Here is a 72,089-nt window from a genome sequence, read left to right as displayed (position 1 = left end):
AAATAAAAAATACTCTGCGTAAGTTTAAGCCTCTATTGAAACATCAGAGAATCAGACCAATTAAGTTGCCCCTTGATCACTTTTATGCATGTATGTACTAGATGAGCAAATTGGCAAATGGTTTTACAACCAGTATTCACAATTCCAAACCGAATGTCGGAAAATGCAACATAGAGACGAAAATATTAATGATTCTAAAATTTAGTTGAAATCAAAATATAATATGGGTTGAAATATTGTAAATATTGTGAATTTCGGTGGTTTTCTAGATTTTTTAAATTCCAATAATTCCGAAATCCCAAACTATGATTACACCGCCCAACTCATATCAACTTGTTCAGTGTAAATTACTTCTTGTTGTTTGCCTTTTGTTTTTTTTGGGTAACGGCATTTCCTCCATTTATCTAACATTGCGGAAAGTACATACAACAGTCATATCATGGAAAACTAAACTAGGCGATGCTAGGGGTGGTCTATTTTGGAATTGCCAGAATTATGACAAATAAAAAGTTGGAATTCCGACTCTTATGATATTTCGACTTTGAAATATAATTTCGAATTTTTCAAAAACCGAAATGTAGATCAACTGAAGTCTCAACTCAATACTTGTAAAGTTACCTAAAAAATAAACTCAATACTTGTAAACTTCATATAACATACTAGGGGGTGCTTCTTGTTGTCTAGTTGTTTTAGCCTTTTTAGGCGAATGTAGATCACCTGTAGTCTCAACTCAATACTTGTAAACTTCATATGACATACTCACATACTAGAGGGTGCTTCTTGTTGTTTAGTTGTTTTAGCCTTTTTAGGCGAATGTAGATCACCTGGAGTCTAGTTACCGAAAAAAAAAAGATCACCTGGCGTCTCAACTCAATACTTGTAAACTTTATAAATATTGTCCCAACAATGAAGAGAGAAAACATGCGCTGAGGGGAAAGCACATATACAAACACAGAGGTGTGGCCATGAGGCCCTCTACCATGAGTGTTATCATTTTCAACCGTTCAAGCTGGCCTCACATGGTATTCAATATTTGAGAAAGTGGAACATGTAGGGTTTCATAAAGTTAGGTAAGAGGAAAGATGGGATTATAAATATGCGAAACAGAGAAGCCGGAGTTTATGGGTGGTAGGGCAGGCTTAATGATGCTTCGCGTACAAAGTGACTCCTCACTCATCACTAACCAACCAAGCAAATTTAGCAGAACCTGTTTGTGGATCTTGTACTTGTACAATAACAACTGTATTCAATAGGCAAATGTAACATACTAACATGTACACATGTACATTCTAGCAAGTTCCTAAATATAGAAGAAAAAAAATTAGACTCGGTATTCTGGAATTGGGTTGCGAAACAAGTCTCGAAGCATTGCACGCACGTGTCTTGCAGCTTATGATATAGATTCGAAAACCAGTTCCAGAGTTGCATATGAGTATATGACATGTATCTTCAACGTTCGATTGAGATACTAGCTACGTTAACTTACTACCCATATAATAAGTTGGTTAACCATTTTTTTTTTTATTACCAAAGCAATGGCTTTGTATAAGCTCCTTGATGTTTTAGAAGATAAATCTCAGCCGTATCTGACCGGGTTTTTTTAATGTGCCACGTTTAGGTTTTGGTACTATTAGAAATTCCAAACCGAGCCCATCTTTTTTGTCAGGATAAACTAAAACTCAGTCTTCAGCTGGAAACAGTCTTCATTGTGTGCTTTCTTCGCCTTAATAGATAGTAAATCAGTTGCACATGGAGGGGCTGGAAACGGTCCAGGAGACCAGGGATGAACTTCTGACCTGCTTCAGAATCAAAGGGCTTTAACGCTGGGGTGCTTCAGTTTAAAAAGGCGTATCAAAGGCTCTTAGCTGTCTTCTGCAATAGCCCAAATCAAGCAACAGATCCAGGGAGGTGTCCCATAATCCCATTATATTGGAAATAAGTCAAACATCATTGTTTGACTGAATCTCAAATTAGTCCTACTAATCACATATTTGATATTTCAATCGAGTATAGTGCGTTTGAATTTTGGCCGAAAAGTTAAGTGAAGTTTAAGAGCATCTTTAGGTGAGATACTATCTGTTTCGACCCCCACCTACGTGGCAAACGTCTATTAGTAGGGGTCTCCACTTTATTCATTTAATCGACAGGGCTAAAGCCCAATTTGCAATACCATAGATCGATGTACATGCCCATTAACTCATGTGTCTAAGGCTGAACCTTAGCTACATGGTTTGCCACTAATGTCTGATTGATTTATGTCCGGATTCATTTCTTATCAAAGAGATAATTATCGGTTGAGAGTTATATTCTATCCACAATTACTCAAGCAACAAGATTACTTGAGCTACAAGGATTCTCTACTCTACCTATATAAATACCACATTATTTTTCATAAGGAACTACGTGGAAACTTAATCCCTAGATAATAGATCTTGGAGTGCGTGGCGACCATTATCTTGGTTCGGTTTCATCTCCCCAACATCAAATTCCTCTGTTTCTTAGTCGTTATTTACCATTGCTCGCGTTGGTTGAACCGGTTTATTGCGAAACATAATTGGCCGTCGTAGGGAATTTAGAATTCATTATCACGTGAAACAATCAAGATGGTAAGCCACAAGAAGCATACCAAATAGTCAACATATTCCTCCTACTAATAGGAATTGCAACCCAAATCGCCAATGCAAGAACCGTTGAACAATCAAGTTGCTCCCTCTTGGTAAGATCAATTCTCAACATCCAACCGCAAAGACCACCGCCTCGCTACCGCCACTCTTAATACGGTTGGCGTGAGTTACGACGAGTCAAAAATTTAAAATAGGAACTTGAGAAGGAAGGCGGGCAAAGAGGCAATGCAAAGGCGGTGGGCCGTAGGCAAATTCAACAATATCGAGGCGACCACGAAGGGGACTTGAGCCATTCCAGATTGTATGGGACCGTCTTGAAGATCCACTTCATCGCCCTCAACAACGTGTTATTTCTCAAACACAATCAACCGGTGCACACTCTAAGAGTAATGACCCTATTACCCGTATTTATGGGGAGAATCGGTGGCGGGGATAACTACTACCCTAGACATGTCCGAGATCAAAAATGGAATATTTACCTCGAGAAGCAATTTCGGGGAAGACCGCCATCCGAGATATGTCCGACATGGTTGGGAGGCGGGCATCCCGCATACAAAAGCAACAAAATATGGAGAAGTGGTATAATTATACCAACCCCCTTGAAAGGGTGACTCACCGCCTAAACAGCCGGGTTCTGAGGATAGACAAAGACAATCATCGGTCGGAGTCGATCGTGTACCGCCAAAGATCTCTAACTCCAATAAGAGATAATGGAAGGTATCCTTCTCCACATGGGCACGACCGGGGCATCCGGTTGTTCGAGCCAATACTTTAACTTTAATGAGAACAACAATTAAAAGAGTTGATTGCAAAAAAGAACTTAACGATAGAAAGTCAAGGGATGTAAGAATGAAAAACTTGACCAATGATGGCGACTTGATAAGTTTTTTTCGACATTCGGGAAGCTTACCACCATCGACTTCAAACAACCCGATTTTGAACTTTATGATGAGTCGGAAGGAGATCCCGGCTTGCATGTTCTATCGTTAAAAATAAGTTGGTGTTATGGGGTGGAGATGATCATTTCATATGTAAGCTCTTTCCATCAACTCTAAAAGGGAGAAGCATTACGCTGGTTTAGTGAGTTGCCTTCAAGATCAATTCACCAATACAATGAACTAGAAAATCGGTTTGTTAATCGTTTCGCCACAATTGCAAGGCGCCAAAGGATGTCGACTCACTTTTGAACATCAAGCAACAACGCGTGACAAAAGTTACGTACTTTTGTTACTAGGTTCCCGAAGCAAAGAAGACCGCCACCGCCTACCGAAAGAAATCCGGCAAAGACAAACACCTCTGAAAAGAAGGCCGCGGAAGAAAGTATAAAGAAAAACTTCATCCCAGATTGGACCGACGGACGGGGAAGGCCAACCTCGCAGATTTGCGGAAAATCGCCATCCTAGACAGTCCGTCAGACAGGGAAAAAATGCGTCACGAAAGAAAGTATAAGGAAAAACTTCATCCCAGACTGGACCGACCTGACAGGGAAGGCCGACCTCGCAGATTTGCGGAAAATCGTCATCCTAGACAGGTCCGTCCAAATAGGGAAAAAAGGCGTCACGGAAGAAAGTATAATGAAAACCTTCATTCTAGACTGGACCGACCTGACAGGGAAGGCCAACCTCGCAGATTTGAGAAAAACTGCCATCCCAGACAGGTCCGACCAGGCAGGGATGAAGGTGTCACAAAAGCAACTAGAGGGAAGACCACAATCCCAGACAAACTACCGACCTAGATAGGTTGGTTACACACAAAGAAAAAGACAATCTCCAGTCGGACCCGAAAGTGTGTACCACCTAAAATCTCTAACTCTTGTAAGAGGTAATGGCAGGTGTCATCTTCCACATAGGCTCGAAGCGGGGGCCTCATTTCGCATTTTAAATCTTCTGGGTGAAATGGATTTCACTCTTCAATACAATTTTTTCCGATCTGTTGGGAAAAATAATGAAGGCTTATATCGATGATATAGTCGTTAAATCGAAGGATACTGGTGATCATCTTTCCGATCTTCAACTTGTTTTTTATAGGCTTAACAAGTATGACATGAGACTCAATCCCGCCAAATGTTCTTTTTGCCTCTCTTCTGGAAAATTTCTGGGATACCTCATGACTCGTAGAGACTTTAAAGAGGGCGGCAACTTGGAACATTGATTGTGAGATGGCACTGCAACAATTGAAGAAATACTTGGCCAGTCCTCCTATATTGACAAGTCCTTCAACGGGTCAATCTAGTGGCATATACCTGGCAGCTACAACTCAAGCTGTTAGTGCTGTTCTTTTCATTGATGATGGTAGACCCATTTTTTTTTATCGAGAATCAAGTAGATTAGCCCGAATGGAAAAGTTATCTTAATGCATATAGCATTGTCTTTGGAAGTCATTACTCTTGAAAAAGGACATGCTCGCTTCTTTTGGTAGCTGATTTTCCGATTGATGATTCTCCTATTGACGATTTTTTGCGCCAGGAAGAATCTATGGAAGACATTCTGCCGCCAATAACTGGGGGCGACAAAGACCAACTTGAAAACGCAATTCCTAAACCCATTGACCTATGTATTGTTTACTCGGATGGCTCCCATAGTAAATCTGGGTCGGAAATTGGATGTGTTTTTGTTAAACCCGACGGAGAAAATATTGGGAAATCTGTGCGACTTGGCTTCGCCGCTTCAAATAACGAAGCCGAGTATGAGGATGCCATTTGTGCCTTGAGAACAACTTTGACACTGGGGGCGCGAAAGCTCCAGTTATACACGGATTCTCGCCTTGTTGCCAATCAATTTGGTGGGTCTTTTGAAGCAAGAGATGTGCGTATGGCGGCTTATCTTAGTTTGATACATAGTCTTGCTCGACAATTTGATAGCATCTCTATCACTCAAAGACCCCGAAATGACTTACGTCATGCAGATTCATTAGCTTATCTCTCCACCGCCGTTAGAAGCGAAGGGTCAAGACACATCACTTTTGCAGTCATCTTTTCGTCAGTCTAAGTTTGAACGTTTTTACACTTGCTTAGTTTGTTACTATCATTAAAAAAAAAATCGTGAAGTTACCACGTTTAACCGTCGGTTTAAGTTTGAACATTTTTACTTTCGCTTAGTTCATTACTATCATTCACGAAAAATCGTGAAGTTACCACATTTAGTTTTGTCGGGCCTAAGTTTGAACGCTTTTTACGCTCGCTTAGCCATTACTATCGCTATGACAAAATCTGACGAAGTTACCACATTTAGCTTTGTCAGTCTAAGTTTGAACACTTTTTACGCTCGCTTACTCATTACTATCGCTACGACAAAATCTGACGAAGTTACTACGTTTAACTTCGCTAGTCTAAGTTTGAACGTTTTTACGCTCGCTTAGTTCGTTAATATCGCTACGACAAAATCTGACGAAGTTATCGCATTTAACTTTGTCACTCTAAGTTTGAACGCTTTTACGCTCACTTAGTTCATTACTATCGTTCCGACAAAATCTGACGAGGTTACTACGTTTAGCTTCGTCAACCTAAGTTTGAACGCTTTTATACTCGCTTAGCCTAATTTTGCAAAGTTAAGTACGCATTGGGGGCATTTTTCTCTACATGGAGGCGTCTCGTTCTATTTCATTTCAACTACATAAATCAACAACATTGTCAGTTTTCCACAGGTATGTTATCTATCACAACAACAACATTCAATAACAAACACATACTTTATTTTTATTTATTTTTCATCAAAAGAAGTTTTAGCTCTATGGCATTACATTCACACAATTACATAATCAATTGTCTCTGTCAATTATCTTACGGTCGCTCGAGTAAATCTCCGTTTTCTTCTTCGAAATCTGCATTCGCTTCGCTTAGCACTTTCGGTTAACTATATTCCGCATTCATTATTTTTTCTAAGGCATTGTGCCGATCTTTCTACGAAAAATTTTCCAAGCAAAAATTTTCACAAACTTCATTAATTTTTCTAAAGGCGCGTGCGATCTTTTTCTAATTAAAATTTTTCCCGAAAATTTTTTGGTGCGTGATCATTATTTTTTTCTATGGCATTGTGCCGATCTTTCTCCGAAAAAATTTCCGATTGAAAATTTTCGTCAATGTCATTATTTTTTTCTATGGCATTGTGCCGATCTTTCTCGGAAAAAATTTCCGAGCGAAAATTTTCGTCATTATCATTATTTTTTCTAAGGCATTCTGCCGATCTTTTTACGAGAAATTTACCAAGTGAAATTTTTTGACAGCTTCATTATTTTTTCTAAGGCATTAAGCCGAACTTTCTGAGCGCGAAACTTTCCGAGGCTCATACAACTGTTGTTTCTCCGTGCGGCAAAAATTCGCATTACGTTAACTTTCTAAGCGAAAACTTTATTCAGCTTCTTTATTATTATTTTTCTCACGGCATTGTGATCTTTCCGTTCAAACTTTTTGTCAATATCTTTTGCTCGTAATTCCGCCCGTTTCAACTGCTGACGACTTAAATACAAATTTTTTTTAGTTTTTCGGACTTAACCAAAATTTGAAGCTAACTGTAAAAAAATAAAATACTGACATACTTGTTTCATCTTTCGAAGTTTTTTTTTGCCACCGCTTTGTCATATTCTCGAACTTTTCTCCGTCTTCTTGGCTCAAAATAACTCAATAATTGCTCAATTTCTTTGCTTAAATTGCACTCCCGCAACTTAATTGTGCGTAAGCTATTACTACTTAATCTTCTTCGACTTTCGTTTCAAATTCGTACACTTCATCCATCTCAAATTTTTCGAGTCCTAGTATTTTCTGTATTTCCTTACGCGACCATCGATGCGGTTCCAGGTAGTCGCTATACCTGTCACCTTCTTTCCACCTCACCAAGTCTGCGATCGTTATCAAGTTTTCTTCTCGAGTGTTTTTTCGCCCGTATAGTACGGTCGTTTCTGCCTTAAAAAAAAAACAAAAAAAAAACAAAAAAACAAACGGGTCAGAAAGCACCAAAACCGGGTCTACTGGGCCATATTCAAGGAGCACAGGTATGGTGCCCCTCCTTTACTGGTAGGGCACGGTATCATGTTTTATTGAAACAAGTTTAATATAAGAGGACACAGATACGGTGCCCTTCATTAGATCGCGCTATACCTTATAATGTTTTTGTTAAAACAAGTTTTTGAATCTGGGCGCCATCTGGTCTCGCCATTACATCGTTTTTTCACTGTGTTTCGTTTACAAACCAACCACAATTTACTAACTTTATCCAAACCAACCAAAGTCTATATCTAAACAAAGGTTAATGGCAAGAGACGTACCTGTTAGTCGACACGAAGAAGGCTCACAGCACTATACAAAAGCAGTGTTGACGATACTGCAGCCTACGCTTCACTCGTTTTTTACACCCCGACTCCTTTCTCTATCTTACTTAAAGTTGGAGAGGAAGCTTTTGGATCGGTTTACAAGGCTGTTTAATGGGAAGCACGCTGTAGTGAGCGGCGAAAACAGAAGGACATGCGTAACACAGTTTGCGTTGAGGACGTGCTAAGCACAAAGTTGGAGTAGTGTTAGTTGCTGAGCTTCCACAAAGGAATCTATACGGTTAAAGGTTTTTGTTTTGACAACGAACTGACGATACTTGTTTACGAGTATTTGCCTATGGGAGCCTTGGTCAAGTTCTGTTTGGTGAGCGACAGTGTTTTTCATGGATTGGGAAAAGCGGCAGCATAGCCACTGTTTATATAGGGTTTTCGCGCTGGCTTTCCATTGCTAGTGGAATTCTTCTCCAACTCCAACTTCATCTCTACTCTCAATTCTTATCTCCTCTACATTCTTATCTAATCTGAAACCTTTGAATCCAATTCGTAGTTAAATTCCTTTTATTATTATTATTACTATATTGCCCCTATGTTTAATTTCAACGGTCATATCCTCGTATCGATATTCCGCTGGCACGCATCGTTGAATTCAAATTTCGTATTGTTACTTAATGCGTTCGGTACAGTTTTCGGCAATCAATTTTGTTCGAAAATTTTCACTGTGCATTTTTCAGCCATTTTTTTTAACTACAATACGTCCCGTATACGTTAGTTTGACGTTATTTCGTTTCCGATAATTCACAATTTTTTATTTTTTATTATTATTTTTTTTTCGACAGTCAATTTTTCAATTATTTCTTTTCGCACGACACTTCGTTATACATTTCGCTCATTTTTCTTTCTTCTTTGCCATATGCACTTTGTTCGCATGCCAAAGAGGGGGCGGTGTTTCGACCCCCACCTACGTGGCAAACGTCCATTAGTAGGGGTCTCCACTTTATTCATTTAATCGACAGGGCTAAAGCCCAATTTGCAATACCATAGATCGATGTACGAGTGCCCATTAACTCATGTGGTAATCAAAATTTGAACCTTAGCTACATGGTTTTGTCACTAATGTACGATGATTTATGTCCGTGATTCATTTATTATCAAAGAGATAATTATCGGTTGAGAGTTATATTCTATCACAATTACTTCTCAAGCAACAAGATTACTTGAGCTACAAGAGGATTCTCTACTTTACCTATATAAATACCACATTATTTTTCATAAGGAACTACGTGGAAACTTGATCCCTAGAGAATAGATCTTAGATTTGCGTGCGTGAACCATTATCTTGGTTCGGTTCATCTCCCCAACATCAAATTCCTCTCGTTTTTCTTAGTGCGTTATTTACCATCGCTCGTTGCCATTGTTGAACCAGGTTTATCAATAAACACTATCCTAACATCAAACACCAAATTTCTAATAAAATTTCTAATAATTTGGTGTTTTTTCATGAGAGACACATATTGATGAAAACACCAAACCAAACACCAAAACGGCCAAAATTTGATTCCAGCTTTGGTGGATTTGGGCTAAACAGTGGGCTTCAATCATACGGCACGAGAGATTGGGAAAGAAAATAAAAAAGAAAATTGATGTGTGACATTGTGCGGTTTCTAGAAAACTACGTGGGCTTGGGCTTTTAAGATGGGCTTCAGTAGCGCAGCTTTTTCTAGAGAGCCACATGGGCTTGGGCTTTTAAGATAGGCTTCAATAGTACGATTTTGAGAAAGCCACATAGGCAATATAGTGCGGTTTTCGCGTCATTTAATGTCGAATATTTGATGTTTCTCCTGAAATTAGTTAGTATATTTTTGGTTTGGTTAAAAAAATTTGTGTTTTCTTAGTTTCTATTCTAAAGATGCTCTAAGTTTAAGTTATGTAGATATTGGTTTAGTAAAAAGGCCCTACAAGATTTATAGCTTTTTGGCATCAATTTTCAAACATTTGCGTCCAGATACTTGGTGCCTTCCGCACCTCCACCTGCACCTGCACCTGCACCTGCACCTGCACCTGTAATATCATCAGTGTGTAGCTTGTTGGGCCTCAATTTGGGCCTTCAAACAGAAGCAAACTGTATGAACAACGGGAGGATTGCACTGTAGTACTGAACAGTACCACTAAATAATCTACTGCTAAGAGATCAGATGTGTCTACAACCTGGGTGTTGGTGTTGCATAAATAATTAAATATGCAATATTTTTCCTCAAAACACCTACTGCAAAATGACAAATTAATGTACTTTACACGTTTTACACCAAAAGGCCTATCAAACGAATCTCACTTCACTCAAAAATGGAAGGTGGAAACCCATACCTCAAAAATGTACCCAATCAGGGAACATGAATAGTGCTCAGGTAATGACAACATGGAGCATCACTCTGCTGGTAACACATCCTTTTTGCACTTCAGATATTTTGCTCCATTGATTACTTCCGACTTGAGTTTTACAACAGATCAGATATCAAAGCTTGGCACGACCGTCGAAATTCTTAACCCTGATTTCTGCAAATTTTATGCTGTCGGAGAGTGCAGAAGTCAACTTCTTTACATCATCCGTCGTATGGGCTGCACTAAGAGTTATCCGTAACCTGAAACATGTGAAGAAGAAATGATGTGGTTCAAAAGGGTAAGAGAATACACCAGCACAACACTAATAACGGCATTCCGGTCAGAAAGCCACGTCAACCAAGTGAAAGTTGCACAACAATAAAAGATGACAAGCTAAAATCTCTAATCGCAAAATCATCTTAGGACAAGATTGACAAATTCAGACTAAAAATTAATACCCGTCCATTCCTTTTGTAAAACATGTAAGATGAGATTGTTCTTATTTCTTAGGCTATATAAAGCATCTAAGATGAACTGTTGGACTGCAACACTGACAATAGAAATGAAGCCAAAAAAATCTATCCGGCTGACAAACCAAGGCTAAGCTAAGCAACATACTAACAAGTGTTCTTAGCATGCAGCAGAAGCTGTGAGCAGTTTCAATGTAGAAGGTTTGAATCTGAAGGATACTTATTACAGTTACAACATCATTTTTTCCTGACCCATAGTGTCTAAGTAGGTAGACATTAACCGTACAAGGAAAGAATAGGTCGATCATCCATTTGGTTTGGCATGAAACCTCAACATATTCTTAACTGTCCACGCATTATAATATATTTACTAATACTTTATTAAAACAAAAGTAACTGTGAAATTTATCTGAATTAGCCTAGGTTTTCAATACATAGTTCCTTCTCTAATTCATTATACGAATGAAATCTTCATGTAAATTATGAGTTTATGTCGATGGTACTCCACGACTTTAAAGTACCCAAATACATATGAAAGACAGTTCAACAAATACCTGCATGAATTGGAGGGAACTGTGGGTGGTCTGATCGCTGTCACATGGAAGCCTGACTCCAGTAAATGCCTGTACCATGAGGCAAAACACGTTAGCAGCAGCAGAGATGTTTGGAAAGGGGAAAGAGAGACAGAGAGTGAGAGAAAACCTGCTAGCCTGTAAAGCCTTCTCTTCGCTCCCAACGACCAGACTAATGATAGGACTTGCGATGGGGATTTGGGTCAGAACACGGAAGTCTTGCACTCGGCTCCAAATGGCCCTCCTACGCCATTTTTCCTTTTTAGCCACAATAACAGCAGCTGCTAAGTTATATGTACTTCATTAATAATCCATAACAAATCAGACCAAAACTAAAAGACACTCCTGAAAATTTAGATGGTTAGACAACAAACTAGATGGCTTGGAAAGATAAAACATACAAAGCCAGAAAGTTTTCAGGATTTATCTTCAATATTATTATGGGCATTAAAAACCCAATATAAAACCTTGCATCTCTGTGTTTATTAAAGGTGTCAATGGGTGCAGGAGATAAGTCTTGGACGGACAAGGCCAATATATTCTGATCCACTAACACTAGCTTGTAGAAAGTTAGACAGGAGAGATTGACTTTCGAAATAAATTTTTATGTTGCTTCTTGCAATATCCAAAACCACTTTACAATATATTAAAACCCCATAAAACATTCTCTAGCCAACACAACTAGAAAGCCTGCAGAAACCGCAAAGCATATTAAACTTTATCGATGTGTTGGCGTCTGAAGTATGTAGGTTATCAGCACACACCCTCTGCAATCGTGAAACATAGGTATACGTATAGACAAGCCCTTTAGTAAGACAGAAAAATTGCAGTCGATGGCATCCTGATGGAGTACAATGATACTATACTGGAGCAGCACATAAAACGTACCAAAAACAATCATAACACTTCAGAATAGAAAACCACCGGCTGTGAAAGAAACATAAATGAACACAAAAAGAACCAGAATATACCATATGCAGCAGCGGCAATGGGAAGTGGTATAGCAGTTGAAAATATGAAAGAGCGCCCCCTTGATTGTAAGAGCTGCTTCCACTTTTTGCTGTTTATGCAAATTATAAAACTAACAAGTGAGCAAGGGTCTTTCAGATCAGATGCCAATAACAGGTCAGCATTTCAAAGAGGTAAATACATGCTAAAGGACAAAGAGAGAGAGGAGAGTCATGCATTTCTCCCATATTTATTTTCTTCTACATGGTAATAGAATTTATGTATCTGATTACTCACAAATTTCTTGAATCACACGTTAAAGAGGAGGGCTCTATCACAAAGAAATCCACAATCTGATATAACTGATAGATCAATACTATTCTCATATATGTTAGCATGCATTACTGCTGTATGGGCGGCTCACAAGAAAATTGGTCTCTTTAGTTACATTTCTACTGTATTCATTATTTTCGTTTAGATAACAGGACTCAGAGATGACTTATGAAGGAATGAAGATTATCTACTCTGACCTGTACCACCTGTTTTTTTCATATGTTTTGGAGCTGGAAATTCTGAGCACAACTTAATATTGTAAGAGAAATGAATGGCTCCAAACATACTCCGAGCAAAAAGCCTTAGGGAACGCATGGAAGGCATCTCTCTCTCTCTCTCTCTCTCTCATTGAAGAAACCAGGGTTCCCATTGTTCTTTTCGATATCAATTCAAAAGTTTATATTTTCTCTCTATGGACATATAGCTTCTATACATAACAAGTAACATGAAACAGAATTACCTGCAGGTAATGAACCCTCCATGGCAACCTGCAGCCTTGCTCAACGTGCCTATGCATATGTCAATATCATTTTCACAATTGTACTCCTCCGCAACGCCACCACCATTCTCCCCACAAACAAGTGTTCCATGAGCCTGAAAGATTTATCAGTGGTTGCAGAAAAAGTAAATAAATTATATGAGGAATGCTATAATCACAAAACTATATCATGCCCTTTCCTTTTATTTTATTTTTCAATAAGGCACATGATGATGAATGAACTTAATCCATAGGACCGCCAATAGAATGGTCAATCATTATTTTCAAATATAACATGCATCTATTGAGAACCACTTCTCAGAGTCCTGCCTTTGTGTATATTTCTCAAATTTGTAAAATCCATCATGCATGATATATGGGAGTTTATGCAAAGCCAAACTCACATCGTCAATGACCAACAAAAAGCCATGCTTCTTGCGAAGCTCCACAAGTTCAAGTATTGGTGCAAAATCTCCATCCATGCTAAACAAGCTGTGGAAAATGAAAGACGACACTTATTTGTGCAACAAATATCCCATTTACTCAAGATGATCATTGATCACGCCCCAAAGATTTATTTGTTGTGAATCATGCACCTCAGAAGTCAAAATGTAAAAACTAACAATACATGAGTCTTCTGCAAAATGCAGATATCCAGATGTTAGATACCTCTGCACATATGAGGCGATATCAATGATTGGGTTGGATCGAGTGTTCATATAGATATCACCTAGTTGTAAACATAGAGTGGCTTGGAAAGGATGGATGCATCACTGGGCAGGAATGTGATCTTTTACTCAAAATATTATGACATGGATACAGGTCTTATACGGGTTTTAAAAGTAACTACAGTGACGGTGATTATTGCAATAATCATCCTCCATGTACAGACGTACCTATCACTTACAACAACCTTCTTGTCCATTCTGCAACTTGATCTGCAATTTTCTGTGGTATCAGAATATAGTATATCATAAAATAAAATTAGATACAAAAGAAGAAAAAAACCTACAACAGTGCACTCAGGTGAACCATGTCACAGTGTCTATACACAAAGATCTCTACTTCCCGCTGCCTCTCAGCAAGACGGATGCCATCAATTATCGATGCATGATTTAGAGCATCTGAAAATATTGCTACCTTCTCACCCTCCAAGGGTTTTTTGCCTACAGCTAAGAGGGAGCTTATACTTCCAAGGGTTACCATCAAGGCCATATTGGCTGCAAAGCCTGTCGGGCAAAGGAGGCAATCCTGGTTCACAAAATAAACAATAATGCACAAGTTTAGTACACAATACACAAAATGTCAACGGTAGTACATAAACAACGACAGATACTCGTTTCATCTAACATAAGCTATAAGCGTAAACAAACTCAATCCATAAATCATAAACCAAGACAAAGACATTTGATAGAGGAAAATTACATCAATATACTCCCCCAAAATAAGTTGGTTATTAATCAAAGGAGAAGGGAGCTGAAGAAAGTGAGTTGTATCAATATGTGGGCATACAATGCACATAACGAGAACTAAAGTCTCTGATCTAATCTATGTTTATCAATGACTGAACCACTGAAAAGGGACACTTCCCCAAAAGATAATGTAAATCAACTTATTAACAAAGAAGTACCTCCTTTTTCTTTAAATCAGCTAAGCAAGATTCTAGCAGTCTATGGTAGTCTGTATATCCACATATCAATGCAGAACCTCTTGGACCCATCCCATGCTGTAGTGCTGCCTGAATACGAATGTTAACAATGTCTAAACAAATGGCATAAAAATTATTTACAAAGAAAAGCATACCTCTGCAGCCGCCCTACGGACCGTTGGATGAGAACTCAAGCCTAGATAATCATTTCCTGAAAATAGAATAAGTTTTCGCAACGACTCGGGTTTCATATTTCCATTACCTCCTATAAAAATCACAAGAGCCACTGTCTTTCAATCCAAAATTTACTCCAACTATCTAAAAAGAATGAATGGTTACTTACCAGAGCTAGGAACATTATGAAGCCATTCCTGGAAAGTGGATTCTGAGAGTTGAATTTCAACTGAAGAACGGTCCCATGATTGTAACCCATCGAAAGTCTTGAAATCTTTTTCATGTGTAGTTGTTGTTGAGACTGAAATGGGTCGGAGTGAACGAAGTAGATTCAGTGTATCTAGTTTAGATACTGCTTTCTCTACCAACGTGTCCCAACAAGAAGAAGTCATTTTCTGAGTCTGCAATGTTTTTTTTTTCTCATGCTATGCGGAGAAACCAGCCTGGGTCGAAATCAGGCCCGCTGGTTATGTAACATTTATTTTTATATATATCGCAATTTTGACTTGTTATTTAGACTTTTACTAGATTTTGGACCTGGTACGCCCGGGATCTATTAAATATTTTGTGTGCTGAAAAGGCTTTACAAAATGTCTCACACAAATTTTCAAATCAAAATATATTTTTATTAAAAATAAACCAAAATACGTTAATGAGCAGCGATTATGGTGCATAAGTACTTGGAAACCAATGAATCAAATTGAGATAGCATCTTCACTTTGTGGTTTAGGATATTAATCCATAATTTTCAAATAAAATTATCTTAAACTCGATCTAACTTGTGTAATAATTTTCTTAGATTTATGGTGATTTAGTGGCAAATTTTCGAATCATAATATATTTTTATTGAAAATAAACCGAAATACGTTAATGAGCAACGATTATGGTGCATAAGTACTTGAAAACTAAGAGATCAAATTGAGATAGCCTATTCACTTTGTGGTTTAGAATATTAATCCTTAATTTTCAAATGAAATTATCTTAAACTCGATATAACTTGTATAATAGTTTTATTAGATTTATGATGATTTAGCGGTAAATCATCACCGCGCAGCTTACATACTAATGTGTACAAATCACTTAAACAGATTGATTTTTTCCATGTCTTCAAAGAATACACTACTCCCACTTGAAAAGATTTATCACATGAACGTGTCCTACGAACGGGTACTGTTATATTAAATTATTCTAAATATATTAACAACTATGCATAGCTATGAGATATGAAAATTATATTAATTACTTATTTAAACTTTTTGCACCACTCTCTATAAAAAGGAAGCATCAAACCTTGATAAAACTCATTGACTTCTTTTTATTGTTAGGTTTAACAATAAAAGTTTGATTGAAGTTTTGTGAGAGTGCCCAATGTGGCGAAGATAATATTGAAGTTACTTGAATAGCAAGGCATTCATAATCACAATAAAAGAATTATGATAAATACTATTTAAAATGCAAAACTATATTTGTCTAGACATTTATTCCCCCAACATATAATAAAAATATGTTTTAGGGCTATTAGTTCAATGCATTTGCATCAAGTTTATGATTTTCCATTAATTATTCTTTGAGGTTAGTTTAATGCAGTTGCATCAAGTTTTCGATTTCCCATTAATTATTATTTGAGGTTAGTTCAGTTCAATTGCATCCAATTTATGATTTCCCGTTAGTTATTCATTAAGGTTAATTCAGTACAGTTGCATCCAATTTTCAATGTTTAGTTAATTAGTATTTGAGATTAGTTCATTGCATTTGCATCCAGGTTCCAATCTCCCGTTAATTACTCTTTAAGGTTAATTCAATACATCTGCATCCAGTTTCTGATTTTCTATTAATTATAATTGTTTTTCTAGGTTAGTTCAATAGTTTACAATTTCTATACAGTTTGTATACATGTAAGAGTATGTTTTTTATAATCTCACTTTCGTTTTGGGTTCCTAATTACTCGTAATTATTCATGTGAGAAGGCTAAAAAAATAGACATTTATGCTTTGAGGTCAGTGCGATGCAGTTACATCCGACTTCCGATTTCCAGTTAACTATTTTTTGAGGTTATTTCAATGCATTTGCATCCAATTTCTGATTTACCTTTAATTAATCTCTGATTTTAGTTTAATGCAGTTGTATCTTGTTTTTGGTTTTCCATTAATTATTATTTAAGGTTACTTCAATGCAGTTGCATCCAATTTCCTATTTTATGTTAATTGTTCTTTGATGTTAGTTTAATGCATTTGCATCAAGTTTCCGATTTCCCGTTAATTATTTTTTAAGGTTAGTTCAATGTAGTTACATCAAATTTATAATTTCCCGTTAATTATTCATTTAGGCTAGTTTAGTGCAGCTTCATCCATTTTTCAATGTTTCGTTAATTAGTCTTTAAGATTAGTTCATTGCATTTGGATCCAGTTTTCGATTTCCCGTTAATAACTCTTTAAGGTTAGTTCAATACATATGCATCTAGTTTATGATTATTTATATTTTTCGATGCAATTATATCCGGTTTCTGATTTCCCGTTAATTATTCTTTGAGATTATTTCAATACATTTGCATTTAGTTTCCGATTTCCCACAAATTATTCTATGAGGTTAGTTCAATGCAGTTGCATTCGGTTTTTTATTTTTTGTTAATTATTTTTTGAGTTTAGTTCAATGCATTTGCATCCAGTTTCCGATTTCCCATTAATTATTATCTGAGGTTTGTTTGATGTATTTGCATACTATTTTTGATTTATCGTTAAATATTTTTCAAGGATTTGCATCCAATTTCTAATTTCCCATTAGTTATTATCTGACGTTAGTTTAATGCAATTGCACCCATTTTCCGATTGCTAGTTAATTACTCTTTGAGTTTAGTTTATTGCATTTGCATAAAGTTTCCGATTTCCCGTTAATTACTTTTTTAGCTCAGTTATGTATTTGAATCCAGTTTCCGATTTCTTTTTAATTATCCAATGTGGTGTGTAATACCAACTTCTACTGATCTATCTGTAGTGTCATTGCAAACATGACATAAAAAGTAAATTATGCTTGATTTACTATGTGGGATCATCGAAGATTATCCAGTTCCCGATTTCCCATTAATTATTTTTTAAATTATGCATGACTCACTATGTGGAATCTTCAAAGATTATCTACGAACGGGTGTTGTTATATTAATTATTATTCTGAAAAATATTTGCAAATATGCAGAACTATTATATATTAATATTATATTGATCATTCAACCAAATTTCTTATAATGTGAAAACCTCACTTTCCATTAAAAAAAAAACTCGCCTTTGATAAAACTCTTTAACTTCATTTTTTTTGTTTAATAATAGAAGTTTGATTGAAGTTTTGTGAAATTGCCTAATAATAAAGTGAAGTTCATATATATTAAAGCTAACTATGTTTTGAGGTTAGTTTAATGCATTTGCATCCAGTTTCTGATTTTTCCATTATTTATATTTTGAGGTTAGTTCAATGTAGTTGGATCCAATTTCCAATTCCCGTTATTTATTTTTTGAGATCAGTTCAATGCAATTGCATCCAGTTTCTGATTTCTTGTTAATTATTCTTTTCGATTAGTTCAATACATTTGCATCCAATTTCCAATTTCCTGTTAATTGTTCGTTTAGGTCAGTTCAATGCATTTGCATCCGGTTCGATTTCAGATTAATTATTCTCATGAGATTAGTTTAATGCATTTGCATCCAGTTTCTGATTTCTTGTTTATTATTTGATAAAGTTGCATTTGCATCTAGTTTCCGATTATTTGATGTTAGTTTCATTCAGTATTTTATATTTTTAAAAATATTTGTCATTATTGCTTTGTCGTTATTTTTTTTTTCATTTTCTATTATATATTTTGTGATGTTATTTTGTGTATAATTGTTTTTAACTATATTTTAAGGCCGTGTTAAAGATATATTTGAAATAAATCGGTGTTTTATCATAGATAGGGCTGTGCATGGGTACCCAATTACCCGAATCAGAACCGGAACCATTTATAGCGGGTCTGGGTCCTAAAATGTTAGACCCATTTAAAGTGGGTCTTCAAGAACCGACCCGATAAAGAACCGAAATCGTTAGAACCGAATAGTAAAAAATCGATGGGTACCTGAACCGAAACCGGAACCGATTAGTTTGATTTTGATATATAGAATTTAGTATTATATTATACTAAATAAAAACAAACCCAAACATTATTATTATATATAGTATTATATATATATATATATAGTCTATATTTGTTAGGTGTAAAATTATACTAAATATATATAACATTTAGCATAATAGTGAATGTGTGTTATTAAATGCATCTTTTATAATATTACATTAAATATGTGTATTATAAATATTAATAATAATGTTTACGTGTCTACGTCTATACATATAGTTGTATACTATGAATTAACTTATGCACTGTCTATATTAACTAATGCATGAACGTGTACGTGCTTGATATATTACATGTATATATATTAGATAACGAATACGTGCAATGCTAACTAACAATTGTGGTACATGTGGTATTTATTCTATATATGACGCATTACGTATAGTATAATATACATATGTTCGATTTAAAATATACACACACATATAATGTATGAGAATGTATTTAAAATTTTTAGATAACTTTCAAATATTATTATTGAATTTAGGACCATTACTTTTTATGAGAGGACAAAAATATCGATGACAAGTGTTATAGTCGCCGTAAACCAACTTTTATATCGGTTATATAACTAAAAAAATAATTTTAGCAATAAAAATGTATAACCCGATAAGGAACCGGAACTGGAACCGGAACCGACTTAATTAATGGGTATGGGTCCGGGTTTTTAAAATATAAGAAAAAACCCGAAAGAACCGAACCTGATAGGAACCGCTAAAAATAGACCCAGAACCGAAATCGGTAAGAACCGACCCATGAACACCCCTAATCATAGACACTAAAATTGTATGATTTATAATAGGGAATTAGTTTCTAAAAATCACCTATTTTTTAGCAATTTTTTTTTATTTGATCAAATATATAAGAATTGAAACACTAAAAATGTTTGATTCATAATTGTAAATTACCTTTTACAAATCACCTATTTTTTAGTAATTTTTTTTTATTTGATCAAATATATAAGAATTGGAAATACACTAAAACTCTCTGAATATAAGAATTAGAAATACACTCAAACTTTAGGCTATTAGAAAAGACTATTTTTCATATTAGAGTGCCACATGGGAGAGAGAAAAAACTAACTCTCATATTAGAGTGCCACATAGGAGAGAGAAAATCCTCTATTAGAGGTCTCTGCTTTAGTATATAAATAGTAGATGTTCGTAGCTGTTTGACCTAAATTCAAAATATGTTTAACAATGTTCAACCCAGTGAACTCTCATGTCCCTCTAAATCAATTACCCTTAATTGAAAGGAATGGGAATGTATATAGGTGATTTGATATTGATTGTTTATTCTTAAACTTGAAAGTGCTAAAATGGACAAAGAGATCACAGAGATAGTTTGAAGAAAAAACAAATAAAGAACACTGTCTCTTTAAAAACTCCCACTGAACTAAGGGTGTGTTTGGCAACCAGGATTTTAGGGTGGAATTCATAATATATTTCCGAAAATTAAGAGTCACCTGTTTGGCAACTTTTTATGCCTTTGGAATAGAAACCTCAAATCCCCAAAATCAAAAAAGAATTGTAAGTTTCTATAGGGGTAGAAACTTGAGATTTCCATATATTCGAGAATTTTAACTACTTAAAATTGTAAGTTTTGGAATTATATTTTCAATTCCAATTCCAAAGGAAAACTTCCAAACACACCCTAAGAGTCTAGAGATGATTATAAAATAAAAAATAGACCGTGCTTGTTTAAATTTTTTACTTTTGGGGCCAATACTTATTGCTTAAATTGAAAAGGTTGAGCTTGTAAGGAGCTACACTTATGGAATCTTTCGATATCATTGAATAGCATTACAACACCCTTATATATCTACTAAGGACATCTCCAATGGAAGGTGTAAGTTTCCACTTCCATATAAGTTCTACATATGAGTCACTAGGATTTTACCATCTTCACTTTACACTGTTAGATGATGTGAAAATCTACACTTCCGAACGACTCCAATACAAGAAATATACAAAGTGTGATTTTAAGGAAATAGACGTTACTTTGAATGACGTTGTCGGGGCAAAAAGTTAACCCGACACTCCCGATGTAATGGTGCTTCCGAAAGCTCGAAAGAGATAGGATTATGTATTTTGGAAGAAGAGAGGCTGCACTAACGTTCTGGTTGCCTACGTACCCAGTGATAAATTCTTGATCAAGTCTCTTAAAATGTAATTCTGGAGGCTGCAAAACTGCAGAAGCCTCCGTATATATAACAATCTCCTGTCTTGGCGGCTAAGAAAGTGATTCTTAGAGATTGCCTTCTTGGATGAATCCTAGTATAATCCTATCTAAAATAGGATAATTCCCCAAGATTTCATTATATCCTTGTGCAAGATATTATCGGATTGCACTAGGATTCCTGCCTCTGCGAATTGGGTTACTGGATCAGAATCATCCGGACGGATTGGATCCATGAACTTGGGCCACCTGGATGGGCCCTGGATATGTTGTGAACTCTGACAGATTAGAGGACCGGATGATCCAAAAGTGTTTATTTGATAGCCACCCGACTAATCCGCCGCTGGTCCCACTCCCGGTCCATGGTCTAAGTACGTTCTAGACCGAAAATATGATGTAGGGTACACACAGACGTCTCACTGAGTTAAGGATGCGAATGTCGAATAAAATGTCATCCCACCTAATTTAAATTCATATTTTGTCATTTGCACTTCTCATATTCCTGGGTATTTTTAGCACAATGTTCTCCCCCTCTCTTCATCATTTGTCAGCACTATCTCCTCTCTTCCGCAATTGGTCGATTTCACATGTCTTTGAATGTTACTCCTGTTCATCATCATATATAGGCATTCAAGTACTTTACTTGGAACTTGGAAGAACTAGAACAATCTCCATGTCCTGATTTCTTTGAAAATATATATCTCTCCAACTTCAACCATGAGATGGGATACCCGGCCTCGCACCCTCTAAGAATCGGAAAGTTCGAAGTTTCCAGACGAATATATACAAGAAGATGAAAATTAAAACCCAATTTCAAATTTCTAAAGAAAACAGATTAAAAAAAAAACAAGAAAATGATAAATGGGTATGAGAGAACTTATTATGTGGTTGGTATTGCAACAAAATTGGGTGCGCAACACTGTGTATAGATAATAATTGAGGGGAGAAATTATCAAATTGAATAACTTGGGGTTGCAGGAAGAAGATGAGTTCTCTATTTGCTTTATTCTCTCTCAAGTTTTTTTGGTAAGACAAACGTGTGTTTAAGTGACGTGTGGGATTAAAGTTTGTGGAAACGTCATGTTGGGTGTCGCCCGAGCTATTTATCAACTAATAGCCGGATGGGGAATTTCCTACCCCGTCTATTAGTTAATATATAGTTTATTACCTACAGTATACCTCTCCCATTGGAAAGAGTTTTGTGATATTTGGAGTGTAAACTTTACACCCTATACGGTTTATACTCCCCATTGGAGAGATGCCCTATCTAAATAGGTAAACATATTGAGGGATTCTAAAAGAGCACGAAGTCCATCATATCTTCATAGGAGCGAGAAAGAGTCGACCTGGAGGTACCTCACTAACTTTCAAAAAAAAAAACAAAAATAAATAAAAATAAATACAAAACAACATTAAGAGGGCAACCTTACCACAATGTTCTTCATCAATTTCCAAAAACGAAAGAAAATATTCCTTTGTCAAGACACAAACGTACTTCGAGACCCAAATGTCAAAGCCCGCCATACCTTTAAAGTATGACTCCATCTTATACTCTCCAAACCAAGTTAATTAGTGTTGCATTGTGACTGCTTGACATATATGAAACGATGATCATGAATAAAACATTTAGAAAACCAACAAAAAGTGGTGCTGATTGAAGAAAACCGTTATGATGATCCTTTGCCCTTGTTTTCGCCCTCACCTCGGCATCAATAAGTCCTTTCGTAGCAAGGCTAGTCTCCACTTTTGTTACCCTTTCTCCCATTAGCTATAAAAGAAAAACAAACAATTAATAATTCTACGAAGTTGGACATGCTATCAACATTATGCAAAATATATTCAACTGGATAGAACTTTTTTAATTCCGAATGACAGTTTTGCCCATATTTTGGTCATTGTGAGAATGTAATATAACTAAGTTGGTTTTAACTTATTTTGTTAACTACTTAATGAAGTGTTTATTACCACTCAAACATTCCACGCACGTCTTGTTTGTTGTCGTGTTGTTATTATGATTAGTGACTAGACTTAATTTTGCTTCAGAAAAATTCGCTCGTACGTGTTTAGGAGCGAAAATTCTCCTAAGCACATCTCCACCACATATCTGTCCACCATATTTTCAACTACTAATTAACTCTAGCTAATGAAAATCTAAACAAAGATTTATCTAATTATCTCTCAAAAACAATTTTTTTCTACAAATCTTTATTTTTTTAATGAAAGAAAAATGTTCTAGGTGAGACCATGAGACTCAAAATATATTCTTCTATCCCTATTTTTTAGCTTTGGCGGAAAAAAACAAAAAATACAAAAACAAATACAAAAACCCTTATAAAATAAAATAAAATTTTCACTAACATTCATGTAAAAAATCCCAAAAAAAGTTACAAATTCTAGTTTCATTGGCTATTAATATCATCAATATTTTTGTTTGTAATAAAGATGCAATGTGTAATTGCGTTTACATTAATAAACTTTTTAATAATTATAATAAACTTGAAGAGTTTTTCCTATTTATAATTATTAATGTTTTCAGCCAAAGTTTAAAGAAGGGGGAAAGAGACGAAGTGAATACATATGACTATACGAGGGAAAATTTACGAATTTATTTGTGATTTTTTCATTTTGTGGATAAAAAATGAAAATGAAATCCATTAATCTATGGGGCAAAAACATTTGATTGGTGCCCATCCATGATCCATCTCTCTCTAGAAAAAAAAATCACTTCACCAACTCTGTACTTACACAACCCATTCCTATCTAAATTTTGTTTGCCAAGAACGTTGACAAGTATATAAGTAGATAACAATGGCGTTGGCATTCACCTAAACTAACTTATAACTTCTTTACATATGTGAATTGTTGAAGAGTTAAACTTAAATCCATTATATTACCAGTACAAACACCGAAATTTGTCTCAAGCATGGCCCAAAATATCGCCGAGATATCCGATATCTCACCGATATATCTCGGTAAATTGGTACACCGATATCGATATTTCCGACATATATCCACCGAATATTAAATCCCTTTTTTTCCGAGATATATCAGAATTTCCGATATGAAAGTTTATATCGCCGATATAATCGATATTTCCGAGATAATCGATATATATCAGTTGACTTTTTGACCAATTGTTAATAACTTAATATTGAAATTTTCGAAATATCCGATATATCCGAGATATATCGGCGAGATATCCGAGATATATCGGCGAGATATCCGAGATATATCGGTGAGATATCTGATATTTTAGAAACTTTGGACTGGTCACCAAAAAAATCGAGATATCCGATATATCCGATATATCTCGGTTTTTGGGTACACCGATATATTAACCGATATCGAAATTTTGGGCCTTGGTCTCAAGTAGTTGAGCTAGGAAAATAGTCCCACATTGCCAACAAATATACAAATAGTAGGACAATTAAAGCTTTATAAATGGGTAGAATTGCATAATAGCCATAAGCGTATGGGCTCGGGCTTGTAGTCGGGAAGGCAGTTAACAAATAATCGTGTGTAAAGGGCCCAATGCCGATTTTAGAACCGATCTGAACCGAATTTAAGGTTGGCTTCAGTCTGCTTCCGGTTTTTGTTATATGTCGCGGTAGACGGGCTAAGGGTTAGGCGGTTTTTTTTCCTAATATATATAGTAATACACACCTATACTACAAGAAATGAATAAAATTATTTACCATAAGTCAAAAAATAAACACAAACAAAGATACTTATTAAAAAAATGCGTAATAATTAAATAGTATCAATTTCATATAAAAACATACTCTTTGTTATAGTGACATATAATTTACATTAGACTTTAGTCTTTTAAACTCATTCAAATTTTATGCCTACACGAGTTTTTAATTTTCGACATTTAATCATTTAAAAAAAATAAAAATGGATGAATTAGAGGAGGCTAGCCCTAGCCTAATCGATTCTGTCTAGACACCTTAGTCGATCCACCGATTTTTTAAACGACTAGGGCCTAGGCGAGTCGGTTGGGCACTGCCTAGAGACCGCCTAGGCCATCGATTATTAGAATAGTGCTATTTCTGCCTAAAACCGACCCGAAACTAACCGTGGACACCCGTACTCGTGTGTAACACGTTTTGGTTAAACACACCCAATAGAGTTTTTAACCCAATCAAATGGGTTGTCGGGTTGAACCGGTTCTTTGGATACTCGCCTATCCGGTATACGGGTACAGTACGTATTGAACATAGAAGACAGAGAGATCTCTTGAAGTAGCAGCCACCAATTTATCTAACCACAACCTGGCTGCACTGTTTCAAACTTCTGGTAAGCACATATTCCTTTCTTTATTTCCTTCTGATAACTGAGCTTTTGAATATGTGACTATAACATAGGTAGAATTAGCAGCACGGACGTTTAATCATAATTGTCTCGTGTTTTTGTTTTTCTTGTCTGCGTCTTACGTAAAACTAAAATTTTGTTTTCTTGAGTTTTAATTAGTTTATATGAAACTAAACAATTGATTATCTGTAGCTACAAGAATTACAACCTCTGGAATTACTACTCTCCTCTCTCTTTTTCACCCCCCTTTTTTCTCACTCCCTTTTGTCCTTATACTTTTCTTCTTTCTAACCGCTTTCTCTCGTCCGTCCATCCATCATGATCCTACGTGCATCAGCTTGCCACCTGTCCCACAACATACACCGCAGTTCTCGGCAGTTAGGGTTCCTCGGCTCCTATCCGATGCACCCTGCAGTACCTTCATTACTTTCGGACTTCGCCCCGCTCACCACCCCTTTATGCCTATGCCCCGTTCTTCGGCGAATATGATGCAGCGGCTCGATCCGGCGCACTGGTCTTCTCATCAATATTCTGCATACGGACCCTTAGCCACCAACGATGTCATAAGTCACGAATTTGACCCCTACAGATGCCCTCTCTCTGTCCTATTGGTAGTCCGCGGACAACCGATGGGGCCGAGACCTAACGATCTCACGGCTGGTTTATCTCCATTATTTTAAGATGTTCCATCTGTTGTATGACACGTGTTCCCTCATTACTGTCGCGTGAGCGCTGCACAAAATCTGACCTCTCGATTCTCGAGACCCACGTGTCCCATTTCCCCTGGTCCCTCTTTTTGCAATTACGCTCTTGCCCCTGTCTTTTTCAAATCCGCCCAAACCCTTCATTTTTTCAACCCCATAAACCCCCAATTCCCTTTCTCATTTTTCATTCTTCCTCTTCCCCACCTCTTCAACTTCTACCCCGTTCCTCTTTCTCGGGCTCCTCCCCGCTCCGTTTGCGTCCGTTTTTGGTCCTTCCACCACCTTGGAACAGCTTGTTGCATCTCGGGTTTGTCTTCCACCTTTTACTCCCATTCGTTTATTGTTATACTCAATTTCAATCTTGTTTTCGCATTCTTTTCTCTCTCATAACTTGTGTTCTTCCCCCCATTCTTCAATTGTCCCCTCTTGGGTGTCCATTCGCGACATGTCGGGATCTGATTCGCGGATTCCTCCGCCGCTGGTCGATGGATCGGTGCTTCTTCATCTAGATCTAGCCACTCTACAGCGGATGAGGTCGGACTCTCCGACGTCTCGCTCTTCCAACCCACCCATTTGTACCATCTACCTGCGGGAGGAAGGCTTCTCTTCCTCCCCTCCATCATACTACCGCCGCCTAATTTAGAAGCGGTTAAAACTGCCTATGGCATCCACGATGGCGTGTTACTAGAGCAGCGTGGTGGCATTATCCATTTTCCACACTTGGTAGCGCCGCCGGGATGTCTTGTCGCTGATTTGTTGGCGGATATTTGGCGGCTGGCGGCTTCCCCTTAACTCTTCTTGATATCGAGGTATGCAACCATTTTATTATTCCACCTTGTCAAGGCATAGGCAACTTTTGGCGCGTGATGTACGCCGCTAACCATTACAACGAAACCCACACCCCTAAAATCCAACTCCGCGACATAATCGCCCATTTTTACTTGAAAAAGAGCACTAAATTCGGAAGTGTAGGGTACCACTCCTTTTGTACCCGTCCGCGGAAGAAGTCTTTTGTTCTCCGCCTTACAACTTCAGACAAGGTGTGACATCATTATCTCTTGTATGTGTCTGGAAGTTTTATTTCCGTGGACCTCCCTTTAGAAGTTTCTCTAAGGCATCTCAATTTCATCATAAGTGGTAAGTAAAACACTTTGGTCCCCTGATCTCTTGCATACCCTTCTTTCTAATGTGTCTTTTTTCTGTGGCCCAGGTTGGAAACCAGACTCTCGTTCTCAATTCTACGCCGGCATCTCCTCTGCAATTTTTCAAGAACTCCGGAATTTAGGGAGTAGATAGTGCAAGGTTCTCGGCATAGACCCCGACAAAGGCAACCCTCTTTTGCTTGACCCCTCTCTTAAAGATATAGGGAAATACCAAGGTCCTCTCTACCGCTTGCCACCACCCAAAGAGCGCAAACCCAAATCCTCTCCCTCTGCCAAGAGAAGACGCCCAACTCAGCGATCCTTCGGCTATACAACCAAGATCTCCCACTCCAAGGCCGCGAGGCAACGCGGCCGGCTTTCAATCTGCCCCCCCTACAGATACCGCCCCCTCTTCCTACTCTGTGTTAGCGGATTGGGAAGATGATTTTACCCATCCCTCTGCCTCTACTCCTGCCGCAGACATGGCCTCTAGCAAACTCAAACTCTGGGACAGCGACTCCGAAGGTGATGACCCTACTGAAGCCGTGGCCAAGAGCCCCCCAGCCAAAAAAGCCTGAACTGCTCCTCCGCCTCCCTCAGAGCCACCAACCCACATCCTGCGGCCCCCAGTTACATCCCGCCACCCTGGCAAAGAACCTTCTTTGGCAGTCCCTCATCCGTATACTGTGGAGATATGGCACCCATAATTTAATTTCGGGACGCGATGTAAATATCGTGACTCATGCGCTTGACAACCCCCGGTTCTTTGTCTCTTTGTTTTTCAGATCTCATCTCCCCCGAGACCAAGTTTATGGCGACTCAGGCTCCTTCTCCTCTCACCGAACATCCATTTACATTGGCTAGGAAAAGGTATTTTTTTTTTCTCTAACGAATACCTCCACGGTGATACGGACATCGGCTATGTGGTCGTGGTGACGACCAACACTTTGGACTCTCGGAAGTCGCAAAACAAGAGATCAATGGCCCTAACGGGTGGAAAGCCAAGCATGCCCAGTTGGAGAAGGACCGCGATGATCTTCGGATTGTTGCCGTGAAGGCCCAAAGAGCTCTCCAACTAGCAGAGGACAAGCACCGTGACTATGTCGCTGGGGTCACCTCCAAAATGGAGAGCCAAAGGGAGATGGAGAAGCTTGCTACTCAGCCCGCGGTGGACAAAGCTGTGAAGGATGCGGCTGATCGATTCCGAGTCCTAGCTGAGAAGAAAATTGCTCGTGAATTGAAGAGCCAACTCGAAGAACTTGCTGCAGCTGGACGTTTGCTTCCCGTTCCGCCTCCCGCCCCATTCGCTGATGCTCAAAATGCTTCACCCTCTATTCACGATCGATCTTTGCTGCACATTGCTTCTATTTGGTACTTCCGGTAGCGGTCACCTCCCCCATTGATGTGGATGTTGACTCGAACACCGCGGTGGAAAGGGCCGAGGTTTCTTCCCCTGAGGGGGTTGTTGCAGGGCCGCAGTAGCTTGTTTGAAATATATTTTGTACCCTTGTTTTTTGATGTTCACTCTCTAACAATATAACAATATACTTTGCAATATGTAACTTGCCTGTTTTTCTGGGTATGCCCAGCAGGTATTCAATCAAATGCAGTGTGTCTTTTGTTATCACCTTTACTCATTTTGTGCAATCATATTCCTTGATTCATATGCACCCATCTGACCTCATTTTACTCTTTTTACAAAGGTGGGATCTCTTCATTGGTGCCTATATTATGTCTTTGCAAATAATTTTTAATTGGCTGTGAAGCCTGTGGGGCCAACTCAATTTGACCCTATGTTGATTCAGACATATAGTCCGTGAAGGTCTCTTCCCTCCCTTTGTCCTTGGTCGGCTGTGAAGCCTGCTGGGGCAGCTCAATTTGCCCCCAAGTTGATTTGGACTTTGTAGTCCGCGAAGGGCTCTTCCCCCCCGCTGTCTTCGATCGGCTGTGAAGCTTTGTTGGGGCATTTCAATTTGCCCCAAGTTGATTTGGACTTGTAGTCGAAGGATCTTCCCCATTATCTTCGATCGGGGCTGTGAAGCTGTTGGGGTGACTCAATTTTAAAGTTGATTTGGACTTGTAGTCAGCGAAGGATCTTCCCCGGCTGTCTTCGATCGGCTTGAAGCTTTGTTGGGGCCTCAATTTGCCCCCAAGTTGATTTGGACTTGTAGTCCCGAAGGCTCTTTGCCTGTTTCGGGTGTGAAACTGTTGGGGGCAACTTAATTTGCCCCCAGGACGTTGTTCTTCATCCAATATCTTATTTGTTTGAGGAATCGACACACTCCTTTTATTCAAGGAATTAAAATAACCAAAAGACAATATTTCAGGTTCTCACACATAACTTTATTCATTAGCAATTTTATTCTGCCTCTGCTACAAATAGAAATAAAACTATCTAGCGATCGCCTCGCTATGGAATTTTTCAACAAATCGATATTCCATGGTTTCTCTATCATTTCTCCCGCCAAGTCTTTAACTCAGAAGTTCCCGGTACCCTTCTCTGTCACGACATAGGGTCCCTCCCAGTTGGGACCCAATTTACCATCATTCTCTTTCTTAGTGGCCGGTGTAACCCGCTGCAGTACCAAATCCCCCACACGGAAAGTCCGCGGCTTCACTCGCATATCATCTTGTCTCTCGCAACTTTTCGTGATATTCCTCGGGTCATTATCGCGGCTATTTCTCTTTTCTCCTCTATGAGATTCAATTCGGTGGCCAAGATCCTCTCATTTATTCCCAATTCCACAGCTTTGGTCCTTGTCGTTCTCTCTATCATTTCCACTAGGATGACTGCTTCTACTCCATATGCCATTGCGAATGGTGATTCCTTAGTAGACGTCCGCGGTGTGGTGCGATAAGCCCATAACACGTGATTCAACTCGTCCGCCCACGCACCTTTACGATCATCCAGTTTTTCTCTTTAAGTTATCCATTATGATTTTGTTCGGCCTACCGCTTGGCCATTTCCCTCAGGGATTATAGGGGGATGAGAACCCGCTTCACCCTAAATGCACGAAGAAACTTCGCACTTTTCCTCCGATGAACCTGAGTTCCATTATCCGTGATGATTGTATGGGGGGCAAACATCTGAGATGATATTCTCCACAAGAATTTCTTCACATTCTCTTCCTTCAGCTATTCTGAGCCACACCCTCCACCTACGCCCGTAAAATAATCCGTAGCAGCCAACATAAACCTCCTTTTTCGGCTTGCCATTGGCGGAGGCCCAACAATATCTAGCCCCCACATGGAGAATGGCCGGGCTGAAACATTATGCAAGGGCTCGGTGGAGAATGTATGAGCGGTGCAAACCTTTGGCATTTCTCACATTTCTTGGCATACTACGTGGCGTCTCTTCATATGAGGCCAAAATACCCCTGAGATATCAACCCGGTGAGTAGTTGTTCACCCTGCCGGAATGACTCCCACAATCGCTTCATGAACCTCTAAAAAAACTCCCGCTTTGCTGCTCCGCTATGCATCTTAGTAATGGGCGGCTGAAATTTCTCTGTGTATAGGTCATCCTCAAACAATGTGTACCTCGACTCCATTTGTTCCATTCTTCGCCTCTCTGTTTTATTCTCTATCTCTACTCCCTCGGAAAAGCCTTTATCGGATCCATCCAACCACGATCCCCTCGGTGGTGAAACGCCGACCCTCATTTGATGTACTTGGTTTGCTCAACACTTTAACTTCAATAGACCGACCCTCCGATCGGGGAAGAACCGCTACATAAAGCAAAAGCGTCGGCATGTCTATTCTCTCCACGGCCTAGGTGGGCAAACATTATTTTGTCGAACTTGCTTGCTTTCGTTTTCGTAGGACTTCGTGTATCTACGCAGCCATCCGAGGCGGCCGAGCTGCAAATCCTCCATTCGACAAACTACCAAATTGGAATCAAAACACGGATAACTCACTCACCCCTAGATCTGCGGCCAAGTCTAATCCAGCTATCACGACTTCATATTCAGATTTCGTTATTTGAAGCCGCAAACCCGGTTTCATTGATAGCTCAAGGCGATTGTTCTCGGGGAGTTACTAACCACGACCCCGATTCCATTCGATTATCCGTAGCGGACCCATCCGTGAAAACTCTCCACCCATTCGCGATATCCGAGGATCCAAAGGGTCGAATCGACCTCCCCTCGATTCCATTACCATTTCATCTCCCCAATTGGGATCCTCTGCTGGGAATTCGGCCAAAAACTCCGCCATGACTTGCACCTTTTTAGCCTACCTGATCTGGTATATAATCTCATAAGAACTTAGTAATACCGCCCACCCGGCATCCCACGACTTCACCGGCCCTGGCGCTTTGTTTGAGTGGCAAATTCGTCACTACCACCACAGAATGAGCCCAGTAAAGGCTTGACTTAAGGGTTGAAAATATCAAAGCCAAAGCATACTTCTCAATCCTATTGTACCGGGTCTCTGCATCTAGTAGGGTTTTACTTTGAAAGTAAACTGACTTTTCTATCTTGTCGATCACTCTGACTAACATTGAACTTATTGCGTACTCGCTAACTCCTAGATACAAATGCAACTTCTCGCCCTGTTCCGGTCGTGATAACAATGGCGCCTTCCCTAAGTAATCTTTCAACTCCTGGAAGGCTCCTTCACACTCTGCGGTCCAATGGAAGTCAGGAGTTTTCCTCAACAAGCGATATAGAGGGCGACATTTATCCGAAGACTTGGAAATGAATCTGTTAAGTGTCGTGACTCTACCAGCCAATCTTTGTACTTCTTTCACATTCTGCGGAGATGGCATCTCAATCAATGACCGAATGCTCTCGGATTAAGCCTCTATTCAGCGATGGGTGACTATGTAGCCGAAACTTTCCCCGGTTACCCCAAATGTGCACTTCGGGATTGAGTTTAGCTTATGCTTGCGCGGGTATGCCAAAAAGTCTCATGGAGACCTTCAAGTGTTCCTTTTCCGACATACTTTTTCCACCATGTCGTCTATGTATATCTCGATCCCCGCCGAATCTTGCCTTTGAACATCTTTTAACGATGGAGTATTTTCCAAAGCTTCGCAAATTGACTGTTGCTAAATTCATGAGTTCGCAAATGTTACCACCGGGTCTCGGAAAGCTAAAATCTCTAGAACAAGTTTTCTATATGGAGTGAAATTTCAGGGCCCTGAACTTTTCCGAATTATTACCAGGAACAGTGATGATGGTAATGTTACTCTTAGTGCTCATGAATCAGTGTTCCCTGTTTTGAAGAAACTTGAATTGTTCGACATGCCAGACTGGGTGGAGCAGGAGTGTGAAATAAGAAGAGATGAAGAAGTAGAAGGTTTCATCATGCCCGGTCTTTGCAAATTGGAGATCTCTCATTGCCTTAAGTTGAAGGTGGTGCCGCACTACTTGTTTTCTCCCGCACTCACAAGTCTGAAGATATGGGATTGTCACAACTGACGCGGAGGCAACCTTGCCTACCTCCGCTCCTTGAAAACTTGGAATTCAAGAACGATACTGGTATTTTTTCAAGTCAATAATCAGTGGAATTGGTACCCCCGATCACAACGAAAATGACTACCCAAATCTTCACTCTTTCTCCATCACTGATTCTAGACTGTCGTCACTTCCCCAAGGCTTCAACCAACTCACTGCAATTCAAACATTGGTCTTTCGTGATTGTGAATTCCTTGACTTCACGCCAGAGGATTTGAAGCATCTCCCCATGCTTCAACTACTGGAAATTCTTCGTTGTCCAATTCTAGAAGAACGCTGCAGAAAAAGAGAAAGCTGGGCCACCAATTCCCACATTCCAAAGATCGAACTTAATCAGGAGGATGACTTCATCCCTGAATAACGGATTTAGTCAGTGACTTGTTCACCTGCAGCAATGAACAATCATGCATTTTTTAGATGTTATGGTATTGTGAAAAGGATTGGAGAGGTAAATGTTTGTTTTAGATAAGATATGAATGGGTTGTTTTATTGCGTTTGTGATATATGGAATTATTAGTGTATACTGTATAGTCACTATAACAGATTTTACCAAATGTGTGGTAGTTATGTTTTTAGCAAGGTTTCCAAAACTCTTCGAATTGATCGGTATTTGCATTGTTTTAATACACTTGTGTATCGGAAAGAACTTCTGATTTTGCTTACAAGCCTGTGGAATGTTGTTTTCTTGTAATCTTTTATTAATATATACTACGAAATCGCCATAATTAGTTGACTTTTTTTATAGGGTTAACGAGTATTACCTCCTAGATGAGCTAATTAGGATTTCTCCTATATAATGGGAAATTATGGTCTCCTCTCCCCAAATACATACAAAAAAAACGGTCAAGTTGACTTCTATTTTTTTGTGTATTGCCGAGGGGTAATACTAGTTAACCCTTTTTTATATATCAAACCTGCAAAGGTAATTCTCTAAAGAGTTGTGGTGAATGGAGATGGAGCGTTTTGAAATTCTCTTTGATGCTGAAAATGTCTTCGTTTTTAAGCAGCATGTAAGCCCTCAGTAAAGAGTGCTGTTTTCTTGTCTTGACTTTCTTCTTGATATTTTTTTTTGGGTAAAACTTTCTTCTTGATATGCTTTGTGGAGGATGTGTGAGTATTGTTTCTTGTTATAAAGGTATCAAATGAAGAGTTCTACATTTCTTAATTAATTTCATCTAGCATTTTAACGCACCCCGAGGTTTTGGCAGACTTTTATCTAGTACTTTATGATTTTTATCTACATTTCTTTTGGTTGAAGGACAATGGTTTTTGGAAAATAAGTTTAAGTGAAAGAAATGTTTTGTTCAGGCGGCATTTTAGTGTCAGTAAAGCTTTACAATTTTACTTCATGTCAGGCACTCTTGCATAGAAAATTAATGGCATGCATTTGTAGTTGCTTCCTGAGGGAAAATGTGCAGACCTGTAAGTTTAAGTTTGCCTTTCTCATTCGGTTACATTGCTCATCCTCATTACTGACTAATAAGTGACATCCTATAATAACTGCTATTTAAGCTGCAAGCCAGCTCTAGCCATTGCCAAGGCGCCCTCATAAGTAGCGTTACCACCAATAAAACCGCTCATATGAACAAACACACAACCAGCAATACCACTCTCCTTGGAGAGTTCTTCATCTCTTAAACCTCTCCACTGAGCAGGGAGGGGCTTCCGGCTTTCAAATTTATCAGGAGATACTGCAACTGCCTGAACTCTCCAATTTTTGCTTCTATCATCCTACAGATTAGCACAATAAAATTAGCTCCTTGAAGAGAAGATTTACAACTCTATTCTTAAGAGGTAACACTGCGACACTATATCTGCTTACCATATCAAAGTTTATACCAAAATGATACTTTCAGAAAACAATGCAATTTGGTTAATTGAGAATGCTGTTTCCCCAATATCAAGAGCATTTAAGCGAGTTCAAAACAGATACTCTTACCTCATAAAGAACATATTTGATGGAAGGGTCTATCTTCATCTCCTCCTCCAACTCAAACAGGTGAAGCTTCCACTGTAGATCAGATTAAACACAGTAAGATTCTCCTCCTGTTCGGATAAACTGATAAACTATAATTTGTAACCAGTGCTTCATATGACATGGAAAAGACATATAACCAAGGATTAAATAGATGATACATCTTAATCTAAACATAGGGCAGCACCCATATAAAAAACGATTGAATTGCAACCAATACATATTGTTCGAAAACTCATTCATACCCACTTATGTAGAATGGATAGAGCATTTTAGTGTGAACACAGCCATAGTCCATAGGTGCTCGGTACTCCTATATCACCAAGGAACACTTTGTTCCAAGGGACAAGAAACATAATATTTAAGTTACATTGACACGGATAGGTGTGTGCATTATCCCACACGGATATGAAGTGTCTGACACGGTGAAATATTATAAATTGAGGTATATCACATACAACATGTGTCTGATATGTGTTAGATATGGACACGTGGATACGTATTCGACATGGTTTGCTTTTAAAATATGGTCTGTCCATGTAACATAGAGAATAAGGAACTCCATTTTACATGATTTCTCATGTCAGGCAGTACTACCCCCAATTTTGGCGTAAGTAGACCTCAGTATATACGATTTGTATATTACTTTTATTGGGTAGGTACATGTGTCAGACACCAACAAATGCACACTAAACCTCCTTCCCACTAGGCAACAAGTAACCCGCCCGCTCGTCAGATTCAGACACACCATACCCAAATTAGAGGATTAGGCGCCTTGAAGACAGATTACAGTGGTGCCAACTTTCACTAGTAGGCCTTTTTTATTATGAAAAAGCAACAAAAATTACATGATCATGTTTATCCTCAGAAATGACTCGGACTAATTTTTTCAATCAGCAGGACAAGGAATTTAATTAATAATTCAATGTGACAGAATAGATGGTTCTTCCAAACAGCAAAGTTTATAAGAAGAAACAAACGTCCAGATAACATCACTAAAGTAAATATCTGAGACAAACACTTTTGAGAGCTTCAAATTTGGAACTGCATTACAAGCAAAATCATCTTCCCAAAACCAAAACATCAACTGTATAACTTCAAGAACAGACATAACAAAGAGCAGAAGCATAATATCTCCACTTACAGGGGCAAAATTTGTTCAGTGTCATGATTTCTCCACTGGCATCAACATCTCCTCTTGCTGCTTGAGACACTCCATAACAATTGACCTAGCTGGCAACCACGATCTTGCATAAAACCTAAGGCAGCTCTGGGAACAATTTATTTTTGTTAAAACCAATATATATCAAATGATGCACAAAGCACATTTCTAAAGCCTACATTCATCAATATGACATACATCCTAAGTAACTTCACTACCACTCAAACACATATTAAGGATACAAATGTGAATAGGATAAGCACATGTAAGATAATATTATCTATCATACACCTTGTCCTTTAAAATTACTAACCTCTAAAAATTCACCGCCTGCAAGAGCCATTGCACGCTGAAAGGCCTCATTTTCCTTATCAGATGATTGATCTGGTTCCATCCAGTCCAAATTCAATTTCCCAACTCTCGAAGATAAGTTTGTATTGTTAACATATCTCGGTGGAAGATCAGTGTCATACTGATTAACTCCATTGTCAATAGCATCAATAGCCTGTTCCAAGCGAAATACCATTACACTTCAAATCCTTAAAATTCCATTATATATAGATTAAGATAAAAAAGTATAGTATAGGTAGATACCTCCATAAAGCTTTTATAAACAGCTAGAAAAAGACGAAGAACATTGGGGTGTCCTTGGTCAAGCTGAAGTTCCTTTGCAATTATCTCCATTCCATAATGCTTGTAAACAAGCCCAGCACTACTAAGTTTAGTAGTGAACCCATGACCAAAAACTTGGTCAAAGCCCTTCTGGTGATGATCATAACGGTCTGTTGTCGGGTCATAAACGCCACCAACATCAAGCACAGCATCAAGTGTCTCCAGCACCTTGGGGTCCCTGGTACGGACGATATCAGCACCAAGAAACTTGTGGGTGAGACGAATCATGAAGCAACCAAGGGCTTCGTCGCAATGAAAGCTGCCATTGTGTGTGCCCACTCTCTTTTTTGTTTCAGTACTAGTAGAGAAACCAGCAGCAGGAAGATTGGTTGTTGCCATAAGGAAGCGGGGGAGATTGGTTCTTGTTGTTGTTGTTCGGAAGAAAGAGAATATTAGTTTGTGGTGAATGAAACGACTACTGCTTTTCACTGCGAACATATGTCCCAATTTTCTTTTGGGTAATACCAAACGTCTAAACTCTAAACCCTAGATGACTCAGTTCGGGATGGGCCCTAATATCTCATTTTCGTTTCTATGGAAATGATTTATATTTGAATAAATTTTACAAGATTTGTTAATGCCAGTAAAATAATTTTAAAACGTTCTTATATATAAATTAAAACGTCCCACAATTAGCAGTAGCCAACCTTGAGGCTACCTGTGTCCCTACAACTCCGTAACAGAGCTAACATCAGAGCAAACTTACAATAATTAAAACCAATCTAAACAGCTTGTATGTACAAATTTGGTGAAGCTCGATCTGACTCATTTCTTCTGTACACTGCGTCAATTCACGCAAACGTTGTCAGTGGATTAACCATAACAGTTCATCAGGACAATCACTTTCCTTGGTTTCCATTTTTTTTTCCCCGCCAAGAAGCGACCCCTTCAACATGATGCGATCAGATGAGTGGAGATCTTTGTCCAACTTTTGTCCACAATGTGCTCAATTGTGCAGGACAGAACGAAAATGTTGAATTATCGGTGAATAATGTGTAGAAACCAATCCTTCCCGTCCTTGCGGATGCCAACCCATCAAGAAGTCTAAGTTAGACAGAAAATGTTGTTTCTCACTATTTCTGATCAAAGATTACCACTTGCGCATCCCCATTTTAACAGTACTTAGTCTTTCCACCCTGTTCACTCCTCCATTCTGTGTACTGTTTCCTGATTTTGATTCCTCATTCAAGTCCAACTCATACTGTCGTCTGGAATGAAACTCCACATTATATCTGTTGTCATTATAGTAGTCTCTATGGCAGATGCAAGAAGATGGGAATTCATGGAATTCACCTCTCCCAGGTCTCATTTCTTCAGGTTCACCCATAAATCCTCGTTGACATGACCGCACCTTCCTGGAAAATGTATCCCAGTCCATGTATTTTCTTGCCATGAATAGTGAGTTGAGTTTCTTTGCATTGGGTCTGATGGTTCTCTTGTGCCCCATGTACCTCCTTCATCCATATCAATTAATTAAGAAAAACCAAGCAAACAAATATGCAGGATGACTTAAATGCAACAGGATACACAACTTTTCGCTCTTAATAGATAAATAAATATTTACATACACAAAATAAAATAAAATTCAAGGAGTGAAGGAGTCCAATACTGCCAAGAAATTATTAAGGGGCAAAAAAACCAATTATTTCGTCAGCTTCCTCCTTTCATGAAACAGGAATCCTCATACTCAACAAATACTGATAGTACGGCACCCAAACGATATCAAGTAAACTTTTATATGCAAAGTACGACGCCTAGATCTTTTAGTCCTCTAAGAACAGTAAGAAGATAGAAAAACTTATTAGGTGTGTTGATTTCTTCTTCAAGATTTATACTAAAAAAGAAAACTGATTCCACTATCAACCAAGTAACATATTCAGCTCAGGCCTCAGGCTAAAATCTAACAATTTAATCCTATCAACGCTACTCAGGTTGCAGCTATCAGTCTATCAGTACAAACTGATAAACTAATTATGCAAAACACATAAGTTGCAGTAGTCATCAGAGTGCATTTTATACTTTTTCTTGGAGGTAACATTACACGAAACTTCCAAATCATTACCTTTCCAGACACAAATTCTCCCTTTCTTGCCCAGGAAATTAGATAAAACAAAAACCTTATCTTGTAGAGAGACGTGTAAAGCAACTTGTGATGGCAAATTTACAAACATTTTCACAAAACCATCATCTAGTGCAAAGTATATCACAAAGTGACAAAGTCAAACATCAAGTGGTTGCTTGATAGTTGATACTTTTATGCTTCAAGGAAGCAGGATAGCAAATTTGTTTGACAAAGTGCTCTCTCCCAATCAAATTATTTCCCCAAGTTCCGAGCAGTATGTTAATCATTAAGTTGCAGCCTACCCCAACAACTAAACCTATGCAAATTGTGAAGTGTGTTATCATAAATTTGGCCAATAGTTAAGGTTTCAAAAGAAAGTTAATTTTACGACTCGATTACCAATAGATATAACTTCCTGCTAAGAATTCCAAGTGCACTTGGAGTCATTATTATGCATGTAGGTTACAAGACTAATTTTGCGAACTTATCAAAATGAGGAGTCTAAGAGAAAGTGCCTAGATTTAATATCACGTATAGTAGTGTGAGTTTTATGACAAAGAAGTTACAACTGCATAAAAGTAGAGAGACAATGAAAACAAGAATGAGCTCTTAATCCTTACCTTCGACCTGCAAGAATCTTGGCCATATTGCCATTGTTATTGGCGACAAATACATCACTTTCGTCGCTGACAATGTAGTCAATGGCAGCAAGTTGAGATGAGAATGGGAGAAATGGTTTCAACTCTTTGTTTGTAAGCATCTCTTTGGTGTAGAAGTTTGGGAATAGGTCTCTGAGGGGCTGCAGAGTCTTTTCTCCACCATAAATTTCCCCAGGCCTTAACATAGAGGTAAGAATCTTTTCTGAAACCAAGCGCCCTTAACATCAAACCCACTTCTTCAGGAGTGAGTGGGCACTTTCCACGTTTTCTTTCCCCCTCAGGACTCAAATCCTGTAAAATCAAAATAAAATAAAATAAAATGAATCCAATTAAATAAGTAAGTCAACAATAAATTCATGGATTTGTAAGTTGCTATACTTGCTCCGCAGATACGTAGTATTACAGTCTATTTAAGTGCTTCTACACTGTAAAATAAAATCCATAAGGGAATTTGAATTCCTATATCCATCAAAATAATTACTAATCCACCAGAGATGAAGAAACATTATGCAGAAAAACAACAAAGCATGTCAATCTCACAGGTAGTGTCGCCCACCGCTTCCTGATCTCTGCCAGCTCGTTTCTTTCTCTGTCTCCTCCCCCATAGTAACATCCAGAAAATGCCAGCATATCAGGCTCAAATCTGCCAGTAATACAAATAGAAATCTTTATATATGCCAAAGATAACTGTTTTTTTCTAGCACTAGACACGTTTCAAAATCAACTACGGGATAAATAAATCAAATATTTAACCTCAAATTGCCAATATTTCTATGCAGAAAATAGTAAATCTCATTAAGATTATTGGTTTTCAAATCAATGGCCGGCTTGTCGCTTAGGGTCTGTTTGCCAGGACTATATGTCATCCTCCAACTAATAATGCCATCCTTCTATTGATTTTAGGCAACTTTTTGTTTGTTCTGCCAAATCAAAAGGTTTTGACTGTGGCAATAATGCAAGTTCGAACTGATAAAAACTGAGCATAAGAATAGTGCCAGTTCTTATTCAACTTATAGTATCTACACTCATTCCAATTAAAATCCAACATGTGCAAAACTCATTCTGGAAACCCAGCCAAATGTTTCATAAAAAGAAGAAATCTCTTAAGGTCCTATTCTGATGAACTTCTTACTACTGCCCTAGAAATTCCATTCCATGAAAACAACTCCAAAGGATACAGAAGTTTAGCTCTTTTTTTTTTACTGTTATCAATAATGGCTAACACGAATAAAAGAAGGGTCCCCCTATCATATAATAGCATAACAATGACAGGAGCTCTACCAAAGCTCATGCTCTGGCTGACAGCGTTTAAGTTCTGCCGATCTCTTAAGCACAATAAGTTCTCTAAGCCTTCTACCAACATCTCCAATTAGAACATTTGCCACCCACAATCAGATCCTTAATTACCCATTATGTTCATTGTACTAGATCTCTTTCTCACTGAACAATATATGCTATCCTACACAGATGTTCTGTACAAAAATTCCTATTTATGTTGTTTACAGTTTACCAGAACAAATATTTGGTATCACAAGAATCTAGATTCTGCAAAAGCTTTAGCGTTCCATGCCTATTTCCAAACAAACCAAAAAAGGTATACATTAGAGATTCACACTATTTATTATTACACAAGAAATGAGAAGTATATACCTTAAGTGAACTGCAATAAAGCGATTGGTCATGCTCCTCATTCTCATCACCAACTCTTGACCCGAAGTTTTTTCATTATAGGTTTAAGTGAATCTTAAGCCATGATAATTAAACGGCAAGCGCAGCTTTTGTAGTTGTTAGATCAAGGTTATTAGCAAGTCTGTAGTCAAACTTCGTCAACTGCACAGCCTGCATGACGATCAAGTACATATGGACTTGTCAACTTATTACAGAAAATAGAAACGTTATATAACTGATAAAGGTGATTCAATGTATGCGAAATCTAGAGCCACCAAATGGACAAAATTTCCATGTGTTATTTGACTTATTTCCCCAGAGCTGTTATGCATCTTAAAAACAACTTTCAATTAGATTCTGAGGAAAAATTACAAAGTAAAAGGCATTGTCCAGTAACTCAGTCTAACACTGCTCAAACATGGATGCAGTACATTTAGGTATTTACAGATGTCAATTATTTAAGAAAGTAAGACCTTCATCGAAATACAGAATTTTCTTGAAATTCTTTTATAAGTTAGAACTTTATTCGCTAACCCGTTAAAACCCCTTTTCCCCACTGAAAGTGAAACTGAACCCAAGACGTTGGGCTCAACCTCCCAAGGAACTGGACACCTTCCCTAAATTTTTTGAACAAAAGATAAATAAAAAACTTTATTACTTTGAAAATGTTACTTTTAGTAATTTTAGTTAACAAAAGAAAATTGGAAATAATGTTGAAACAAGATTGGAAGGAGGATAGTTCATCAATTTCCCGTCAAATTATATTTCAACAAACAAAAAAAACAAAAGATTGGGATTTTAATGAGACTTTACTAAAAGTTTCGAAAAACCAATAAGAGGAGAGAGAGAGAGAATAGTGATGATAGCTTATAAGTTTATGATAAATGGAAGCAGGAATTAAAATAAATCCAAGACTAATTTAGAATGGTTCTTACACGCCTCCTCAAGAGTATTGGCAGCACTTGATCCAAATAATATTCAGGAGTGGATTTTCTCGGTACACGCATGGTGTATGGAGGTTTGTCCATTGACCTCATTACTTTATCAGGGATTCTTCTAACAATGGTGACATCCTTTGCAAGGGAAGCAATGAACCACTCAACGTCAAAAATGTCAACAAAGTCGCTGCATGTGAAACATCATGATGTCAGATAAACTCGTGAAAGGTCAACATACAAATGCAACCCGTCAGTGAAGTCATCACTAAGTCAATCAATAGTAACTCAACCTACCTATCATCTTTCCAGAAGGAATTGTGATCCAGCTCAGGTACAACTAATGTGGCATTCAGGACCCGAGCAACAACAACAGCATCAGTTATCTAAGTGTGGAAAGGAAAGGGACAGTCAGTTAAAGGAACAAAAAAAGACATAGTAGAGAACTGAGTCTTAAGCTATCAGTTCCCTTGTCATGGCACAGTAATTATGAAGAGTGGCTTTCACTAACAGTTGTAACTAAAGAACTCCATGAAACGTAAGTAACACATATATAATAATTCTTTTAACAAATACAATTTTATTACCATTCAACTTTATATTGGATTGGCTTCAAACTAACACTATAATTGAATATGCTAGATGTTCACCTATATCTTTTGTCTAACATAAGCATGAGATTATAAGTACAACAGCAACCCATTGAGAAACACTTCAGGAACCTCTATCCAAAATAGAGGTATACCAAAAGGATTCTCCACTATTAGGATATATGTAGAACAGAAGGATGGGGAAATAAAAGGAATGGGCAGTTTCACTTGCGACATACGACCTTGACCTGATAAGACCTTGTGTACATACAAATATACAATGAGAGGAATTATCACCAAAGGCCCGACCTCCCTCAATAGGATTGGTTCATGAAATCTATAATATATTAGATAAAATCTAGAATTACTGCCAAATTCACAAACAAACTCTGTTTGTATAGCTGACACTCTGTGTGCAGCCTCCAATCCAAACAGCTCTTTTATTAAACATTGGACAGGCTCCAACTCATGTGATGCAATGATTTAGATGACACTCACTCTTTTTACAAAATCACTATAACTGTTTATCGTGCATTTAAATCACCAACCAGAATAATCAGATAAATTGCTAACAACCTCTACAGTCTACACTCTACAACAGCAACACACAAATTAGTCGTAAAGCACGTATTTTTGTCATTTTGTGCAATTGAGATGTTATTTAGGGATCTCCTAACCATACAAGTTTTCTATTTTAATCTTTTTGCCAAATGACTTTACAACCAAAATATGTCAAAAACGTGTTAAAATAAATAAAGAGGCACATTACTTGGCTTAGGGCTTTACAACCTCAATAAGGTTCAAAAAATAACTATCTACCTTCATAATGAATGGCAAAACATTCCTTAACTGTTCAATGAAGATAAACTGGTTACTTAAAATGGAAATGCAAAGAATACTCTAAAATGAGGAATTTTTTTACTTACCCCAGTTCTTTGTTGGTTTAGTCCTCCACTTGTTGCAATAAGCAAGTACCCATTGGATGAACGCTGACGTACAGCATCTAGGTTTCATGAGAAAATTAATAAGAGACTGGTTAGTAGTGTGAAAATGAAAAATCTAAAGAGATGTCATTTCTCAGAAAACATGAAACCGAATGGGTTTGCCTTAATTAACCTATGCAAGAGCTGAAAATTACAAACTAAACAAGGAGAACAAAAATCCCTATAGAAACAACTTACGAGGCATATGAGGATCTCTATCACTGCATCCATAGTAGACCTTTGCAGCTTTAGATTTCCATATATTAATTGGAGCATGACGGTTATCCTGCAACGACATGGAAAAAATAAACACTGTCAAATTTTCTATTTTAACTGTACATAAGTTTCTATATACTAATACATATCAATAAACACAAACATAGTAAAGTAGATAACATACACACAGACACACAAAAAGAAAAAAGTATATAGGGCAAGCCATAAATCAATTACTCCGGGAATGAAAGAAGATAATTATGTGATTGACTAGTTTGTGGAATTACTTACTTAGTATCAGAGAAAGCAAAGAAACCTAGTTTAGATCAAAACAGAGAAGAACAGAAAAAATAGATTTAATTCCCAAATCAATAAATTTCTGTTAAAACATGTATGTGAGCGTAAAATCCTTCTGCCTTATATCTCGGTCGTGGAGAACAGATCAAACCCTGACTCTACCTACTTTTCAGGAATCATTACAGAATGAAGGTCAATTGTACTGTGAAAGAGCATAAAGACATTAAACTGCACAGTCAAGCAGAAAATGCCTTCCCCCCCTCCAGAAGAAGAAGAAAAAAAAAACTTCCAAACCAGTTTCCCATCAAATTGATTTCAAATGCAGTCAATTTTTTATGAAACGAAAGTGTTGAAAAATTAGTAAGATATTCAGTTAAACAGTCCTTTTTAATGTAATGTTGACTTAAATAATGTCTTAATCAAGAAAACACTAAACATGATCTATAACAACAATTAAAACCCCACACAGTCAAAATTACAAAGCAACATTTCCATTTTTTATTTTTATTTTTCTCAAAACCATAATGCATGATCACCACTTACAACAAACCAAATCATCAAAAACATATAAAAAAGAAGACATTTTTAACACTAGTAATTAAAATGGCTTACCAATTTTGTAGACAAAGCTCCTTTCATGAACTGAAAGGAGTAATACTCAAGATGAGAAGCAATATGTCCAGTAAAAAGTGAAATCAAACCCAATGCAAATAACATTAACCCACAAATAAACGAAAGTGAAAACAATTGCTTCTTCTGAAACCTCAAACACATATGTTTCTGTTGTGTATGTAATATAGACACATACTTAAACCCACTACCCTCAACATTACTTGATTTCCCCACAACCATTGAGCTCAAAATCACATCATACATAAATTACAGATCTTATTTTTACAAAAATGGTGTTAAAAATTGGTGTTTTGTATTTGAGGAAATGTCACTGAGAGAGACGTTGAGAGGAAATGAGGAGAATCCTGTTTTTTGAAGAGGAGTTTTGTTTGTTCCTGAGAAATATCGGAAATGTTATTTATAACGTATCGGTTATAATTAATGAATAGAGAATGAATGAGGTGTGGAAGTGAGTGTATAAATATATATCGGTATATAAGAGCAGTGAAGTGAAATGAGAAGTTGACTAACGTATCGGCGGCGTTTTTGGGATTCCGTTATTCCGGAAAATCTAAAAGTGGGTATTGTGCCGTTGCAAATATATCAGGTATTCAGATGTATTATGGTTTGTGCGTGCAACTGTGCATGTTAGATGTACGTGTTTGTTTAGTGATTAAAAAGTTCAACTTTTTGAATTTTGTTTTCCACAATTAGAGAATTTATGGAGGTTGATTGACTTAAGTAAATTATTTGAATTAAGATCTGGAAATCTGGATCGTAACAATTTTGTATACAACAAGTTGGGGGTTTGGATCAGTTATAAAATTGTTGAGAGAATGTGGGAAACAAACATACGCACCATGTTCTGGATGATTTTGAGTGTGTATTAATTACAGTATATAAGTAAAGGAAAGTAATAAGTTAAAAATCTGAATGCACAATTGCACAAAGTCAAAAACGACACCTCTAATGGCAGATTTAAGATGCTCATATAATTTTTCCCAACCATGTGTTCGAACTTTCAAGAGATTGCAGATGAAAATTACTAAAATCTGCACAAAAGCTAAATTTCACTAAATACAACTGGATATTTGTTGTTGTTTTGCATCTTTAAGACAAATCAACTATTTGTTGCTTTCCGAACGATAACGTCAATGTATCTTTCTTGTATCAGACAAAAAATTTAATCATACTGAAATTTTAGGAAAATGTCACGCCTTTAAAGACACAAAAATAAATAAATAAATAAAAGTACATGCAAACAAAATTAATATTTATCCTGGACTATCACATGATTAAAGAATGAAAAGGGCCTCGCACTCTCAATGGACACTGGAGAAGCACAGTTCAAATACACTATTTGGCGTAGATTTTGTGGCCCTAAGTTATAGCACTCTTTGACTTGGTCGTCGTCCCCCCACACCCCACACCCCTTCTCATTTTTCTTGTGAAAGAGAAATGCCATAAACGTACAATGGTCCTGTTTGGCATTGCTTATTAGTTAATGGAATTTAAGAGAATCATTTACAACATTTGCAGGTGCCGACTAGTAAAGTCCGTAAAATTTTTGGATGATGATATCAGAAGTCTGGGAATCGAACCCGCCAGTATTAAAGAGTTACTGATCTCTTTTAAAACAGACTTGCCAATAAATAAATAAAAAATACTTTGCGTAAGCTATTTAAGCCTCCATTGAAACATCAGAGTATCATACCAATTAAGTTGCCCCTTGATCACTTTTATGCATGTATGTACTAGATGAGCAAATTGGCAAATGGTTTTACAACCAGTATTCACAATTCCAAACCAAATGTCGGAATTTCGCACGGATATTTTGGTTTTTCAAAAAGACGGAAAATACAATATAGAGTCAAAAATATTAATGATTCTAAAATTTAGTTGAAATCAAAATATAATATGGGTCGAAATATTGTAAATATTGTGAATTTCAGTTTTCTAGATTTTTTAAATTCTAATAATTCCAAAATCCCAAACTATAATTACACTGCCCAACTCATATCAACTTGTTCAGTGTAAATTACTTCTTGTTGTTTACCTTTTGTTTTTTTTGGGTAACGGCATTTCCTCCATTTATCTAACATTGCGGAAAGTACATACAACAGTCATATCATGGAAAACTAAACTAGGCGATGCTAGGGGTGGTCTATTTTGGAATTGCCAGAATTATGACAAATAAAAAGTTGGAATTCCGACTCTTATGATATTTCGACTTTGAAATATAATTTCGAATTTTTCAAAAACTCAATACTTGTAAACTTCATATAACATACTAGGGGGTGCTTCTTGTTGTCTAGTTGTTTTAGCCTTTTTAGGCGAATGTAGATCACCTGTAGTCTCAACTCAATACTTGTAAACTTCATATGACATACTAGAGGGTGCTTCTTGTTGTTTAGTTGTTTTAGCCTTTTTAGGCGAATGTAGATCACCTGGAGTCTAGTTACCGAAAAAAAAAAGATCACCTGGCGTCTCAACTCAATACTTGTAAACTTTATAAATATTGTCCCAACAATGAAGAGAAAACATGCGCTGAGGGGAAAGCACATATACAAACACAGAGGTGTGGCCATGAGGCCCTCTACCATCAGTGTTATCATTTTCAACCGTTCAAGCTGGCCTCACATGGTATTCAATATTTGAGAAAGTGGAACATGTAGGGTTTCATAAAGTTAGGTAAGAGGAAAGATGGGATTATAAATATGCGAAACAGAGAAGCCGGAGTTTATGGGTGGTAGGGCAGGCTTAATGATGCTTCGCGTACAAAGTGACTCCTCACTCATCACTAACCAACCAAGCAAATTTAGCAGAACCTGTTTGTGGATCTTGTACTTGTACAATAACAACTGTATTCAATAGGCAAATGTAACATACTAACATGTACACATGTACATTCTAGCAAGTTCCTAAATATAGAAGAAAAAAAATTAGACTCGGTATTCTGGAATTGGGTTGCGAAACAAGTCTCGAAGCATTGCACGCACGTGTCTTGCAGCTTATGATATAGATTCGCAAACCAGTTCCAGAGTTGCATATGAGTATATGACATGTATCTTCAACGTTCGATTGAGATACTAGCTACGTTAACTTACTACCCATATAATAAGCTTATTACCAAAGCAATGGCTTTGTATAAGCTCCTTGGATGTTTTAGAAGATAAATCTCAGCCGTATCTGACCGGGTTTTTTTAATGTGCCACGTTTAGGTTTTGGTACTATTAGAAATTCCAAACCGAGCCCATCTTTTGTCAGGATAAACTAAAACTCAGTCTTCAGCTGGAAACAGTCTTCATTGTGTGCTTTCTTCGCCTTAATAGATAGTAAATCAGTTGCACATGGAGGGGCTGGAAACGGTCCAGGAGACCAGGGATGAACTTCTGACCTGCTTCAGAATCAAAGGGCTTTAACGCTGGGGTGCTTCAGTTTAAAAAGGCGTATCAAAGGCTCTTAGCTGTCTTCTGCAATAGCCCAAATCAAGCAACAGATCCAGGGAGGTGTCCCATAATCCCATTATATTGGAAATAAGTCAAACATCATTGTTTGACTGAATCTCAAATTAGTCGCTACTAATCACATATTTGATATTTCAATCAAGTATAGTGCGTTAGAATTTTGGCCGAAAAGTTCAAGTGAAGTTTAAGAGCATCTTTAGGTGAGATACTATCCTAACATCAAACACCAAATTTCTAATAAAATTTCTAATAATTTGGTGTTTTTTTATGAGAGACACATATTGATGAAAACACAAAAAAAACACCAAACCAAACACCAAATCGGCCAAAATTTGATTCCAACTTTGGTGCTGTATCAAATTTCTCGCAGTTTTTCTAACACCGCATAGACTTGGGCTAAACAGTGGGCTTCACGTGGGCTTAGACTTTTAAGATGGACTTCAGTGGTGCAGCTTTTTCTAGAAAACCGCGTGGGTTTAGGCTTTTAAGATAGATTTCAATAGTACGGTTTTGAGAAAGCCACATAGGCTATATAGCACGGTTTTCGCGTCACTTGATGTCGAATATTTGATGTTTCTCCTGAAATTAGTTGGTATATTTTTGGTTTGGTGTTTGGTTTGGTTAAAAAAATTTGTGTTTTCTTGGTTTCTTTTCTAAAGATGCTCTAAGTTTCAGTTATGTAGATATTGGTTTAGTAAAAAGGCCCTACAAGATTTATAGCTTTTTGGCATCAATTTTCAAACATTTGCGTCCAGATACTTGGTGCCTTCCGCACCTCCACCTGTAATATCATCAGTGTGTAGCTTGTTGGGCCTCAATTTGGGCCTTCAAACAGAAGCAAACTGTATGAACAACGGGAGGATTGCACTGTAGTACTGAACAGTACCACTAAATAATCTACTGCTGAGAGATCAGATGTGTCTACAGCCTGGGTGTTGGTGTTGGTGTTGGTGTTGCATAAATAATTAAATATGCAATATTTTTCCTCAAAACACCTACTGCAAAATGACAAATTCATGTACTTTACACGTTTTACACCAAAAGGCCTATCAAACGAATCTCACTTCACTCAAAAATGGAAGGTGGAAACCCATACCTCAAAAATGTACCCAATCAGGGAACATGAATAGTGCTCAGGTCATGACAACATGGAGCATCACTCTGCTGGTAACACATCGTTTTTGCACTTCAGATATTTTGCTCCATTGATTACTTCCTACTCGAGTTTTACAACAGATCAGATATCAAAGCTTGGCACGACCGTCGAAATTCTTAACCCTGATTTCTGCAAATTTTATGCTGTCGGAGAGTGCAGAAGTCAACTTCTTTACATCATCCGTCGTATGGGCTGCACTAAGGGTTATCCGTAACCTGAAACATGTGAAGAAGAAATGATGTGGTTCAAAAGGGTAAGAAAATACACCAGCACAACACTAATAACGGCATTCCGGTCAGAAAGCCACGTCAACCAAGTGAAAGTTGCACAACAATAAAAGATGACAAGCTAAAATCTCTAATCGCAAAATCATCTTAGGACAAGATTGACAAATTCAGACTAAAAATTAATACCCGTCCATTCGTTTTGTAAAACATGTAAGATGAGATTGTTCTTATTTCTTAGGCTAGATAAAGCATCTAAGATGAACTGTTGGACTGCAACACTGACAATAGAAATGAAGCCAAAAAAATCTATCCGGCTGACAAACCAAGGCTAAGCTAAGCAACATACTAACAAGTGTTCTTAGCATGCAGCAGAAGCTGTGAGCAGTTTCAACGTAGAAGGTTTGAATCTGAAGGATACTTATTACAGTTACAACATCATTTTTTCCTGACCCATGGTGTCTAAGTAGGTAGACATTAACCGTACAAGGAAAGAATAGGTCGATCATCCATTTGGTTTGGCGTGAAACCTCAACATATTCTTAACTGTCCACGCACTATAATATATTTACTAATACTTTATTAAAACAAAAGTAACTGTGAAATTTATCTGAATTAGCCTAGGTTTTCAATACATAGTTCCTTCTCTAATTCATTATATGAATGAAATCTTCATGTAAATTATGAGTTTATGTCGATGGTACTCCACGACTTTAAAGTACCCAAATACATATGAAAGACAGTTCAACAAATACCTGCATGAATTGGAGGGAACTGTGGGTGGTCTGATCGCTGTCACATGGAAGCCTGACTCCAGTAAATGCCTGTACCATGAGGCAAAACACGTTAGCAGCAGCAGAGATGTTTGGAAAGGGGAAAGAGAGACAGAGAGTGAGAGAAAACCTGCTAGCCTGTAAAGCCTTCTCTTCGCTCCCAACGACCAGACTAATGATAGGACTTGCGATGGGGATTTGGGTCAGAACACGGAAGTCTTGCACTCGGCTCCAAATGGCCCTCCTACGCCATTTTTCCTTTTTAGCCACAATAACAGCAGCTGCTAAGTTATATGTACTTCATTAATAATCCATAACAAATCAGACCAAAACTAAAAGACACTCCTGAAAATTTAGATGGTTAGACAACAAACTAGATGGCTTGGAAAGATAAAACATACAAAGCCAGAAAGTTTTCAGGATTTATCTTCAATATTATTATGGGCATTAATAACCCAATATAAAACCTTGCATCTCTGTGTTTATTAAAGGTGTCAATGGGTGCAGGAGATAAGTCTTGGACGGGCAAGGCCAATATATTCTGATCCACTAATACTAGCTTGTAGAAAGTTAGACAGGAGAGATTGACTTTCGAAATAAATTTTTATGTTGCTTCTTGCAATATCCAAAACCACTTTACAATATATTAAAACCCCATAAACCATTCTCTCGCCAACGCAACTAGAAAGCCTGCAGAAACCACAAAGCATATTAAACTTTATCGATGTGTTGGCGTCTGAAGTATGTAGGTGATAGCACACACCCTCTGCAATCGTGAAACATAGGTATACGTATAGACAAGCCCTTTGGTAAGACAGAAAAATTGCAGTCGATGGCATCCTGATGGAGTACAATGATACTATACTGGAGCAGCACATAAAATGTACCAAAAACAATCATAACACTTCAGAATAGAAAACCACCGGCTGTGAAAGAAACATAAATGAACACAAAAAGAACCAGAATATACCATATGCAGCAGCGGCAATGGGAAGTGGTATAGCAGTTGAAAATATGAAAGAGCGCCCCCTTGACTGTAAGAGCTGCTTCCACTTTTTGCTGTTTATGCAAATTATAAAACTAACAAGTGAGCAAGGGTCTTTCAGATCAGATGCCAATAACAGGTCAGCATTTCAAAGAGGTAAATACATGCTAAAGGACAAAGAGAGAGAGGAGAGTCATGCATTTCTCCCATCTTTATTTTCTTCTACATGGTAATAGAATTTATGTATCTGATTACTCACGAATTTCTTGAATCACACGTTAAAGAGGAGGGCCCTATCACAAAGAAATCCACAATCTGATATAACCGATAGATCAATACTATTCTCATATATGTTAGCATGCATTACTGCTGTATGGGCGGCTCACAAGAAAATTGGTCTCTTTAGTTACATTTCTACTGTATTCATTATTTTCGTTTAGATAACAGGACTCAGAGATGACTTATGAAGGAATGAAGATTATCTACTCTGACCTGTTACCACCTGTTTTTTTCATATGTTTTGGAGCTGGAAATTCTGAGCACAACTTAATATTGTAAGAGAAATGAATGGCTCCAAACATACTCCGAGCCAAAAGCCTTAGGGAACACATGGAAGGCATCTCTCTCTCTCTCATGAAGAAACCAGGGTTCCCATTGTTCTTTTCGATATCAATTCAAAAGTTTATATTTTCTCTCTATGGACATATAGCTTCTATACATAACAAGTAACATGAAACAGAATTACCTGCAGGTAATGAACCCTCCATGGCAACCTGCAGCCTTGCTCAACGTGCCTATGCATATGTCAATATCATTTTCACAATTGTACTCCTCCGCAACGCCACCACCATTCTCCCCACAAACAAGTGTTCCATGAGCCTGAAAGATTTATCAGTGGATGCAGAAAAAGTAAATAAATTATATGAGGAATGCTATAATCACAAAACTATATCATGCCCTTTCCTTTTATTTTATTTTTCAATAAGGCACATGATGATGAGTGAACTTAATCCATAGGACCGCCAATAGAATGGTCAATCATTATTTTCAAATATAACATGCATCTATTGAGAACCACTTCTCAGAGTCCTGCCTTTGTGTATATTTCTCAAATTTGTAAAATCCATCATGCATGATATATGGGAGTTTATGCAAAGCCAAACTCACATCGTCAATGACCAACAAAAAGCCATGCTTCTTGCGAAGCTCCACAAGTTCAAGTATTGGTGCAAAATCTCCATCCATACTAAACAAGCTGTGGAAAATGAAAGACAACACTTATTTGTGCAACAAATATCCCATTTACTCAAGATGATCACGCCCCAAAGATTTATTTGTTGTGAATCATGCACCTCAGAAGTCAAAATGTAAAAACTAACAATACATGAGTCTTCTGCAAAATGCAGATATCCAGATGTTAGATACCTCTGCACATATGAGGCGATATCAATGATTGGGTTGGATCGAGTGTTCATATAGATATCACCTAGTTGTAAACATAGAGTGGCTTGGAAAGGATGGATGCATCACTGGGCAGGAATGTGATCTTTTACTCAAAATAATATGACATGGATACAGGTCTTATACGGGTTTTAAAAGTAACTACAGTGACGGTGATTATTGCAATAATCATCCTCCATGTACAGACGTACCTATCACTTACAACAACCTTCTTGTCCATTCTGCAACTTGATCTGCAATTTTCTGTGGTATCAGAATATAGTATATCATAAAATAAAATTAGATACAAAAGAAGAAAAAAACCTACAACAGTGCACTCAGGTGAACCATGTCACAGTGTCTATACACAAAGATCTCTACTTCCCGCTGCCTCTCAGCAAGACGGATGCCATCAATTATCGATGCATGATTTAGAGCATCTGAAAATATTGCTACCTTCTCACCCTCCAAGGGTTTTTTGCCTACAGCTAAGAGGGAGCTTATACTTCCAAGGGTTACCATCAAGGCCATATTGGCTGCAAAGCCTGTCGGGCAAAGGAGGCAATCCTGGTTCACAAAATAAACAATAATGCACAAGTTTAGTACACAATACACAAAATGTCAACGGTAGTACATAAACAACGCACAGATACTCGTTTCATCTAACATAAGCTATAAGTGCGTAAACAAACTCAATCCATAAATCATAAACCAAGACAAAGACATTTGATAGAGGAAAATTACATCAATATACTCCCCAAAATAAGTTGGTTATTAATCAAAGGAGAAGGGAGCTGAAGAAAGTGAGTTGTATCAATATGTGGGCATACAATGCACATAACGAGAACTAAAGTCTCTGATCTAATCTATGTTTATCAATGACTGAACCACTGAAAAGGGACACTTCCCCAAAAGATAATGTAAATCAACTTATTAACAAAGAAGTACCTCCTTTTTCTTTAAATCAGCTAAGCAAGATTCTAGCAGTCTATGGTAGTCTGTATATCCACATATCAATGCAGAACCTCTTGGACCCATCCCATGCTGTAGTGCTGCCTGAATACGAATGTTAACAATGTCTAAACAAATGGCATAAAAATTATTTACAAAGAAAAGCATACCTCTGCAGCCGCCCTACGGACCGTTGGATGAGAACTCAAGCCTAGATAATCATTTCCTGAAAATAGAATAAGTTTTCGCAACGACTCGGGTTTCATATTTCCATTACCTCCTATAAAAATCACAAGAGCCACTGTCTTTCAATCAAAAATTTACTCCAACTATCTAAAAAAGAATGAATGGTTACTTACCAGAGCTAGGAACATTATGAAGCCATTCCTGGAAAGTGGATTCTGAGAGTTGAATTTCAACTGAAGAACGGTCCCATGATTGTAACCCATCGAAAGTCTTGAAATCTTTTTCATGTGTAGTTGTTGTTGAGACTGAAATGGGTCGGAGTGAACGAAGTAGATTCAGTGTATCTAGTTTAGATACTGCTTTCTCTACCAACGTGTCCCAACAAGAAGAAGTCATTTTCTGAGTCTGCAATGTTTTTTTTTTCTCATGCTATGCGGAGAAACCAACCTGGGTCGAAATCAGGCCCGCTGGTTATGTAACATTTATTTTTATATATATCGCAATTTTGACTTGTTATTTAGACTTTTATGTTCGTAGCTGTTTGACCCAAATTCAATATATGTTTAATAATGTTCAACCCAGTGAACTCTCATGTCCCTCTAAATCAATTACCCTTAATTGAAAGGAATGGGAATGTATATAGGTAATTTGATATTGATTGTTTATTCTTAAACTTGAAAGTGCTAAAATGGACAAAGAGATCACAGAGATAGTTTGAAGAAAAAACAAATAAAGAACACTGTCTCTTTAAAAACTCCCACAGAACTAAGAGTCTAGAGATGATTATAAAATAAAAAATAGACCGTGCTTGTTTAAATTTTTGACTTTTGGGGGGCAATATTTATTGCTTAAATTGAAAAGGTTGAGCTTGTAAAGGAGCTACACTTATGGAATCTTTCGATATCATTGAAGAGCATTACAACACCTTTATATCTACTTCTACTATCTATATACTAAAGCAGAAACCTCTAATAAAGGATTTTCTCTCTCCTATGTGGCACTCTAATATGAGAGTTAGTTTTTTTTTCTCTCTTATGTGAAACTCTAATATGAAAGATAATCTTTTAATAAATTTACAATCTCACGCATCGTAGAATCTCTTTGGAGAGTTTTAGTGTATTTCTAATTCTTATATTTGGAGAGTTGGAGTGTATTTCCATTTCTTATATATTTGATCAGATATACAAAATTGCTAAAAAATAGGTGATTTATAAAAGGTTACGAATCAAACATTTTTAGTGTTCCAATTCTTATATATTTGATCATATAAAAAAATTTGCTAAAAATATGTGATTTGTAGAAACTAATTCCTTATTACAAATCATACAATTTTAATAAAGCACCGACTTATTTCGAATATGTCCTTAACACGGCCTCAAAACATACTTAAAAACAATTATACAAAAAATAACATCACAAAATATATAATAGAAAATTAAAAAAAAAAAAATAACGGCAAAGCAATAATGACAAATATTTAAAAAATATATATAATAATGAATGAAACTAACGTAAAAAAAAACAATTAATGGGGAACCGAAAACTGGATGCAAATGCATCAAACTATAACCTCAAATAATATTTAACAGAAAATTGAAAACTATATGCAAATGCAAGTATTAAACTAATCTTAAAAAGTAATATATAGAAAATTGGAATATGAATACAACTGCATTAAACTAACCTCAAAGAATAATTAACGGAAAATCAAAATTTTGATACAAATACATCAAACTAACATAAAAAAATAATTGTCGGAAAATCGGAAACTGGATGCAAATGCATTGAGCTAACCCTCAAATATTAAATTAACGGGAAATCGGAAACTTGATGCAAATGCATTGAACTAACCTCGAAGAAAAATTAATTATAAATTAGAAACATAATGCAAATGCGTGGAACTAATATTAAAAATTAATTAACGGGAAATCGAAAATTGGATGCAACTGCACTGAACTAATCTCAAAAAAATAATCTGGATGCAAATGCATTGAACTAACCTCAAAAAATAATTAACGAGAAATCGAAAATTGGATGCAAATTCATTGAACTAACCTCAAACAATAATAGTGCGGAAATCGGAAACTAGATGCAAATGCAATTTTATCAAATAATAGCGAGAAATCGAACCTGGATGAAATGCATTAAACTAATCTCATGAAATAATTAATGGGAAATCGAACTGGATGCAAATGCATTGAGGCTGACCTCAAAGAACAATTAGCAGGAAATTGGAAAATGGATGCAAATGTATTGAACTAATCGAAAAAGAATAATTAACGAGAAATCAGAAACTGGATGCAACTACATTGAACTGATCTAAAAAAATAAATAACAGGAATTGAAAATTGGATGCAACTGCATTGAACTAACATCAAAATATAAATAACTAAAAATCAAAAACTATATGCAAATGCATTGAACTAACCTCAAAACATAGTTGGGTTATATTGTGGTAATATCTCGATAAGTATAGTTTTGCATTTAAAATGGTGTTTATCTTATCTCTTTCCGTATGATTGGAAACTCCTTGCTATTCAAGTAGCTTCAATATATATGAACTTCACCTTATTAGACAATCTCACAAAACTTCAATCAAATTTCTATTATTAAACAATAAAATAAAGTTGAAGGGTTTTATCAAATGTGAGTTATTTTTTTTTAATGGAAAGTGAGGTTTTTATGTTATAAGAAATTTGGTTGAGTGATTAATATAATATTAATATATAATAGTTATGCATATTTGCAAATATTTTTCAGAATAATTAATATAACAACACCCGTTCATAGATAATCTTTGAATATTCCACATAGTGAGTCATGCATAATTTAAATAATAATTAATGGAAAATCGGGAACTGGATAATCTTTGATGATCCCACATAGTAAATCAAGCATAATTTACTTTTTATGTCATGTTTGCAAAGACACTACAGATGAATCAATAGAAGTTGGTATTACACACCACATTGAATAATTAAAAGGAAATCGGAAACTGGATTCAAATACATAATAGAGCTCAAAGAGTGATTAACGGGAAATCATAAACTTTATGCAAATGCAATAAACTAAACTCAAAAAGTAATTAACTAGAAATCGGAAACTGGGTGCAATTGCATTAAACTGACGTCAGATAATAGCTAACAAGAAATTAGAAATTGGATGCAAATCCCTGAAAAATAATTAACGGAAATCGGGCGGGTGTAATTGCATTAAACCGACGTCGGATAATAGCTAACGGAAATTAGAAATTGGATGCAAATCCACGAAAAATAATTAACGGAAATCGGAAATAGTATGCAAATACATCAAACAAACCTCATATAATAATTAATGGGAAACCGAAGGCTGGATGCAATTCAAATGCATTGAATTAAACTCAAAAAATAATTATGAGAAAATCAAAACCGATGCAGTAAATGTATTGAACTAACCTCATAGAATAATTTGTGGGAAATCGAAACTAAATGCAAATACATTAAAATAATCTCAAAAAGAATAATTAATGGGAAATCAAAACCGGATATAATTGCATCGAACTAATCTCAAAACATAAATAATCGAAACTAAATGCGGATGCATTGAACTAACATTAAAGAGTTATTAACGGAAATCGGGCTGAATCCAAATGCAATGAACTAATCTCAAAGACTAATTAATGAAACATTGAAAAATGGATGAAAGCAAGACTGAACTAATCTAAATGAATAATTAATGGGAAATTATAAATTTGATGTAACTACATTGAACTAACCTAAAAAAAATAATTAACGGGAAATCGGAAACTTGATGCAAATGCATTGAACTAACCTCAAAGAACAATTAACATAAAATCGAAAATTGGATGCAACTGCATTGAACTAACCTCAAAGAATAATTAACGGAAAACTAAAAACTAGATGCAACTGCATAAAACTAAAATCAGAGATTAATTAATGGGAAATCATAAATTCGATACAAATGCATTGAAATAGCCTAAAAAATAGTTAACTGGAAATCAGGAGTCGAATGTAACTACATCGTGCTGACCTCAAAGCATAAATGTCTGCTTTTTTAGCCTTCTCACATGAGTAATTAGGAACCCAAAACGAAAGTGAGTTTATAAAAATAGAGTCTTACATGTATGCAAACTGTATATAAATTATAAACTATCGAACTAACCTAGAAAAACAATTAACGGAAAATCAGAAACTGGATGCAGATGCATTGAACTAACCTCAAAGAGTAATTAATGGGAGATTGGAACCTGGATGCAAATGCAATGAACTAATCTCAAATACTAATTAACGAAACATCGAAAACTGAATACAATTGTACTGAATTAACCTTAATGAATAACTAACGGGAAATCATAAAGTGGATGCATCGTGACTTTGAACTAACCTCAAATAATAATTAACGGAAAATCGGAAACTTGATCCAACTGCATTGAACTAACCTCAAAGAATAATTAACGAGAATTTGGAAACTAGATGCAATGTACTACATTAAACTAACCTCAAAGAATAATTAATGGAAAATCATAAACTTGATGCAAATGCATTGAACTAATAACCCTAAAACATATTTGTATTATATGTAGGAGGAATAAATATCTCCACAAATATAGTTTTACAATTTAAGTAGTGTTTATCATAATTCTTTTATTGTGATTGGGAATGTCTTGCTATTCAAGTAGCTTCAATATTATCTTCGTCACATTAGGCATTCTTACAAAACTTCAATCAAACTTCTATTGTTAAACCTAACAATAAAAAGAAGTCGATGAGTTTTATCAAGGTTTGATGCTTCCTTTTTATAGAGCTATGCATAGTGGTGCAAGAAATTTAAATGAGTAATTAATATAATTTTCATATCTCATAGCTATGCATAGTTGCTAATATTTTTTAGAATAATTTAATATAACGGCACCCGTTCGTAGGACACGTTCATGTGACAAATCTTTTCAAGTGGGAGTAGTGTATTCTTTGAGGATATGAAAACAATCAATCTGTTTTAGTAATTTGTACACATTAGTACGTAAGCTGAGCGGTGATGATTTACTGCTAAATCACCATAAATCTAATAAAACTATTATACAAGCTAGATTGAGTTTAAGATAATTTCATTTACAAATTACAAATTAAATCCTAAACCACAAAGTGAAGATGCTATCTCAATTTGATCTCTTAGTTTCCAAATACTTATGCACCATAATCACTGCTCATTAACGTATTTGGTTTATTTTTAATAAAAATATATTGTGATTCAAAAATTTGCCGCTAAATCACCATAAATCTAATAAAACTATTATACAAGCTAGATCGAGTTTAAGATAATTCTATTTAAAAATTACGGATTAATATCCTAAACCACAAAGTGAAATGGCTATCTTAATTTGATCCTTTAGTTTCAAGTACTTATGCACCATTATATTTGCTCATTAATGTATTTGGTTTATTTTCAATAAAAATATATTCGATTCGAAAATTTGCGCTAAATCACCATAAATCTAAGAAAACTATTATACAAACTAGATCGAATTTAAGATAATTATATTTGAAAATTATGGATTAATATCATAAACCACAAACTGAAGAGCCTATCTCAATTTGATCCCTTAGTTTCCAAGTATTTATGCACCATAATCGCTGCTCATTAACTTCTTTCGGTTTCTTTTCAATAAAAATATATTCTGATTCGAAAATTTATGTAAAACATTTTGTAAAAACCTTTTCAGCACACAAAATATTTAATAGATCCCGAGCGTATGCCCAGGTCCAAAATCTAGTATCTACTAAGGGTATCTCTACACTATATGATAGCCGGGTCTTCCGGAAGCCTCCTCAACTCTCGAGTAGACAAATTTAAATCTCCTTATTTATTTAATTTAGAAACACCTCTCTCACTAAATTTAGAATAAGCCCCACTTTTATTAATATAATTTGAATAAGGTCATTTTTTTATTAATAATTTAGAAACACCTCTCTAATGGTCACTTAAATTAAATAATTAAATAAACACCTCTCTATGCGTAGCAAGGTTTGCATACTTGTCTCCAATGGAAGGTGTAAGTTTCCACCTCCACATAAACTCCACATAGGAGTCACTAGGATTTTACAATCTTCACTCTATACTATTAGGGCATCTCCAATGGAGAGTGTATATATACACATCCACATAAGTGTCACATAGGTGCCACTAGGATTTTATGGCCCCTCTTATACATTAATAGTTTTTACATTCAAAATGGTATCCAATGCAACAAAGTTTAAGAGTTTGTAAAATTAAAAAAATGAGAAAAACCGGCGGTTAAAGTCCGTCGCAAGGGGTTTAACAACAAAAAAACGCACATCACTTTGAGTAACGTTCGTAGTTTACCCGTCGCAAACGTTACAATTCTAAAAAATAAATAAAACAGACGTGAGTTTAAGTGACGTCCGAATTTCTTTTTAATTGGGACGTTACTTTAAGTGACGCCCGAGATGTTTATTAACTAATAGCTGGATGAGGAATTCCCCACCCCCTCTATTAACTATTAGCTTATCACCTGGGATTTACACTCTCCATTGGAAACATGTTTTTGACATTTAGAGTATAAATTTTACACTTTAAACAATTTACACCCTCCATTGGAGATGCCCTTAGATGATGTGAAAATCTATACTCCCGAACGACTCCAATGCAAGAAATATACAAAGTGTGATTTTAAGAAAACGGACGTTACTTTGAATGACGTTGTCGGGGCAAAAAGTTAACCCGATACTCCCGATGTAATGGTGCTTCCGAAAGCTCAAAAGAGATAGGATTAGGTATTTTGGAAGAAGAAAGATTGCACCAACGTTGTAACACCCGTATTTAAAATACGTATTTATTTATTTATTAATTTATTTTTTTTAAAATTTGATTGGATTGGATTTGGGAAATCAAACCCACACACACACACACACACACACACACACACACACACACACACACACACACACACACACACACACACATATATATATATATATATATATATATTACTATTTTTCCAGATAATAGGGTTTTTAGAAAAATAAAATAAAATAAAAATAAAAGCGGCTTGTTTGCTCGAGCGTTGGAGCGTAACGATTCGGACTATGAGGGATTCGTGGAGCTTTGGATTAATGTGAGTAGATAATATCTTTCACTTAAATTTTTCTATTTCCTATCGAAAGTTCTCTCGAAACAAAAGATTTACTGTTTATATAAAAACTGAAGTTAAAACTGTGATAAGTTAGTCTGTGTTGTTCCATGTTTTTGGCCTACTCTGTCTGCGAAATTGTCTGCGTAGGTTGAACAACGGAATTGACAACAAGTTGAATTTTTACTCGACTCAAATGTCATGGTTATTTACTGACAAAAATTTGTTTAGATAAATTATGATTGGGATTTTCGCAAGTTATTATACTGCCTTGTTTTTGGTTATGTGAATTAAATCTTGTTGGTTGATTAAGGGTTTGAGGTTGGGTTGATGTCGGGGCTGTTGGAAGACTCGGAGGAGTCGTTAATGGAGGCACCAACCCCATTAGAAATTTGTTGTGTTGGTATATGCAATTAAACTGTTAAACGGTGATTGGGATGGGTTGTAGGTGATGGGGTAGCTAGTGTAGTGTATGTGAAGGCTGCAAATGGGTGCTGGTGGAAGCTTGAAACAAGCTGTTAGTGGCAGACGACCCAGATCCCATTTAAAGGGGAGGGTTAACAATATAGGAAATCGAGTTGGGGCTTTTGTTAAAGTTATTGGGTTTTTTATTAGGAGCAAAACCGCTGGAAGGAGGAGATGAGGAGTGGTGGCCGGCGCGCGAGCTGGTAGTGGAAGAGGCTGGTGGTAGCTGGTGAGGAAGAAGACCTGTTGGTCGGTTGGGCTTGGGCTTTGGGCCAAAGTCTTTAGTTTTGAGTTGGGCCGGTTCTATTTGTTGTTGGGGCCAGTTCTAATTTTGTTACATGGGCCGGTTTTCTTTTATTTTTGTGGGCTGGGCCATTGTTGTTTTAAGTGGATCTGTTTCTTGTAGAGATTTCTAGTTGGGCTAAATCTATTGTTGGGCCGGTTTCTGGGTTGGCTTTTATGTTGGATCCGGCTAGCATTATTTGAATTCTTTGGTTGAGTCATAGGCTTGGCTAGTTGGGTCCGAATCATGACCTTAGTCATGAGCCCATGAACCATGCACCTTTACCTTAGCCATGACATAAACTATGACCTTAGCCATGAACCATGGCTATGACCATGAACCTGTTGAACATGAAAATGACATGTTGACTTTGACTTTAACCATTCACTGTTGACCATTGACCGTTGACTGTGGAATGTTGATTTTTTCCAGATTTTCACATATTTAAGAATATGGACAAATGTAGTAATAAAATGTTCTCGAAAATTGTATAACCTTGTTTGTCATTATCTAATTAAGATTGACGTGAGTAGTGTGTAAAGAATATAAATATTGACACATAACAAGAGGGAAATTCTTATAAGACTTGTGATTTGGACTCGAATAATTATGCGTGATATTTGGACTTGAGTTGTTCTTTCTTTTTTAAGTCGTTTCATTTTGACATTGGTAGAATTTCACATATGTCTTTGAATGTTACTCCTATTCATCATCATATATAGGCATTCAAGTACTTTACTTGGAACTTGGAAGAACTAGAACAATCTCCATGTCCTGATTTCTTTGAAAATATCTCTCCAACTTCAACCATGAGATGGGATACCCGGCCTCGCACCCTCTAAAAATCGGAAAGTTCGAAGTTTCCAGACGAATATATACAAGAAGATGAAAATTAAAACCCAATTTCAAATTTCTGAAGAAAACAGGGAAAAAAAACAAAACAAGAAAATGAGAAATGGGTATGAGAGAACTTATTATGTGGTTGGTATTGCAACAAAATTGGGTACGCAACACTGTGAAGAGATAATAATTGAGGGAAGAAATTATCAAATGGAATAACTTGGGGTTGCAGGAAGAAAATGAGTTCTCTATTTGCTTTATTCTCTCTCAAGTTTTTTAGTAAGACAAACGTGTGTTTAAGTGACATGTGGGATTAAAGTTTGTGGAAACGTCATGTTGGGTGTCGCCCGAGCTATTTATCAACTAATAGTCGGATGGGAAATTCCCCACCCCGTCTATTAGTTAATAGTTTATTATCTACGGTATACCTCTCCCATTAGAAAAAGTTTTGTGATATTTGGGGTGCAAACTTTACACTCTATACGGTTTACACTCTCCATTGGAGAGATGCCCTAAAGTCTAAATTAGGTAAACATATTGAGAGATTCTAAAAGAGCATGAAGTCCATCATATCTTCATAGGAGAGAGAAAGAGTCGACCTGGAGGTACCTCACTAACTTAAAAAAAAACCAAAAAAAAAAAATTAAATAAATACAAAACAACATTAAGAGGGCAACCTTACCACAATGTTCTTCATCCATTTCCAAAAGTGAAAGAAAAGGTTCCTTTGTCAAGACACAAACGTACTTCGAGACCCAAATGTCAAAGCCCGCCATACCTTTAAAAGTATGACTCCATCTTATACTCCCCAAACCAAGTTAATTAGTGTTGCATTGTGACTGCTTGACATATATGAAACCATGATCGTGAATAAAACATTTAGAAAACCAACAAAAAGTGGTGCTGATTGAAGAAAACCGTTATGATGATCCTTTTCCCTTGTTTTAAGCCCTCACCCAAGCATCAATAAGTCCTTTTCAGAGCAAAGCAAGGCTGGTCTCCACTTTTGTTACCCTTTCTCCCATCTTTATATCTTTTTATATATATATATATATATATATATATATATATATATATATATATATATATATATATATATATATATACTAAATCGAGACCTCTAATGGAGGATTTTTTCTCTCCTATGTGGCACTATAATATGAGAGTTAGTTTTTTGCTCTCTCCTATATGACACTATAATATGAAAGATAATCTTTTTTAATAGTGTACAATCCCACATACATAGAACCTCTTTGGAGTTTGGAGAGTTTGAGTATATTTCTAATTCTTATATTTGGAGAGTTTGAGTGTATTTCTAATTTTTATATAATTGATAAAATAAAAAAAAATTGCTAAAAAATAGGTGATTTGTAAAAGTTAATTTCCTATTACGAATCAAACATTTTTAGTGCTCCAATTCTTATATATTTAATCAAATAAAAAAATTGCTAAAAAATATGTGATTTGTAGAAACTAATTCCCTATTACAAATCATACAATTTTAGTGTCTATGATAAAACAACAACTTATTTCAAATATATCCTTAACATAGTCTCAAAACATAGTTAAAAACAATTATACAAAAAATAACATCACAAAATATATAATAGAAAATGAAAAAAAAAAAAAACGACAAAGCAATAATGACAAATATAAATATTTTAAAAAATATATAATACTGAATGAAACTAACGTCAAAAAACAATTAATGGGGAACCGAAAACTGAATGTAAATACATCGAACTAACCTCAAATAATATTTAACGGGAAATTGGAAATTTGATGCAAATGCAAGCATTAAACTAATCTTAAAAAGTAATTAATAGAAAATTAGAATATGGATACAACTGCATTAAACTAACCTCAAATAATAATTAAAGGAAAATCAAAACTTGGATGCAAATATATCAAACTAACATAAAAAAAAAAAATTGTCGAAAAATCGGAAACTGGATGCAAATACATTGAGCTAACCCTCAAAGATTAAATTAACGGAAAAATCAGAAACTGGATGCAACTGCATTGAACTAACCTCAAAGAATAATTAATTATAAATTGGAAATATGATACAAATGCGTGGGACTAATCTTAAAAAATAATTAATAGGAAATCGAAAACCGGGATGCAACACTTGCCTTTGAACTAATCTCAAAAAAAAAAATTTGGATGCAAATGCATTGAACTAACCTCAAAACATAGTTGGGTTATATGTTGTGGGAATGTTTCAATAAGTATAGTTTTTCATTTAAAATGGTGTTTATCTTATCTCTTTCGGTATGATTGAAAACTCCTTGCTATTCAAGTAGCTTCAATATATATAAATTTCACCTTATTAGGCAATCTCAGAAAACTTCAATCAAACTTATTTTATTAATTATAAACAACAAAATGAAGTTGAAAGATTTATCAAAAGTGTGTTCTTTTTTTTTTAAATGGAGAGTGAGGTTTTCACGTTATAAGAAATTTGGTATAGTGATCAATATAATATTAATATATAATAGTTATGCATATTTGCAAATATTTTTTTAGAATAATTAATATAACAACACCCGTTCGTAGATAATCTTTGAAGATTCCACATAGTGAGTCATGCATAATTTAAATAATAATTAATGGGAAATAGGGAACTGGATAATCTTCGATGATCTCACATAGTAAATCAAACATAATTTACTTTTTATATCATGTTTGTGCACTATAGATAGATCAGTAGAAGTTGGTATTACACACCACATTGGATAATTAAAATGATATTGGAATCTAGATTCAAATACATAACTGAGCTCAAAGAGTAATTAACGGAAAATCGAAAACTTTATGCAAATGCAATAAACTAAACTCAAAAAGTAATTAACTAAAAATCGGAAACTTGATGCAATTGTATTAAACTAACGTCAGATAACTAACGGGAAATCGGAAACGGTATGCAAATACATCAAACAAACCTCATATAATAATTAATGAGAAATCGAAAGCTAGATGCAAATGCATTGAACTAAACTCAAAAAATAATTAACATAACATCAAAAACCGAATGCAATTGCATTGAACTAACCTCATAGAATAATTGGTGGGAAATCGGAAACTAAATGCAAATGCATTGAAATAATCTCAAAGAATAATTAGTGGGAAATCAGAAACCAAATATAATTGCATCAAACTAACCTCAAATCATAAATAATCAGAAACTAGATGCAGATGTATTAAACTAACCGTAATGAGTTATTAATGGGAAATCGGAAAATGGACCCAAATGCAATGAACTAATTAATCTCAAAGACTAATTAACAAAACATTGAAAAATGGATGAAACTGCATTGAACTAACCTAAATGAATAATTAACGAGAAATTATAAATTTGATGTAACTGCATTGAACTAACCTCAAAAAATAATTAACGGGAAATCGAAAACTTGATGTAAATACATTGAACTAACCTCAAAGTACAATTAACAAAAAATCAGAAATTGGATGAAATTGCATTGAACTAACCTCAAAAAATAATTAACGGAAAACCAAAAACTGAATGCAACTGCATTAAACTAAAATCAGAGATTAACTAATGGGAAATCAAAAATTGGATGCAAATGCATTGAAATAACCTCAAAAAATAGTTAACTGGAAATCAGAAGTCGGATGTAACTGCATCGCACTGACCTCAAAGCATAAATACGAGTAATTAGGAACCCAAAATGAATGTGAGTTTATAAAAACAGACTCTTACATGTATGCAAACTGTATAGAAATTGTAAACTATCGAACTAACCTAGAAAAATAATTGACAAGAAATCAGAAACTGGATGCAGATGTATTGAACTAACCTTAAAGAGTAATTAACGGGAGATTGGAACCTGGATGCAAATGCAATGAACTAATCTCAAATACTAATTAACGAAACATTGAAAACTGGATGCAACTGTACTGAATTAACTTTAATGAATAACTAACGAAAAATCATAAAGTGGATGCAATTGCACTGAACTAACCTCAAATAATAATTAACGGGAAATCGAAAACTTGATGCAACTGCATTGAATTAACTTCAAAGAATAATTAATGAGAAATTGAAAACTGGATGCAACGTATTACATTAAACTAACCTCAAAGAATAATTAATGGAAAATAAAAAACTTGATGCAAATGTATTGAACTAATAACCCTAAAACATATTTATATTATATGTAGGGGAAATAAATGTCTCGACAAATATAGTTTTGCATTTTAAGTAGTGTTTATCTTAATTCTTTTATTGTGATTGGGAATGTCTTGCTATTCAAGTAGCTTCAATATTATCTTCGCCACAATGGATATTCTCACAAAACTTCTATTGTTAAACCTAGCAATAAAAAAAAGTCGATGAATTTTATCAAGGTTTGATGATTCCTTTTTATAGAAAGTGGTGCAAGAAATTTAAATGAGTAATTAATATAATTTTTAGAATAATTTAATATAACGACATCCGTTCGTAGGACACGTTCATGTAATAAATCTTTTCAAGTGTGAGTAGTGTATTCTTTGAAGATATGGAAACAATCAATCTGTTTTAGAGATTTGTACACATTAATACGTAAGCCGAGCGGTGATGATTTACCGCTAAATCACCATAAATCTAATAAAACTATTATACAAGCTAAATCGAGTTTAAGATAATTTCATCTGAAAATTACGGATTAATATCCTAAACCACAAAGTGAAGAGGCTATCTCAATTTGATCCCTTAGTTTCCAAGTACTTATACACCATAATCGCTGCTCATTTATTATTTCGCTTATTTTCAATAAAAATATATCCCGATTAGAAAATTTGCGCTAACTCACCATAAATCTAAGAAAACTATTATATAAGTTAGATCGAGTTTAAGATAATTCTATTTGAAAATTACGGATTAATATCCTAAACCACAAAGTGAAAAAGGCTATCTCAATTCAATCCCTTAGTTTCCAAGTACTTATGCACCATAATCGCTGCTCATTAACGTATTTCGTTTATTTTTAATAAAAATCTATTCTGATTCGAAAATTTGCCACTAAATTACTATAAATCTAAGAAAACTATTATACAAGCTAGATCAAGTTTGAGATAATTTTATTTGAAAATTATGGATTAATATCATAAACCACAAAGTGAAGAGGCTATCTCAATTTGATCTCTTAGTTCCCAAGTACTTATGCACCATAATCATTTGCTTATTAACGTATTTTGGTTTATTTTCAATAAAAATATATTCTGATTGAAAATTTGTATGTGACATTTTGTAAAGCCTTTTTAAGCACACAAAATATTTAATAGATCCCAGTATGCCGGGTGCAAAATCTAGTATATATATATGGCTAAATCTACCGTCTTGTGAGATGTCTTGAAACTAATGGTGCTTGTAGCGTTTTCTAGCCACACATTTGCGAGGGTAGAACCGGAACAAACCGGGTGAACAAGTCAATGCAACAAAAAAGTCACATAAACTACTATTCCGGGTCAACAAGTTAATCCAACCAAAATGTAACAAAAAGTACATAACATTCGAGTATGATATATATAGTGTCATATATGAGATAACATTATCAGTCATATAAAAAGTGAGATAACATTCGAGTAAGACATATATAGTGTCATATCTATATCTGTGATTGTTGGTATCGAGCGTATAAAACTCTAATTAACATATATTCTAAAAGTAACATAACATTCGAGTATGACATATATAGTGTCATATCTATCATTGAGTATCTAAAATGATGTGACATAACTCCTAGGAGGTCGGAAGATCTAAAATTATTGTGTATACCTGCTGGTTCCTCCTCATATGATGAGGACTTGCCTGATTAGTACTAATTACAGTAATGAGATTAAGAAACCAATTCTTGATTGTAATGTCGTGGGGAGAAAGGGACTATGAACATCTCATTATTCATAGCTACCGAACTATGAACAATTCTACTTTCGGTATGTTTTACGTATCTTTGATGCATTACTCACTGAACAATCAATGTTCATAGTCATGAGCTATGAATATTCTTTGTTCATACCACAATTCGACTATGAACAATGATTGTTCATAGTTAGGTAGCTATGAACACTCAATGCTATGAACAATGAGTGTTCATAGTCATGAAGCTATGAACATTCTTTGTTCATACCACAATGGACTATGAAGAACAATGAGTGTTCATACCACGATGGACTATGACAATGATTGTTCATAGTCATGAGCTATGAACATTCTTTGTTCATACCACAATTGGACTATGAACATAATGAAGGTTGGGAGCTTTGCAGAGGAATATGTCATATGTTAACACATAACATTCTAGTATGACAACAAATATAGTGTTATATCTATCTGTGATTCTTATGATATACTACCGAGCGAATATATTATAAAACTCACATAACATTCAAAGTATGACATATATAGTGTCATATAAAACTCACATAATATATTAGCGATTCTAGCTAATAATACTACCAAAAGTATAAAACTCTTATTAGCATATATTATAAATAGTGACATAAAATTGAGTATGATATATATAGTGTCATATCTATCATATAAAACTCTTTACTAGCATATATTATAATTTCATATATTAGTAACATAATATTCGAAAGTATGACATATATAGTGTCATATCTATCGTGATTAGACCCAACATATAAAACTCTTATTGGACATTATCAAATAAAACTGAAATAAAACATTCGAAATTATGACATTTATGAGTATAGTCATATCGATTGATTGTAAGCTTATGACATACTACCAAGCGTAAAACTCTTATTGAATTAAACAATTGGACCACCCATAAAGTATGATATACTTTACGTTTATAGAATATGAGTATGATATACCATAAAGTATGCTATACTACATCCTATATGACATTTTTATAACATATATCCATGCTTTTACAATGCAATACCGGTAGTAGGTCCGTACCCTATGTTACTCTTAACATGAGTAAAACTTCGTCACACCCGATTGTCTCTCTACACGCGACGTTTATTCAAAAAAACTGGTGCTCTCTCCACACCCCATTTTTTGTTAATATGACAATTATAACCTTAAATAACTCTCTCCACACCCCATTTTTATTAATATGACCATTATAACCTTAAAAAACTCTCTCCACACCCCATTGTAATTCAAACGAGCTCTTCACCGTACTTACTACTCCACGAACACTCCTACCACTCATGCTCTCTGAAATTTCTCCCCCTCCCTCTGTTGTTCTCGTAGGTTAGTCTTGAGTCACCCACAAAATTGTTGTTATTCCCACCAAATTTTCACTTTAAGAATGGACTCATGTGCTGGAAGCAACGTTCAAGATAAATTCTCCCGCCAAAATCAAAATGATAACTTTGATTAGTGTTAAAAGTGACATGGAGTCAGCTTTAACACTACTGCAATCAAATTATTATTCCGATGATGAACTTTACAACAATGTTGAAATTAGCTATCCCGATATGACCGAATCATTTACAACAATTGAGGTAATAATGTAATTTGAAAGCTTGTATTTTTTATTTATTTTATCAATAACTTAGCAAAAAACAATTTTCGTCAATAGTATCTAAGATCAAGGGTTTACTTGGTCTTGAAGATCGTCACTCGTTGATCCGATGGTGTTCGACCCAGTTGGTATATTTGTTGGAGTTGTGGTTGTGATATCAAGGTCGATAATTAGGGACTTGAAGACCTAGAGTTTTCTTGAGTTCGCGAAAGGAGTGGAAAATTTAGACCATCCGTAAAGCCGAAAATATTGACAAAAAAAACCAAAGAATATAGGCAATCGGTTCGAAGAAATGTGGTACATCCATTTGTGTTGAAAGGGGAATTCTGAAAAGCGAAGGTGGATGGATCTTGAGTGTTATGTGTGGAACTCATAATCATACTATTGGGGAGCATCTTATAGGTCGTGCATAAATTCGGAAGGTTAAAAGTGAAGAAAAATTGATTGTTCAGGATTTGTCTTTGAGTGGTGTTAAACCGTGATATTTTACCCTCTTGAAAGGAGAGATGACAATAATTTGTCAAACAAAAGCACTTTATACAATTATCGTCACAAGAATCGGTTGGTTCGGTTGAGTGGAAGAAACCAAATGCAAGAATTTCTAAGAAATTTAGAAGAATTTGGGTACCAGAGTTTCATAGGGATAATCGATAAGAAGGTGAATGTAGAGATTTGTTGTTTGCACATCCCCAATCAATTCATTTGGCAAAGTGTTTTCGAGGTCATTGTCATGGATTGCACGTACAAAGGCGAATCTGTTCAAGATGCCATTGTTTGAAGTTGTTGGGTTCACATCCACGATGAAGACATTCTGTATTGCTTTTGGGTATTTGGAGAGTGAGAAAGAAGGTTCTTACCTATGGGTTTTGAAGAGGTTGCGTGATATTACGGACTACAAAGCTACTTACGTAAAGATAATTACGATTGTGAGTTGGCACTTATGAATGCGATAGCTATAGTGTTTCTGAAGGAACACACTTCTTGTGTCGAGTTCACATCGGGAGGAACATCGAGACAAAGGCCAAAAACATTTGAGAAATTTGTTGAGTATGAACAATTTATGTTTATGTTGAAGCGATGATAAAATTTCGTCTTGAAGTTGAGTACTTGGAACACCTACGTTGTTTTAAACTTGAGTCACGGAGATCATTATGGTGTTGTGGAATACATAGAAGACCCGGTGGCTTTGAAGTACAAAGAAAGGTTTGTCTCGGCTTGGATAGATCTCCATATGCATTTTGGTACTTCGTGCAAGAATCGAATTGAAAGTATGCATTCTTCTTTGAAGAGGCATTTTGCGTTCTAGCAATAATGGTAACTACGCGAAACTTTAATTTGATTAATAATCTCGACAAACCAAGTGGCGAAATTGAAAGTTCTTTTAATAGGAGCTTGAATCTACGGGATCGTCGTTACAAACAAAACACATATGTGCAACTTAGAGGGTACATTTCTAGAGATGCATTGGATTTGATAGCAAAAGAGCTAATAAGGTGCATTAGAGTTGGGACAGATGAAATTCGTTGTCGTTGTGTTTACAAAAGAGTATGTATGGGCTTCCTTGTGCGCATGAGTTATGTGAAATTGTTCTAATTGGTAGGGGAAGCATCCCCTTATCTTTGATACACCCTAGGTGGAGACAGCTTAGTAGCACTCGATTGATCTTCCTAATGGGTCCTTTGATATTCAGAGCGAGCAAATTGATTGAGGAAGAAGTTCGATCGCTCACCGGATGAACAAAAGGTTTTGATCTTTGAAAAAGTGTGTAGAACTAGGTGATCCAAAGGCAACTTTCGGTGAGAGCCTGGTCAACACCAATGTGAGGGTAGGCCACCTGGAATAAAAATTGGTGTGAAGACTTGTAAAGATAAAAGGGACACAAAAGAGAGCCTTGACTTTCGAAAGTATGCACAAACGGTTGAGGAACAAATTGTAACTCAAGAAAGCAAGAATAGTAAAGCCAAGAAGTTGGTACCATGCAAAAGAAAACCA

At 36.2% G+C, this 72,089-nt stretch overlaps 3 protein-coding genes and 2 pseudogenes across 7 annotated transcripts; all 5 read right to left on the bottom strand.

The window, feature by feature from the left end:
- Positions 1-10,031: 10,031 nt before the first annotated feature.
- LOC147512895 (8-amino-7-oxononanoate synthase-like) lies at positions 10,032-15,333 on the bottom strand. 2 transcript variants are annotated; one of them, XM_086599504.1, is made up of 11 exons: positions 15,055-15,333; positions 14,867-14,922; positions 14,694-14,801; positions 14,076-14,314; positions 13,960-14,001; positions 13,468-13,555; positions 13,046-13,179; positions 12,276-12,364; positions 11,435-11,585; positions 11,287-11,355; positions 10,032-10,522 (listed from the first exon to the last, which is right to left on the bottom strand). In XM_086599504.1, exons 1-11 carry the CDS (start codon positions 15,275-15,277, stop codon positions 10,396-10,398), a joined length of 1,326 nt encoding a protein of 441 aa, XP_086455630.1. In that variant the 5' UTR covers positions 15,278-15,333; the 3' UTR covers positions 10,032-10,395. The 2 variants fall into 2 exon arrangements, with proteins under 2 accessions (XP_086455630.1, XP_086455629.1); XM_086599503.1 differs by having other exon boundaries at positions 10,033-10,522; positions 14,867-14,976.
- An 18,853-nt stretch (positions 15,334-34,186) lies between these two features.
- LOC147512894 (uncharacterized) lies at positions 34,187-34,885 on the bottom strand. Its single transcript, XM_086595900.1, has 2 exons — positions 34,781-34,885; positions 34,187-34,572 (listed from the first exon to the last, which is right to left on the bottom strand). Exons 1-2 carry the CDS (start codon positions 34,817-34,819, stop codon positions 34,345-34,347), a joined length of 267 nt encoding a protein of 88 aa, XP_086452026.1. The 5' UTR covers positions 34,820-34,885; the 3' UTR covers positions 34,187-34,344.
- An 853-nt stretch (positions 34,886-35,738) lies between these two features.
- LOC147512893 (uncharacterized) lies at positions 35,739-37,088 on the bottom strand (annotated as a pseudogene). The gene is made up of 4 exons (XR_015216101.1): positions 36,573-37,088; positions 36,292-36,483; positions 35,961-36,086; positions 35,739-35,911 (listed from the first exon to the last, which is right to left on the bottom strand). The product of XR_015216101.1 is annotated as an uncharacterized LOC147512893 (transcript).
- Positions 37,089-37,239: 151 nt separating this feature from the next.
- Positions 37,240-45,308, bottom strand: LOC147512892 (O-fucosyltransferase 29-like; annotated as a pseudogene). The gene is made up of 9 exons (XR_015215127.1): positions 44,673-45,308; positions 43,746-43,833; positions 43,491-43,567; positions 42,272-42,360; positions 41,975-42,164; positions 41,022-41,210; positions 39,912-40,014; positions 39,333-39,662; positions 37,240-38,104 (listed from the first exon to the last, which is right to left on the bottom strand). The product of XR_015215127.1 is annotated as an O-fucosyltransferase 29-like (transcript).
- A 3,810-nt stretch (positions 45,309-49,118) lies between these two features.
- On the bottom strand, positions 49,119-54,759 carry LOC147512891 (8-amino-7-oxononanoate synthase-like). 2 transcript variants are annotated; one of them, XM_086595897.1, is made up of 11 exons: positions 54,028-54,759; positions 53,839-53,948; positions 53,666-53,773; positions 53,046-53,284; positions 52,930-52,971; positions 52,445-52,532; positions 52,023-52,156; positions 51,263-51,351; positions 50,423-50,573; positions 50,275-50,343; positions 49,119-49,510 (listed from the first exon to the last, which is right to left on the bottom strand). In XM_086595897.1, the coding sequence occupies exons 1-11, from the start codon at positions 54,248-54,250 to the stop codon at positions 49,384-49,386; spliced, it is 1,380 nt and encodes a 459-aa protein (XP_086452023.1). In that variant the 5' UTR covers positions 54,251-54,759; the 3' UTR covers positions 49,119-49,383. The 2 variants fall into 2 exon arrangements, with proteins under 2 accessions (XP_086452023.1, XP_086452024.1); XM_086595898.1 differs by having other exon boundaries at positions 53,839-53,894; positions 54,028-54,330.
- Between the last annotated feature and the right edge of the window lie 17,330 nt (positions 54,760-72,089).

This window comes from Coptis chinensis, chromosome 3, assembly GCF_015680905.1.
Source record: "Coptis chinensis isolate HL-2020 chromosome 3, ASM1568090v1, whole genome shotgun sequence".
Taxonomy (NCBI): Eukaryota; Viridiplantae; Streptophyta; class Magnoliopsida; order Ranunculales; family Ranunculaceae; genus Coptis; species Coptis chinensis.
Note: the sequence above shows the minus strand (reverse complement) of the source record. Positions and strands in the feature narration are given on the sequence as shown.

Bases quoted from the DNA above. Each gene is read 5' to 3' on its own strand.
- LOC147512895 (XM_086599503.1), bottom strand. From the start codon at position 15,277: ATGACTTCTTCTTGTTGGGACACGTTGGTAGAGAAAGCAGTATCTAAA. The intron at 11,586-12,275 runs GTATATTCTGGT...ATAACTTAGCAG, and splicing joins CATTGCCGCTGCTGCATATG to CTGCTGTTATTGTGGCTAAA. The intron at 10,523-11,286 runs GTATTTGTTGAA...CACATGTTTCAG, and splicing joins GTTCCCTCCAATTCATGCAG to GTTACGGATAACTCTTAGTG.
- LOC147512894 (XM_086595900.1), bottom strand. From the start codon at position 34,819: ATGAAGATAGACCCTTCCATCAAATATGTTCTTTATGAG. The intron at 34,573-34,780 runs GTAAGAGTATCT...GCTAATCTGTAG, and splicing joins TCAAATATGTTCTTTATGAG to GATGATAGAAGCAAAAATTG.
- LOC147512891 (XM_086595897.1), bottom strand. From the start codon at position 54,250: ATGACTTCTTCTTGTTGGGACACGTTGGTAGAGAAAGCAGTATCTAAA. The intron at 53,774-53,838 runs GTATGCTTTTCT...ATTCGTATTCAG, and splicing joins TCCGTAGGGCGGCTGCAGAG to GCAGCACTACAGCATGGGAT. The intron at 50,344-50,422 runs GTTTTCTCTCAC...CTCATGGTACAG, and splicing joins AAGGCTTTACAGGCTAGCAG to GCATTTACTGGAGTCAGGCT.